The sequence below is a fragment of the Hyla sarda genome, chromosome 1 (assembly GCF_029499605.1).
Source record: "Hyla sarda isolate aHylSar1 chromosome 1, aHylSar1.hap1, whole genome shotgun sequence".
NCBI classification, from domain to species: Eukaryota; Metazoa; Chordata; class Amphibia; order Anura; family Hylidae; genus Hyla; species Hyla sarda.
The window spans coordinates 519,841,728-519,913,816 of NC_079189.1; the positions used below are offsets into that span (position 1 = coordinate 519,841,728).

At 41.4% G+C, this 72,089-nt stretch overlaps 1 protein-coding gene and 1 long non-coding RNA gene across 2 annotated transcripts; one reads left to right on the top strand and one right to left on the bottom strand.

Moving 5' to 3' along the window:
* Window positions 1-8,563: 8,563 nt before the first annotated feature.
* Window positions 8,564-11,693, bottom strand: LOC130290661 (uncharacterized). Its single transcript, XR_008847658.1, has 3 exons — window positions 11,561-11,693; window positions 10,007-10,075; window positions 8,564-8,712 (listed from the first exon to the last, which is right to left on the bottom strand). It is a non-coding gene; the product is annotated as an uncharacterized LOC130290661 (long non-coding RNA).
* A 186-nt stretch (window positions 11,694-11,879) lies between these two features.
* TMEM161B (transmembrane protein 161B) lies at window positions 11,880-59,943 on the top strand. The gene is made up of 13 exons (XM_056538579.1): window positions 11,880-12,018; window positions 23,794-23,867; window positions 34,562-34,665; window positions 38,172-38,258; window positions 41,207-41,304; window positions 43,290-43,446; window positions 48,359-48,510; window positions 51,071-51,131; window positions 52,645-52,785; window positions 55,438-55,551; window positions 58,193-58,367; window positions 58,968-59,064; window positions 59,211-59,943. Exons 2-13 carry the CDS (start codon window positions 23,865-23,867, stop codon window positions 59,477-59,479), a joined length of 1,458 nt encoding a protein of 485 aa, XP_056394554.1. The 5' UTR covers window positions 11,880-12,018; window positions 23,794-23,864; the 3' UTR covers window positions 59,480-59,943.
* Window positions 59,944-72,089: the final 12,146 nt, after the last annotated feature.

Below are 72,089 nucleotides of genomic sequence, written 5' to 3' on the forward strand. Positions count from 1 at the left end.
TGGAGAAGAAGATTGTCCATTAAAAGGAAGAGGGTTGTCTATTGCTAGGCTCTTCAGAAGGCAGAACCAAACCCTTTTTGGCCCAAAAAAGGGCTATGAATATCACTGTTAAATTGCTGTCCCGGATTTTTGCTAGTGATCTTGCAATAAGAGGGATTGGGGGAAATGCATAGGCAAGGGAAAAGTTCCAAGTTTGGGCCAACGCATCCACTGCCTCCGAATTGTTCCTTGGATCCAGGGAGAAGAACGTCCCCACTTTCGCATTCTTCAAACAGATCTATGCAAGGAGATCCCCACTTGTTTATTAGAGACTGAAAGACAAGAGGGTTGAGAGACCACTCTCCTGGGTCCAATGTCCTCTGACTTAGAAAATCCACCACCAAATTGCTGGAGCCTTTTAGATGATCTGCCGTGATGGAGGCTACATTCCTTTCTGACCAGACAAAAATTCTTGAGGAATGCTACTGCTATTTAACACTTCCAGCAAAAAAAATAAAAAATAAAAATAAAAAAAATAAAAGAGCATTGCTACTGATGCACTTAGAAAACTTTATCAATACAATACCATCAATATACAGAAATCATCAAGACTCTAAAAAACACAAAGACTCCCCCCCACTGTTTTTACAACTTATTACCATTTGACTGTTTAATGTTATACTATTGTGAGAAACCACATAGTCTTGCCAATAATTGTGTTTTTGTTTCCTGTATATTGATGGTATTGTATTGATAAAGTTTTCTAAGTGCATCAGTAGCAATGCTTTTTTTTTTTTTGCTGGAAGTGTTAAATAGTTGTATCTGAGCTATACTGAGTGGTAGATAATTTTGAGATCCTAGGCATTAATTATAATGATGGAATTTTTGGAGTAATAATGAAAGTAATATGCTGTATGGGTTTTATGTTTAATGAACTGCTACTGCTGTAGAATTGTCTGAATACACTTTTATGTCTCGATTTATTATCAGATGCTTGACAGCCTGTAGGGATTCCCATATTGCTCTCAACTTTTCCACATGGAGGCCACTGACCTTGAAAATAATGATTTACGTGGGCTCCCCAATCCCAGGCGCTGGCGTCTGTTATTATCTGATCTTGGTACCAAAAAAACCTTCAAGTTTTTATCCCTGAGACCTTGATACCCTGGGAGACAATTGAAATTTCTTTTCTAATGAGAATTGGGTTTGTCCCAAACCATTAGAGTTTGTGCTTGCAGCATTCTCAAATGAAATTGTACCCATTGGACAGCTGGAATAGTGGAAGTCATTGCTCCCAACACTGACATAGCTTCCCTTACTTGCAGTCCTTTTTTCTGGAATTTAATTTTTTTTTCCCCAAAGGGTAACTATCTTTTCATTCGAAAGGGTTGTGGACTTTTATACAGAGTCCAGAATCATTCCCAGAAACTTTCTGTGGTTGGATATCAGGGCAAATTTTTCTAGATTTATGATCCATTCTAGATTTTGTAAACAGCACATTACTTGATGTTGATGAATTTTTAAGAGATCTGGAGAACTTTCTGAAATCGGGAGATCGTCCAGATAGGGAATTATAACAATATCTTTTAGTCTTAAGAAGGCAATTACTTCTACCATCAATTTTGTGAACAGCCTGGGGGCTGATGCAATCCCGAATGGAAGAGCTACAAATTGGAAGTGAAGAATCTCCCCGTTGTGACAAACTGCAAATCTGAGATACTTCTGGAAGTTTGCATAAATAGGCACATGGAAATATGAGTCATTCAAATCCAACATTATCATAAGAGCCCCTCATTAAATCATTGGATTGCCATTTTTAAAGATTCAATCTTGAATTTTTTGTACACAATAAACTTGTTTAGAAACTTCAAGTTTATTATAGTAAAGAACAGGGAAGAATAGGGACCCTGGCTCAGTTCAGAGTCTCAGAGAACCTGAGAAATGGCTCCCAACTGCAGCAGATTGTGAACACCTTCTAACATCCTGTTCTGAAGAAGAAGAAGAAAAGCCTGGTTTGAAATCTTGGAGGAGGGAGAGCCGAAAATTCTATCCTGTATCCCAAGTTTATTAAATTCAGGATCCAGGCATTTGTAGTAATTTCCTTCCACTGGGGAAGAAAAAAAACTTTAGTCTCCCTCCTACCGGCCTCCTGTCATTGGGGGCTGGGAAGGGTTAAGGATAAATTATTTTCCTTTACCCCCCCCCCCCTTGGGATAGCTCCATCTCACGGATTTTCCCATACCTCTATAATTGGAAAACTTGTTCCCTTGGGGACAAAAAGTTTTCAGAGGCTGCTTAGGTTTTTCTTCAGGAAAGCGCCTCTTTCTATCTGTAGCTTTTTCCAGAATGTCGTCCAGTACTTGACCAAACATCCCCTTTCCTACACAGGGAAAAAGTTGGTGCGTTTTATACGGCGAATACACACCTATCGCAGCGATCCATGCGGCCGGGACCTGCGGCTAATACAGGACATCACCGATCAAGGTGATGCCCTGTATTAACCCTTCAGTCGCGGCGATCAAAGCTGACCGCCACGTCTGAAGCGAAAGTGACATTAACCCGGCTGCACCAGGAGGGACCTTACCTGCCTCCTCGGTGTCTGCTCCGTGCCGGGATCCCCTGCATGGCTGGCGCTCTCCTTTGTCGTCATCACGTCGTCACGCACACCGCCCTGTCATCCAATAGGAGCGGCGGGCGTGGCGACATGATAGCGGTGACTGAGAGCGAGGATACCGGGCAGCAGAGACGTTCTGGAGCGACGGGGACACCCCAGGGACATGGCGACAGCGATGGAGGGCGACATCCAGGGCAGCGGTGACGGGTCCACGAGAGTATTACCTCCTATACCAGTGGTCTTCAACCTGTGGACCTCCAGATGTTGCAAAACTACAACTCCTGGCATCCCCGGACAGCCAATGGCTGGAGGTCTGCTGGTTGAAGATCACTGTGACCTATACTTTACATTGTATTCTAGGTTTTCCTCATTTAAAATTGAGTGCGTCTTATATGCCGGAGCATCCTATAGGGCGAAAGATACGGTATTTTCCTGGATCTCAATCCACCAAACATTTCATTCTGTGTAGTCATAGGATGTTCCTCCTCAAGTAAACCCATAACGTCCATAACTGCTTTAAAAAGGAAAGTCTCTGTTTCAGATGAGGAAAAATACTTAGTATTTTCAGGTTTAGAGGGCCCTGGAGATATTTTGCCTTCTTCAGTGCCCTCTATGTCAGATCTTGATATGAGTTCCTCTTCACCAGAGTCAGAATCTACCACCAGTTTAGGTTTTTTAGATGGTGTATGAAAATCCCCAGACCTTAGAGAACTCCAATCCCCTCTAGGGATACTAGGCGGCACACTGGTGTTCAACAATATTCCTTGAATTAAAGTCATAGGGGTCATAGGGTCACAGGGGTGATTTGAGAAGTATTACTAGGTAAGTAACCAGTAGCAAGCGAAGCAAAATTAGCAGAAGGATCAGAACTAGCAGGATGGAAATATTAACAGCAGGAGGAACATTAACAGATGACTGCTTGAAGTATGATTGAAATTAAAGCCCGCCAAAGATGCTTGTATTTCTTAGAAAATAAGTGATCGCATATCTTCAGAAATACACTGTTTCTCCTCTTGTACCACTTTAGACATACAAAGCTTGCAAAGCCGTTCTTTATATGCAACAGATAATTTAGGAGAACACATCACACATTTTCGAACTTTCGTTTTGGATTTTTGGGAAGGTTCCTTATTTCCCTAAAGAAAAAAGGAACTGCATATAAGAGGCTAAACAAGAGGAGAAGTATTTGTGGCAAAAACTATGCAGGAAAATACTCTCAGTAGCTGGAGAAACAAGCTGCTCTAAAGGATTCCCCTTGGAGGAAGCCTGTGAGTCAATGGTAGCCACAGCACAATCATAGACAAAGAAACAGTGAATTTCTTATCTATATACAAATACGAATAAAAATTTTGGCACCCTCTGACATCACTTCCACCCCGACGGCACCTCCGCACAGCTCGGAACTTCCAGACGCCAACACATGCTCCCAGCTTCCCCCGAACCACAGAGCTGCACACAGCAGAAACCACTGGCCAGGTGAAAACCAGAGACCAGAAGCTGACAGGAGGCTGCAGCCCCTGCCAGATTAGCAGCAGGCAGCACGCATGGAGCTCCGCCAGCACCAGATGTACGAGCAGCTCGCGCAGGCACACATGCTGTGGATACATTTAACATACAAGTGTGGGGACATATAGCGCCACTGGAGTGCAGCACCCCACACTACCTTGAGGCAAAGAAGACCACTTCTCTGCGACCAAAGGGGTATAAAGGATTAGGGAGCTCAAAAAGGGGACCGCAACCCACCCCAGGGGAAAAACCAACTTGAAATAAAAAAAATTAATTCCCATAGTCCATCAACAGACCCCCGACCTCTGTCCTGGACCGAATATGAACACGAAAACACTGAGGTGGTGTGGGAGGGGAGGGCCTTTTAAACTCTCTGTTCTTGTTCCTATTAGGTCCAAGGGGACCATCTCTCTGGTGGCTGTCATGGTGGACAAGAATAAAAACAATATTCCAATTTTCTGCTCTAAGTCACATTGTTCTGAATTTGAATGTACAGATAAGAAAACAAATGAATATCTAGATGAATAATGGGTCAACCAGGAGCAGCGAGTCAGTTGCTATAGGTGATATAAGCTTGTCTAAGGTGGCACAACTAGACATGTATAAAGAGCTAGAAATTAGGTGCAGCTCACAACAGACGGACCGAGGTAATTAAAGCTATAGCCGGACCCCACCGGCAACAAAGTAAAAATATATTCAAAATAATAGCTTATACCTCTAGCACCTCACCAACCTTGGTGCATAATGATAATGGTGGAAATAAATTGAGATATGTCAGCGTTACTCATAAAATTGTTTATAATTAAATATAAAATAAGAATAAAATGTTGAATTAACACATTTGACTGGCACTACCACATGATAATCCCACTGGGCCCCGTGGGATATCAAACTAATAAAAATGGATGTGAGAAAAATGCCCAATTTACTAGTGCTCCGGTATGAATGAAAAAAAGTCTGTTATGATCCGCAAACAAAAATTAAAATCCTGTTTTGTAGCAGAGTAAGTGTGCTTGTAACATAAAGTCAATCTCCAGAAAAAAGATACAAATGATGTTAAAAGTAAATGTATAAAGAGCTGTATACTCATTTCTATCAATAACTTTTATTCTGTAAATATTACATGAATTCAAGCACAGCTGAATATAAGGATGATTTTATGCAGCATACACTTAATTTTCTTCTGAAAACTAGCATTAGCAATGATAGGAAAACATTTACATACAAAGCCTAATATGACAGATAAAATGTTTACATAAGACATAGCAAGATAGAACATAGATAGCATTTACAATACATAGAAATAGATAAATAGATTTGAGCTAGATATATATATATATATATATATATATATATATATATATATATATATATATATATATATGTATATGAGTATCTCTCTCTTTACTCTCCTCATGCATCTAGTATCCATTATTTCTTTACCTATTATTTACCAGTCTCACTGCTACCCTCCATCCGTCTCCTCGCTAGCTTCCCATCCATCTTCTTCCTAGCTTTAGGTTTCCATTTACCATGTAGTTACTAAGGTCATGAGACATTGCCATGTAAAAAGAGTGCTGAGAGTAGGAACAAAAAGGGAAGAGCGGATGAACTTCTAAATCCTGTACAGGTGATACTCGAAAAATTTGAATATTGTGCAAAAGTTCATTTATTTCAGTAATGCAACTTAAAAGGTGAAACTAATAAACGAGAGAGACTCATTACATGCAAAGTAAGGTAGTTCAAGCCGTGATTTGTCACAATTGTGATGATTATGATTTACAGCTCATGAAAACCCCAAATCCACAATCTCAAAAAATTAGAATATTACAGGCAATCAAGAAAACAAGGATTGTACATAGAACAATATCAGACCTCTACCAGAAAAGTAGAAGCATGCACATGTACTCAGTACTTGGTTTCGGCCCCTTTTGCAGCAATTACTGCCTCAATGCGGCGTGGCATGGCAGCTATCAGCCTGTGGCACTGCTGAGGTGTTATGGAAGACCAGGATGCTTCAATAGCGGCCTTCAGCTCTTCTGCATTGTTTGGTCTCATGTCTCTCATCTTTCTCTTGGCAATGCTCCATAGATTCTCTATGGGGTTCAGGTCAGGCGAGTATGCTGGCCAATCAAGCACAGTAATCCCATGGTCATTGAAGAAGGTTTTGGTGCTTTTGGCAGTGTGGGCAGGTGCCAAGTCCTGCTGGAAAATGAAGTCAGCATCCCCATGAAGCTTTTCTGTGTAAGGAAGCATGAAGTGCTCCAAAATCTCCTCGTAGATGGATGCGTTGACCCTGTACTTGATAAAGCACAGTGGACCAACACCAGCAGATGACATGGCTCCCCAAATCAACACAGACTGTGGAAACTTCACACTGGACTTCAAGCATCTTGCAGTGTGGGCCTCTCCATTCTTCATCCATACTCTGGGTCTTTGGTTTCCAAATGAGATGCAAAACTTTCTCTCATCAGAAAAGAGGACTTTGGACCACTGAGCAACAGACCAGGTGTGTTTTTCTTTATCCCAGGTAAGACGCTTCTGACGTTGTTTGTTGTTCAGGAGCGGCTTGACAAGAGAAATACGACATTTGAAGCCCATGTCCAGGATCCGTCTGTGTGTGGTGGCTCTTGATGCACTGACTCCAGCCTCAGTCCACTCCTTGTGAAAGTCCACAACACCCTTGAATGGCCTTTTCCTGACAATCCTCTCCAGGCTGCAGTCATCCCTGCTACTTGTGCACCTTTTTCTTCCACACTTTTCCCTTCCACATAACTTTCGACTAATGTGTTTGATACAGCACTTTGGGAACATCCTACTTCGTTTGCAATTACCTTTTGAGGCTTATCCTCCTTATGAAGGGCGTCAATGATGGTTTTCTGGACAACTGTAAGGTCAGCAGTCTTTCCCATGATTGATGATACCCATCATTGATGTGGTTGCACTGCGGCGGTCATTGTTACTGTAATGCTTTGTCTGTGGGGTGGTGTGGCCCAGAGCCAGGGGCTTGGTCGGGCAGCAGTGGGGCTACCTGGCCACTGGGTCGCTCCCCGTGTGGGCATGGTGTTGCGGTGGTGGAGGCTGCCGCCCGGCGCTACACCAATGTTGGGTTAGGAACCCACTCTAAATAGGTGGCCTTGACGTGGCGAGAGGGCTTTTACTTATTGATCAAAATGTATTCTAACAACCTGTTAGTGTTTGAATTTATGCTGAGAAGCAAGTAGATCAAAATACATATTGTGGATGTGCGGCTGTGTTACTTTTTCTCTATTTTTTGTTTCCCCATGATTGCGCTTGCTTCTGATCCAGACAGAGAGACCACATAAAGGCTCTGGAACCCTTTGCAGGGGTTAGGGCTTAATAGCTGATTAGAGTAGGACACTTTGAGCCTGGAATATTGCATCTTTTCAAACTACTCTAATTTTCAGAGATTGTGGATTTGGTTTTCATGAGCTGTAAACCATAATCATCACAATTATGACAAATCACGGCTTGAACTATCTTGCTTTGCATGTAATGAGTCTCTCTCGTATATTACTTTCACCTTTTAAGTTGCATTACTGAAATAAATGACCTTTTGCACAATATTCTAATTTTTCGAGTATCACCTGTATATTAATATAGACCAGCATTTCCCACCCAGTTTGCTTCCAGCTGTTGCAAAACTATAACTTCCAGCATGCTTTGACAGCAATTGGGAGTTGTAGTGTTGCAACAGCTGCAGGCACACTGGTTGGAAAACCCTGGTCTAGACAGCCTTCATATAGTTGACGCTTTCAGCCTGAACTCTTCTAACTGATGAAGGCTGAGACAAGTATGTGCCCCACCGGTCCATTCATTCCCTACAGTGCTGTACACGGGTATCATCAGCAGTCCTGGACTTTGAATGGAGTGGCAGCATGCATGCGTGTCCATTTAAATAAACAGGGAATGCCTATTTTAGCAATCGGTGGGAGATCCAGTGATTGTACCCCCATCGACCTAGCAGTTATCACCTGACTAGCCCTTTAAAGGGGTACTCCGGTGCTTAGACATCTTATCCCCTATCCAAAGGATAGGGGATAAGATGCCTGATCGCGGGAGTCCCGCCGCTGGGGACCCCCGTGATCTTGCACACGGCACCCCTTTTTTTAATCAGTCCCCGGAGCGTGTTCGCTCAGGGTCTGATTACCGGCGACCACAGGGCCGACGGCATGTGACGTCACGCTCCGCCCCTCAATGCAAGACTATGGAAGGGGGCATGATAGGCTTGCATTGAGGGGCAGAGCGTGACGTCACACAAGGGCGGAGGTGTGACGTCACACGCCGTCGGCCCTGTGGTCGAAGGTAATCAGACCCGGAGCAAACACGCTCCGGGGACTGATTATAAACGGGGTGCAACGTGCAAGATCACGGGGGTCCCCAGCGGCGGGACTCCCGCGATCAGGCATCTTATCCCCTATCCTTTGGATAGGGGATAAGATGTCTAAGCACCGGAGTACCCCTTTAAAAACAAATATTGGTGTTGGAGAAGGAGAATAATGTATATTCAGACCAAGGACACACCATCAAGAGACAGCACCAGCTTGAAGCTGCAGTATAGGGGTCTTGTCATCATGGAGTTTCACAAGAACCTACAAACAAACAAAAACAAAAAAATGATTTAAGTGATTAGAGTCAGATCTGTTCCCTTCTTTTCCCCCCACACAATCCGTGGGAGAGATTTATCAAAAGTTGCCGAGTTTCCCATAGCAAAGAATCAGATCACTTCTTTAATTTATAAATAAGCCGCTGAGAAATGAAAGAAGCGATCTGATTGGTTGCTTTGGGCAACTCGGCAACTTTTCCTCTGGACAGGTTTTGATAAATCTCCCCCGTGTACCACCCCTTGCATACACTGCCTACTACCCCCTTCTATTTTACACATAGCCTCTTTTCCCCCCATTTTTGCCACACAGCTTGCTCCCCCATACCTCCTCTTATACTACCTTCATGCTTTTTAGACTGCACCTTCGGCTCCTCACACACAACAAGATGTTTCACATACCCTTCTTTCTCAAACATGGATGCTCCTCATGTTCTCCTCTTACTCATATGGAGATGCCCCCTCCCATGTCCCCACCTTAAATAGACATCACCCCCATGTCCCTCTCTCTTGTATACATACGCCCCTCTCTTTTTTACATACATTACCCCAAAACCTTTCAAGTGTTTTATTTATTTATTTTTTTAATTGTTTGGGAATTAAAACAAAAAAACACAGCTTTTTAAAGAGTACCTGTCACTAAATAAAACATTTAATATAGTGTTCCTTGTGTAATTCGCAGACACTTTTCCATTCACTTGTTTTTAAAATTATCAACATAAATGTTTAAAATGTAATACAAAAAATGGACACTAGGTGGCTCTGTTCCCTGCCACAATTAATACAGTGAGTTTGGTCTCCTCTAAGCCTGGCAGGAGACCAAACTCAGGAAGTGTTTCTCTGCATTAAGCTTGATTGAAAGCTGCATAGAGCCTCACCAAAAGCTGCATAGGGCCTGCCCGAAAGCTGCATAGAGACTTCCCGAAAGCTGCATAGAGACTGACGTCTTCTATTCATCACAGCACTGCAACAATGTGAGGGCAGAAGTAGTACCCCAACAGGCTTCAGTGATGTCATGCCTGCTGGGAAACTCACCTTCTCCTGTTGGGAGATTGCACTATGTGAGCAAGAATAAAAAGGTATGATACACAGCTTTTTAAAGCTCTGAAATTATGGGTGGGAGGAGTGTTAGGGAACATAGCCAGAGATAGTTTAGAAAAATGTATTTGGCGACAGTTACTTTTTTAACTCAACGTTCCCAGTGCTCAATCCTCACTGCTACTACCTTCTTCCTGATGGGGTGTTGTCTTGGAAAAAAAATGGCCGCTCAGCCAATCACTGACCTCAGTGCTGTCCTGTCCCAATCAGGAAGTTGAGGTGAGGACCATGGACCGGAAGTGTCAGTGTGGCATCTGCAGGAGACAGGGGGGAGGGAAGTATAGGTTTTCTGTTTTTCTTTTTTTAAACCTACCGCCATTCAACCTACTACTGCACCGCCAACCCACTGACAACTGACAGGTTCCTCCCCATTAGACTAGGATCACTTCATTCCGCTTGGAAATTCCGCTGCAGCAGAGTCCCATTGATTTCAATGGGATTCTGTTGCACTGTGCACACAGTGGACTTTACAGATTTTGTTGTTCGCAGAAACAAACAGTTTCATTATTTCTGCAGATTTTGCTCGGAAATGCATTGCCCTCTAGTGAAGACGGGCACATTTCCGAGCAGTCCTAGCAAATGTGCAGAATGTCCACCCATGTTCTCCGCCATGTGATCATAGGTTTCTCCCTGTGCACAGCAGTGACTCTTTTCAAGCTACCAGTTAGCAGGTATATATTCTCACCACATGACGACTAGAGATGAGCGAATTTACAGTAAATTCGATTTGTCACAAACTTCTCGGCTCGGCAGTTGATGACTTTTCCTGCATAAATTAGTTCAGCTTTCAGGTGCTCCCGTGGCTGGAAAAGGTGGATACAGTCCTAGGAGACTCTTTCCTAGGAATGTATCCACCTTTTCCAGCCCACCAAAGCACCTGAAAGCTGAACTAATTTATGCAGGATAAGTCATCAACTGCCGATCCGAGAAGTTCGTGACGAATCGAAATTACTGTAAATTCGCTCATCTCTAATGACGACATAAGGGACAGACTGGGCAGCATAACAGCCAACAGGTCCCTTTAATGCTGCAAGAATGCTCAATTTTTGCAGAGCATTGCATAATGGTGCACCCAGAGTGCCAAGTATCTACACAGCATTGCTAGCAAAGAGTGCCCAGTGTCTACAGCAGTGTTTCCCAAGCAGGGTGTCTCCAGCTGTTGCAAAACTACAACTCCCAGCATGGCCGGACAGCCGAAGGCTGTCCGGGCATGCTGGGAGTTGTAGTTTTGCAACAGCTGGAGGCACCCTGCTTGGGAAACACTGGTCTACAGAGCATTGCGTTGCTAGGACAGTGTATCCAGAGTGCCCAGTTTCCATAGATCACTGTGCAAGAATGCACCTAGTGCCCAGTCTCTGCAGAGCATTACTATTACAGAGCACCCCATGTCTAGAGTACTACATTGCTAAAACTGAGTATCTAAAGTGCCCAGGACATGCAGATCATTGCATAACATTGCAAGGACACAATGCTCTGCGGGAAGTGGGGCATCTGGTGCACATTCTCTGCAGAGCATTACACAATGATGCACCCTGGGTCTACAGCAGTGCTTCCTTACCAGGATGCCCGCAGCCATTGCAAAACTATAACTACCAGCATGCCCAGACAGTCAAAGTCTGGTGTCACACTGGTTGGAAACACATGTCTAGATCAGAGTATGCAGAGCATTGCAAAACAGTGCACCCACAGACACGTGTCCTTGCAGAGCACCGCATAACAGTGCGCCCAGTGTGTCTTACCTCCTGCTGACGTTATGCCACTGCACAGAAATCCCGGAAACCAACCCTGACACTCCAAGCCCGCTCCTCTCTACTGCTACTCGAGACGCAACCGGGGAAAACAGCAGACAGGGAATAGCCCCGCCCACATGACCGTCACATGGACATGACGTCATCAAAGGTCCTTTAGCACACAACAAAATAGCATCTATCAACTAAGAATAGCTCCACCCAAAAAAAGAAGCTGGTCACATGGGGATGACATCATCAAAGGTCCTTTTGCCCACTAGGAAATGGTATCTACAGACTGGGAGCAGCTCCGCCCACACCGGAGATTGGTTACATGGGTATGACGTCACCAGAGGTCCTTCAGCTCACTAGGAAATAGTATCTACGGCGCCGCCATGTTGCTGTATGAAGGGGCCCTAGCATGACCTCCAGCACAAGAAGTGTTGTGGTGCCGGTGACTGCGGAGAACGGTGTGTACTGGGGACAGGTGGAAGCCGGGCTCCCCGTGAGGAGGATGCATGTGGGGCATGGATGGAGGCCTGCCCAACCCGCAACATGTACAGTGCACGAGAGAGGTGTATGACAGGGGGAGCAGGTGCCGGCAGAAGATGGATATCACCTGCTACCTATATATATATATATATATATATATATATATATATATATATATTTATTATACACGCGCGCGCGCACACACACACACACTCTCTGCTGTCACTGACCTACGTGTGTGTGTGTGTATATATATATATATATATATATATATATATATATATATGTACACTGCTATTACTGACCTCCTACCTGTGTGTGTGTGTGTGTGTGTGTATATATATATATATATATATATATATACACACACACACACACGTAGTAGGTTGCTGACATCAGTGTGTGTGTATGCAGATGTACACTGTTGTCACCAACCTACTACCTGTGTGTGTGTGTGTATATATATATATATATATATATATATATACACACACACACACACATCTGTCACTGACCTAGCTGTGTATATATACATACTGCTGTCCCTGACCTACCTGTGTGTGTGTGTGTATGTGTATATATATATATATATATATATATATATATATATATATATATTTACTTATTTTGCACTGCTGTGTCACTGACCTCCTAACTCTGTGCTAGGGCTGGGCAGTATACCGGTTCATACCGAATACCAAAATTTTTGTGCTGCACAATATGAATTTTAACGCATACCGCAATACCTGTTTGGCCCTTCCTCCTCGGGAATGAATGAATTGTCAGCCCAGCGCTGCGCTGTCCTACTCACATGTCACCCGCAAGCGCTGCCCTCCTCGTCCTCTTGTTTGTTGCGGCCGCCGGCGCTGACACTCTATACCAGTGGTCTTCAACCTCCAGATGTTGCAAAACTACAACTCCCAGCATGGCGTTGGCTGTCCGGGCATGCTGGGAGTTGTAGTTTTGCAACATCTTGAGGTCCGCAGTTTGAAGACCACTGCTCTATACTGTATCTCTCTGCCCGGGCTGCAAAAGGTAAACAAAATAAACTTTCTCACCTTCCCTGTCGGTCCGGCCCAGCTTCCTAGGGAATGGAACGTCTGAAAGCAGTCAGCCTATCGCCGGGCGCAGTGATGTTTGCCTCAGCCGGTGATAGGTTGAGCCCACTGTCATGTGGCCATACCGCCCAGCCCTACTCTGTGTATATAAGTACACTGCTGTCACTGACCTGCTACCTGTGTATAGATATATATATAGGCTGCATCAGTAAATCGGTGGCAGGAGGTAGGTAAGGAGACTCTCCTTGGCCATCTTAGCTTATCAAACCCCCACAACTACATATGCTTCACTCAGCTAACTGGCAATGTTTACTTTCACTTTAGACGCCGTGAACGGCATTGATCACGGCGCCTGAGGGGTTAATGACAGGCAACAGTGGGATCAGTAGCATACACTCACTGCTCTGAAGCGAACACAACTTCTTCAGTCCCAGGTCGCTTCTTTTATTTTTCAGATAATAAATTTCCCCCATTGACTGTTATTACACCTATCTTTTACAAAGCACCTCTCACCAAATAAACTTTTCTAAACTAACTCAGGCTATGTTCCCTAACTACTCCTAATACTCCTTCCACCCTTAAAAACTTTTCAGAGCTCAAAGTTCTGTATGTTACCTTTATTGTGGCTCACATAGTGCAATCTCCCAGCAGGAGAAAGGGGGCGTTTCCCAGCAGGAATGACATCACTGAAGTCTGCTGGGGGACCACTTCTGCCCTCACATTGTTGCAATGCGGTGATGAAGACCTCCGGCTCTGTGTATGTTTCAGTGAGGCTCTCTGCAGAGAAGCACTTCCTGAGTTTGGTTTCCTGCCAGGCCGGGAGGAGACCAAACTCACCGTATTAATTGCAGCAGGGAACAGAACAGAGCCACCTAGTGGCCATTTTTTCTGTTACTTTTTAAACATATTTATGTTGATAATTTTAAAGCTAGTGAATGGGAAAGTGTCTGCAAATTACATAAGGAACACTATATTAGAAGTTTTATTTGGTGACAGGTACTCTTTAACCCCTTAAGGACTCAGCCCATTTTGGCCTTAAGGACTCAGACAATTTAATTTTTACGTTTTCATTTTTTCCTCCTCGCCTTCTAAAAATCATAACTCTTTTATATTTTCATCCACAGACTAGTATGAGGGCTTATTTTTTGCGTGACCAGTTGTCCTTTGTAATGACATCACTCATTATATCATAAAATGTATGGCGCAACCAAAAAACACTATTTTTGTGGGGAAATTAAAACGAAAAACGCAATTTTGCTAATTTTGGAAGGTTTTGTTTTCACGCCGTACAATTTATGGTAAAAATGACATGTGTTCTTTATTCTGAGGGTCAATACGATTAAAATGATACCCATTATTATATTTTTATATTATTGTTGCACTTAAAAAAAATCACAAACTTTTTAACCAAATTAGTACGTTTATAATCCCTTTATTTTGATGACCTCTAACTTTTTTATTTTTCTGTATAAGTGGCGGTATGGGGGCTCATTTTTTGCGCCATGATCTGTACTTTTTTTTGATACCACATTTGCATATAAAAAACTTTTAATACACTTTTTATAATTTTTTTTTAAATAAAATGTATTAAAAAAGTAGGAATTTTGGACTTTTTAAATTTTTTTTCGTTCACACCGTTCACCGTACGGGATCAATAACATTTTATTTTAATAGTTCGGACATTTACGCACGCGGCGATACCAAATATGTCTATAAAAAATGTTTTTTACGCTTTTTGGGGGTAAAATAGGAAAAAACGGACGTTTTACTTTTTTATTGGGGGAGGGGATTTTTCACTTTTTTTTTACTTTTACATTTTTTTACATTTTTTTTTTACACTTGAATAGTCCCCATAGGGGACTATTCATAGCAATACCATGATTGCTAATACTGATCTGTTCTATGTATAGGACATAGAACAGATCAGTATTATCGGTCATCTCCTGCTCTGGTCTGCTCGATCACAGACCAGAGCAGGAGACGCCGGGAGCCGCACGGAGGAAGGAGAGGGGACCTCCGTGCGGCGTTATGAATGATCGGATCCCCGCAGCAGCGCTGCGGGCGATCCGATCGTTCATTTAAATCGCGAACTCCCGCAGATGCCGCGATCTGTATTGATCCCGGCACCTGAGGGGTTAATGGCGGACGCCCGCGAGATCGCGGGCGTCGGCCATTGCCGGCGGGTCCCTGGCTGCGATCAGCAGCCGGGATCAGCCGCGCATGACACGGGCATCGCTCCGATGCCCGCGGTTATGCTTAGGACGTAAATGTACGTCTTGGTGCGTTAAGTACCACCTCACCAGGACGTACATTTACGTCCTGCGTCCTTAAGGGGTTAAAGGGGTACTCCAGTGAAAACCTTTTTTCTTTTAAATCAACTGGTGGCAGAAAGTTAAACATATTTGTAAATTACTTCTATTAAAAAAAATCTTAATCCTTCCTGTACTTATTAGCTGCTGAATACTACAGATGAAATTCTTTTCTTTTTGGAATGCTCTCTGATGACATCACGAGCACAGTTCTCTCTGCTGACGTTATAATAATAATAATAACGCTTTATTTATTTATTGTTGTCCTTAGTGGGATTTGAACCCAAGTCCCCAGCACTTCAAGACAGCAGTGCTAACCACTGAGCCACCAAGCTACCCTTAGCATACATCTGCTATGCATGGTTGCTAAAATGGACAGAGATGTCAGCAGAGAGCACTGTGTTCGTGATGTCATCAGTGTTCCAAAAATAAAGTACTTTCCTCTGTAGCATTCAGCAGCTAATAAGTACTGGAAGGATTAAGATTTTTTAATAGAAGTAATTTACAAATATGTTTAACTTTCTGCCACCAGTTGATTTAAGAGAAAAAAGGTTTTCACCGGGGTACCCCTTTAAGCACCCTTTCTGATGAATACAGTATAACTGATATTTAATTGCTGTATTGCATGGTTCTAATTTCAGTGGTCACCATGTATAATGGTTCTAATTTCAGTGGTCACCATGTATAATGGTTCTAATTTCAGTGGTCACCATGTATAATACTTGGAGATCTATACACTAATTTATTTCGAAGCGTTAGAGAGACTGGTCCTGGGACTATTTATTAATATACTGGCTGAATTCTTGGGCATCTCTATTGTTATGACAAATCTCTAGAAGTAAATTCACACAGGCCATATTTTGCTGCGTATTTGCTACATGTTAATTTTTATTTTCTCTGGTAGCAAATTATGTTCCAGTCCTCTAGGTTATATAATTGTATTTATTAATAATAATTTAAAATCCACATAATAATACAGAGTTGTAACAGTGGTTAGGCACAGGTCCCTAGCGACTCACCTAGAGGGGCATTTATGAAAGTTTGCTTAGGTATGCACTTCCATTGCATTTCCACTTCCATTCTGTTTACGTGCGACAAATTTACTATATTGTTGCACGGCGTTAATACATTTTTCGCAGGTAAGCAAAAGCGGGAGTCTTTTCTCACCTAAGCGAAAACAATAGTCACTTTCTGTTAGTGAAGCCAAGATTCAGCTGGAGTATATTTAGTAGGTTTTTAAAGCCTTAGCGACTTTTTTGCGTATGTCGCGGTTGATAAATTTCTGACTATGGCAAGTCAAAATAGTAAAAATGCTTATGAACGCCGATTTGGAAAAAAATGCTTTTCTCGCTCTCATTGCAGATTCTCACACGAAAAGAGACGGTGGCACAATTGCGAATTTTTGCGACAATATTATGCGAAAAAACTTGGGTAAACCGGTTGATAAATGTCTGTCCTAATGATTATATAACATATAGTTCACCATATATAAAAACAGAAATTGTTGTGTATATGTAAGTATATGTGTGTAATATATATATATATATATATATATATATATATATATATATATATATATATATGTGTGTGTGTGTGTGTGTGTAGAGGGTAGGCAGCACGACCACGTATTCTGACGGAATCTTGGGGTGCAAGCAAGGATAGTGGTCCCAATCGCAGACGGCTCAAATAATCCAAGATGCAGAAAGTATAGCAGCACACCCAGTAGTAAAGTGCAAAAATTGGGATTTATTGACCCATATCAAATGCGACGTTTCGACGGCATCCCGACATCTTTTTCAAGCATCTTTTTCAATGCTTGAAAAAGATGTCGGGATGCCGTCGAAACGTCGCATTTGATTTGGGTCAATAAATCCCAATTTTTGCACTTTACTACTGGGTGTGCTGCTATACTTTCTGCATTATATATATATATATATATATATATATATATATATATATATATAGCAGCACCTGTAAGCCAGGTCTTTACAATAGTTTGGAATCAATAGTGCTGGCCAACTTATTCTTTGGTTATATATATAGCAGTAATAGCAATGTGCAAATAGTAATATCACATGTCAGAGGTTAGTTCCACCAGAAAATGTCTTATTTTATATAGAGCCTCATAAGGGCATTCTGGGACTTGCAGTCCCCGTGTATAATTATTAGCACAAGATGTACTTCTCAGCGTTTCTCAGTCCAGTATATACTTTGCAGGACGCCTTATGTTTCCTGGTAGGTATTAACAGAAGAATATATTATAAATTCCAAAGATGTTTCACATCTATATTTTATAACCATTTGTGTTTTTATATATATATGGTGAACTATATGTTATATTATCATTAGGTGAGTCACAAGGGCCCTGTGCCTCACCACTGTTACAACTCGTTTTATTATTAGAATTTTAATTATAATTAATAAATACAATTATATAACCTAGAGGACTGGAATATAATTTTTACTTTCTCATTTATTTAAACGCTCTTGGGGTATTGGAGTTTCATTTTCCAGTAACCTCCCTTATATATAGGTCAAGTGAGCTGCACCCAACCCTGTTTTAGAATTCTTAATTTGCTACTAATTGACTTCACTGGATAGGAAAATATGCAGCAAAATATGCATGAACGTACCCTGAAGGCTGTGTTTTCTAAACTGTTTGCCTCCAGCTGTTGCAAAACTACAACATAACATTTCTCTGTGGGATAGATGCAGTTTTGCATCTGGAGCCAAGTTGCAATACCAGACACAACCTGCAGACAAATGTGGTGCTGTTTTTGGATGAAATCGTCTCTCTGTTTTTTTATTGTTGGATAACCCTTCTAAATACACACTGGGGGAGATTTATCAAAACCTGTCCAGAGGAAACATTGCTGAGTTGTCCATAGCAACCAATCAGATAGCTTCTTTCAGTTTTGAAAAGACCTCTGAGAAATGAAAGAAGCAATTTGGTTGCTATGGGCAACGCAGCAACGTTCCTCTGGACAGGTTTTGATCTCCCCCCACTATATTTTGAACAAACTGCAGAGATCAAAAGTACAAGTGAATATAAGGAACGTTGTCATAGTGCTGGGCAATATACTGGTTCATACCGTATACTAGGGATCGACTGATATAGTTTTTTTTAGGGCCGATAGCCGATAACTTATACCGATATTCCGGTATAAGTTATTGGCTATTTATCCCCCCGCGACACCGCTGCAGATCATTGATTTAAAGCGGGCGCTTTAAATCAATGAACTGCAGCGGCTTTTGCGGTGCCATAGACCGCCGCTGCCACCTGCTTCTCTCCCCCTGCCTGTCCGGGGGTCCTCCTGAGTCCTACCGCTGCCCCCCCCCCCCCTCCCCACCGCCGCACCGCTCCCCCCCCCTTGGAATGAATGATCAGCCGCAGCGCTGTCCCCAACTAATCAAATGGGACCCGCGGGCGCTGCTTCCCCCCCCCCCCCATCCTCCTGTGAGCTGCCAGCGCTTTAAATGAATGAGTTGCGTGCTGCGGCGCTGGAAATTATTTAATAAAGGACACCTGTACTAATTAATTTTACATATTCTTGTGCCCGGGCTGCAAAAATAAACAAAAACTTTGACTCACCTTCTTACGTTCCCCCGTTGCTCTGGTATTGGCTTCACTGTTTTCCGCTGCGATGTTCATGCTGCTTCCTGGGGACGGTAACGTCACAGAGCCGTCAGCGCATCACCGGCCGCAGCGATGTCCCGCCTCGGCCGGTGATAACTGTATTTTCTGAGTAAAATGAAATGCCAAGGGAAATACAGCGACATAAGGTAAACTCCCCAGTACAGGTCACCTGTCTAACCCAGGAAGAAGTACAGTGCCCCCTACAAAAAATCTAAATAGACAAATCACCAGGTCCAGATGGCATTCACCCCTTGTTCTAAAGTAATTAAATAATAGACCCCTATTTTTAATATTCAGGGACTCTATAGTGACAGGGACTGTTCACCAGGACAGGTGCATGGCAAATGTGATGACAATATTTAAAAAGGGGTCAAAAGGTGACCCTGGGAATTATAGACCTGTTAGTTTAACCTCCGTTGTATGTAAATTGTTTGAGGGTTTTCTAAGAGATGCTATTTTGGAGTATCTTGATAAAAATAAATGTATGACCCCATATCAGCATGGCTTTATGAGGGATCGGTCCTGTCAAACTAACCTGATCAGCTTTTATGAGGAGGTGAGCTCCAGACTGGACCAGGGGGAATCACTGGATGCCATATATCTGGATTTTTCCAAAGCATTTGATACGGTGCCACATAAAAGATTTGTACATAAAATGAGAGGGATTGGGCTGCTGGAGAATGTGGGTAAGTAACTGGCTCAGTGATAGGAAACAGAGGGTGGTTATTAATGGTACTTATTCTGATTGGTTGACTGTTACTAGTGGGGTACCACAGGGGTCAGTCTTGGGTCCTTTTCTATTTAATATACCATATTTATCGGGGTATACCACGCACCGGCCTATAACACGCACCCTCATTTTACCAAGGATATTTGGGTAAAAAAAAGTTTTTTACCCAAATATCCTTGGTAAAATGAGGGTGCGCGTGTGTGCATGCATATACCCCGATACACCCCCAGGTAAGGCAGGGGGAGAGAGGCCGTCGCTGCCCGCTTCTCTCCCCCTGCCTTTCCTGGGGTCTAGAGCCCTGCTGCCGCCGCTTCTCTCCCGCTGGCTATCGGTGCCGCTGCCCGTTCTCTCCCCCTGGCTATCGGTGCTGGTGGGGAGAGAAGCGGCGGCGGCAGTGGGGCAGCGGCGCCAACAGACAGGGGGAGAGAAGGGGCAGCGGCACCCATCGCTGTGCAGCGCATAGCAATGACGCATGGGACGCACACCGGAGGCCTGAAGCAGCGAGGACCCGACCCTGGCAACAGGTAATTATACAACCGGGGATGGGGGAGGCAACGGGGCAGCGGCGCCCGCAATGGGTGCCGCTGCCCCTTCTCTCCCCCTGTCTGTCGGCGCCAGCGCCGCTTCTCTCCCCCTGGCTATCGGCGCCGGCACCGATAGTCAGGGGGAGAGAACGGGCAGTGGCGCCGATAGCCAGGGGGAGAGAAGGGCCGGCAGCAGGGCTCTAGACCCCAGGACAGGCAGGGGCAGAGAAGCCGGCAGCGCTGGCGGTCTCTGCACCTGCAAAGCCGCTGCAGTTCATTGATTTAAAGCGCCCGCTTTAAATCATTGAACTGCAGCGGCTTATCGGCGTATAACACGCAGGTAGACTTTAGGCTAAAAATCTTAGCCTAAAAAGTGCGTGTTATACGCTGATAAATACGGTATTTATTAATGACCTTGTAGAGGGGTTGAATAGTAAAGTAGCAATCTTTGCAGATGATACTAAACTCTTTAAAGTGGTAAACACTATAGGGGACAGTGCACTGTTACAAATGGATCTGGATAGGTTGGAGGTTTGGGCTGGGAAGTGGCAGATGAGGTTCAACACTGATAATTGTAGTGTGGAAACAGCTGGAGGCACCCTGTATAGATGAACTAAGGGCGGAAGTGTCGGCCCCAGCAGGCATCAATGACGTAGTGCCTGCTGGGGAAGTCTGCCTGGTAGTGAGCACACTACCAGGCAGGCAAAAAAGGCCTTTTTAATATAGTAAAAAAAAATTGAAAGGCAGGGAGGGGGTTAGGGATAGATGGGTAATAGGCAGGGACAGGAAAAAAATAAAAAAGGATGGTGGGAGCTACCCTTTAAGTACCAGGACGCAAGGGTGTACCTGTGTGCTCTTTGTCCTTGAGGGTTTAATGCTGTGCTATGGAACAGCATTGCTCAGCATTTGAAGTTGAAATATTACCTGTAATAGTCCCATAAATGGACTATAAAGATGGTAAATAAAATGTAAAAAAAAAAGTTAATCAATGTAAATAAGCCCCCCCCAATAAGAGTTTGAGTCACCCCCCCCATTTTCAATTTTTTATAGAAAATGAATGTAAACAAAAATATAGAAATATTTGGTATCGCTGTGTGCATATGACATTAAAGGGGTACTCCGTTGAAAACATCTTATCCCCTGCGATCTGCGCTGTGACACCCCTGTCATTCGGCACACAGAGCGAACTTCGATGACTGGTGAACAGAACCGCTCCCCTCCTCCATTCATGTTTATGGGAGGAGGCGTGAAGGCTACGTACTAGCCGCTATGCCCCCTCACATAGACATGAATGGAGGGGGGGCATGGCACAAACGCGGAATCTCCAAGCTGCTATGCCACCACTGCTGGCCCGGAGATTGCGGGGGTCCACAGCGGTTAGACATTCTATCCCCTATCCTTTTGGATAGGGGGATAAGATTTTTTCAGCAGAATACCCCTTTAATGAAATTGCACGGTGAATAGTGTAAATGTAAAAATTGCTTTAGATAGCATAAAAAGCTATCAAAAAAATCGCAAAAAATTAGTCCTCGTATATGGAAAAAATAAGAGTTATAGGGATCAAAAGAGGACAATTTTAAGCATACTAATTTTTGTACAGATAGTTTTATAGTTTTTTTTATAAGTAGTAAAATTCAACCAAACCTATAAAAGTTGGGTATCTCTTTAATCTAATTAACCTACAAAATGAAGATAACCTGTAATTCTTACCGAAAAATGCACTTTGTAAAAATGGAAGCCTGCAAAAGATGAAAAATTGTGGTTTTGTTTTTTTTTTGTTTTTTTTCACCGTATATTATGTGATACATTGAGTGATGTCATTACAAAGTACAATTAGTGGCACAAAGAACAACAAGCCTTCAGATGGGTCTGTAGGTGGAGAACTTAAAGCGTTATGACTATTAGAGAGTGATGAGGAATAAACAAAAATGAAAATTCCTGATGTTTTTTTGGGATCAAGTTTAAAAACAACACAGCCAAACAAAACCATGTTTTTAACCAGCTCAAAAGATGTGATCAGCTAATGATAGATGAGCTTGTGTACATTCAGGTTAGAGCGGTTTTCCTGTATTGCAGTGTTTCCCAACCAGGGGGCCTCCAGCTGTTGCAAAACTACAACTCCCAGCATGGCCGGACAGCCTTTGGCTGTCCGGGCATGCTGGGAGTTGTAGTTTTGCAACAGCTGGAGGCACCCTGCTTGGGAAACGCTGCTGTATTGCATCGTACTGTATTGTATTGACAAACTTAAAGGGGTACTCCGGTGGAAAACTATTTTATTTTAAATCAACTGGTGCCAGAAAGTTAAACAGATTTGTAAATTACTTCTATTAAAAAAAAAAAATCTTAATCCTTCCAGTACTTATTAGCTGCTGTTCACTACAGAGAAAGTTCTTTTTTCTTTTTGGATTTCTTTTCTGTCTGTTCACAGTGTTCTCTACTGACACCTCTGTCCATGTCAGGAACTGTTGTGAGCAGCATAGGTTTGCTGTGAGGATTTGCTCCTGCTCTGGAGAGCTCTTGACATGAACAGAGGTGTCAGCAGAGAGCACTGTGGTTAGACTGAAAAAGAAATTCAAAAATAAAAGAACTTCCTCTGTAGTATACAGCAGCTAAGTACTGGAAGGATTACATTTTTTGTTTTTATATAAGTAATTTACAAATCTGTGTAACTTTCTGGCACCAGTTGATTTAAAAAGAAATTTCCACCGGACCCTTTAACACTTAAAGGGGTACTCCGGTGCTTAGACATCTTATCCCCTATCCAAAGGATAGGGGATAAGATGCCTGATCGCGGGAGTCCCGCCGCTGGGGACCCCCGTGATCTTGAAAGCGGCACCCCGATTGTAATCAGTCTCCGGAGCGTGTTCGCTCCGGGACTGATTACCGGCGACTACAGGGCGGGCGGCGTGTGACGTCACGCCCCCGTGTGATGTCACGCTCCGCCCCTCAATGCAAGCCTACAGTAGGGGGCGTAACAGCTATCACGCCCCCTCCCGTAGGCTTGCATTGAGGGGCGGAGCGTGACGTCACACGCCGCCCGCCCTGTAGTCGCCGGTAATCAGTCCCGGAGCGAACACGCTCCGGAGACTGATTACAATCGGGGTGCCGCTTGCAAGATCACGGGGGTCCCCAGTGGCGGGACACCCACGATCAGGCATCTTATCCCCTATCTTTTGGATAGGGGATAAGATGTCTCAGCACCGGAGTACCCCTTTAATTTTAGGACATGTAAACAGTCTGCAGTACCTTCCATTGAACAGCCTATTCATCCTGCTATTGTGTCCTTGCACACACCTTGATTCTGAATCCTATTCAAGTAGGTTGTGTGTGTAGTGCAGATAGACTCCTAGCATGACAATCCTACTTTCCTGCCTAAGGTGCCCTTCAGAGACTCACCTCTGCCTGTGGAGAGTGTGTGAGTGCGTGTAGTCATTGACCGTATGCCTGGAATGTTACTACACGTGGAATTTACAGTCCTCCTTCTTTCTGTTCTAGTGTCTATATATGATATCCGAACAAAGTTCCTCGTGTCTTAGAGTGTTGGAGAACAAGCCTTCAGTACAAAGATGGTAAAGTACCCTCATGTCTGTTCATTGTCTACTTTGTATTAATGCATGTGGTGTATACAAAGCTGTAGCAACATTTTTATATTGTCTTACTATTTCTATAGATTTTCTTTACATGGAAACTGAGGTATTTGAGACCGGCAAAGGCTGTCCGGGCATGCTGGTAGTAGTAGTTTTACAACAGCTGGAGGCACCCTGGTAGGAAAATGCTGAGCTAAGTGAAAGGGCGAAGGGAGAGAAAAAAAAAACACCTTCTGCTCACCTACTCCCGGTCCCTGCAGATGCCATTCGTCTCCGTGCGGTTCAGTGTCTCCTCTTTACCCTAAAAGTAGTAGGACCTTTTCAGCCAATCACTGGCCGCAGCTGTCACACATGTCAAGCCAGTGATTGGCTGATGGGGAAAGGTCTTTTTTGGCTGCAAACACACTGGGAGCTTTGAAAACTGTCTGGGAAACCCAGTGTACTGCTGCAGTACATAAAGCTACCTACCGGGGGGATATAATGTGACCTGGGGTGGGGGGGGGGGAAGAATGTGACAAGAGGGGGAATGTGACAGGCGGAATGAGATGTGATATGGGGTGATAATTTGGCAGGGGGAGGGGGGAATATGAAATAGGGGGGGAAATGTGATGGGAGAAGATTTGACCATGAGGGGAGAATGTGACAGTGGGAAAGAGAAATTAAATAGGCGGTGGGCATAAAATGAGTGGATAGTTGTAAAATGGAGGAGATTGGACATGAAATGGCGGGATTTCACCATTTATTATATCGCTTATTGAAATCGCAATATTTAGGCTCATAATCACAATCTCATATTTTCCCCATATCGTGCAGCCCTAGTAGCTAGCATTTTTTTTTTTTTTTGTTAGTATTTGTACACTACTTTAAAGCTTTATATACTGTTATTTTGGTATGATAGTATACATGACCCCATCGAAATACACTGAAATAAAATTTAAAGAAGTACTCCACTGGAAACAATATTTTTTTAAATCAACTGAGGACTGATGAAAGTTAAAGATTTGTAAATTACTTCTATTAAAAAATCGTAATCTTTCCAGTACTTATCAGCTGCCTTATGCTCCACAGGAAGTTGTGTAGTTCTTTTCAGTCTGACCACAGTGCTCTCTGCTGACACCTCTGTCCATGTGAGGAACTGTCCAGAGCAGGAGAGGTTTGCTATGGGGCTCTGCTCCTACTCTGGACAGTTCCTGACATGGACAGAGGTGTCAGCAGAGAGCACTGTGGACAGACAGGAAATTCTAAAAGAAAAGAACTTCCTGTGGAGCATACAATAGCTATAATAGAAGTATCTTACAAATCTTTTTAACTTTCTGTCATCAGTTGATCTTAAAGGAGTACTCTGCTGGAAAACTATTTTTTTTATTTTTTTTTATCAAGTATGGGTATAGGTTAAGGACAGGAGCAGTTCTCTTTTGTCAGTATGTTTAGCAATGTGTTGGGAACACTTCCAGCATATGCACTCAGTATATCCATAGGCCCTAATTCATCTGCCATACCTCAAGTGACCTTTTATTTTCTTGTGGTATAGAATAGCACAGTAGACTTTATTTTATACACAAAAAAAAGTCTGCCGATCTGGTACATTGCAGTCTTCCATCAAATATATGTCAGGAATTTCTCCAGACATATACCTGTGGTGTGTAGAATAGAATTTTGGGGGAGGGGGGGGGGGAGACATTTATCATGGTGTCTAGCGTTTATATTTATTTATTTTATTTTTGCTTACTCTACGCACACAAAATGTTGCATTTGCGCCTAAGCACTTTTTTAATGCGACTTTTGTGGGTAAGCATAAAGTAGCAAACAGCCTTACTTACCTAAGCAACTTTCAGTTTTCACTTTGCAGTAGTCACAAATTTATGTTGTGCGAATGTCGCATGTAGGCAAAAAAAAAAAAAACTTGCATCCTTCATATAGTCTCGAGTCAACTCATCAGGATGAATGGATCAGGATGAATGACATCATGGTCACGCCCTCTCAATGCAAGTCAATGGGAGGGGGCTTCACTGCCGCCGTGCCCCCTCCCATAGACTTGCATTGAGGGTCTGTGGCTGTGATTTCACAAGGGGCATGGCCGACCCCTGCAGCATTCTGAACATTTTCTTCCGAACGCTGGCCAGTGGAGTACCCCTTTAAGCTGACCATACATTAGGTAGCAGTTGTCATTCATCCTGATCCACCCATACACAAGTTCACCTATGTTTTCAATAGTAAAAAGAAGATAATCCATTACCTGACAGTTGATTATTTTCACTGAAAACACAACCTAACATATTGAATCCAACTTCTGAATTCTCTTCTCTATCAACATCATCTGTTATGGAGGAGTTAGCAGGCCACCATACACATGAGATGGTTGACTGGTCCCACCAAAATCTAATGAGTGAAATAAATCAAAACGTGTAGTGAAGCAGTTACCTGTAGCAACCAATCCGATTCCAGCTTTAATTTTTTTAGAGGCTATATTAGAAAGTGATCTGATTGGTTGCTATGGTAACTGCTCCACTCTTCCTCACAAGTTTTGATAAATCTCCCCCAATATGTTTACCTATATTTAATAGAGTGGCCAGAAATCAGATAGATTTCCTGTTAGTTCATTACTGGCGCATAGTCTGTACTATTCAATACAGAAGCAGAAAATAGTATCCTATGAGTGGTACTCTGCAAACACAGTGTAAAGCCAGTCTGACACAGGTGTATTATAGACACTTTTTTGCATCGTGTTATGACTACAAGCACCGGTTGACCACAAGTCTGATGACACAACATGACAGATGTCAGTTTGGGTCATTCTGGAGCTTGTAGCCATAACACAAATGCGACAATCGTCCATATGCTTGTGTAAAATCGGCCTACATGCACACTTACTTTCACTTAAGCTTCATGTTGATAAAAGTACATAGGAATGAATGAGGTGACACAGCAGGTCATTTGGTATGTTAAGCTGTCATTAGCTGTCATTGTACTTTCTTGAGCTTGATAATGTTGATTTAAAAAGACCAAGTGAAGAAATCTACATAGAATGTGGCCCTGATCAGCACTGGGTTCCCGCACCCTGATGTCTGCAACATTTAGTTTCCCTTTATTTACTGTAAACAGATGTAATACAATTGTATCTTCTGGAATCAGATGCTGGCGATCATTGGGATACCTTGTAAAGATGCAGCTTTTATGTAGCTCTTCATCTCAGACCAATGGTTGGAAATTCTTACATGTGTGATATGCATCGTCTTTCCTGCCAGTGCACATGTGATCTGTGGTAGGGCAGATGGCATTGATAGGAATAGATGAGCTCCTCTGTATGTGCTTAAAGGGTACAAGGCCAGGTTCATATAATACAGTTGGATATTTCAGTGCTGCATGCCTGGTTTAATCACTTGATGTATTGCCCCCCACATTACCCAGTAGTAGTAATGGAATGTCCCCCACTTATTCGTAGTTCTTCCACAGCAGAATGTGTCCCAGAAGTACGCCACTTCCAAAAGCCGCTTCTGTTTGTGTGTTTCACTATTTTGTGCCACTGGTATGCCAACAAATCTCATCAAATACAGGGCAAGGTTTGTTCAAGCTCTCCCACTGATTTCAATGGGAGAAAACGGCACTGCTTAAAAATGCAACCAAAGAAGCAGATGGACTGTTTACACATGAATTTTATCTGTATGAAAATGGCCTGAGACCTCAGCAATGCAATCTATGGACTGGACACTGCATGTAAACTGAGGCTTTGCCTCTGTTTCCTTTCCCTTTGAGATAGTGTACAGTCACGGATGTAAATGTTGGCACCCCTGAAATTTTTCTAGAAAATGAAGTATTTCTCACAGAAAAGGATTGCAGTATATGTTTTGCTATATACACATTTATTCCCATTGTGTGTATTGGAACTAAACCAAAAAAGGGAGGAAAAAAGCAAATTGGACATAATGTCACACCAAACTCCAAAAATGGGCTGGACAAAATTATTGGCACCCTTTCTAAATTGTGGAAAAATAAGATTGTTTCAAGCATGTGATGCTTGAGTGGTCCAACATTCCGGCTGAGAGGTGTAAGAAGCTTATTGATGGTTATAGGAAGCCACTGATTTGTTATTTTTTCCAAAGGGTGTGCAACCAAATATTAAGTTAAGCATGCCAATAATTTTGTCCAGCCCATTTTTGGAGTTTGGTGTGACATTATGTCCAATTTGCTTTTTTTCCTCCCCTTTTTGGTTTAGTTCCAATACACACAAAGGGAATAAACATGTGAATAGCAAAACATGTGTTACTGCAATCCTTTTCTGTGAGAAATACTTCATTTTCTAGAAAAATGTCAGGGGTGCCAACATTTACAGCCATGACTGTATGTGCCAGAAAGCTCCCATCACATGCACTGAACATAAAATTGTCATTTTGGCATATATGCTGTGCCTGGTATTTGAATTGCTATATTATTTTTATTTTCTATGTGTACAATTGGAACATAAAGACAACCTTGTACTCCCCCATGATGGCAAATGTCCCAGCCTTTTATCAGGGGTCTGCATTGGAAAATCGTCATGACTTATTTCTCCTGGCTCAAGCGTAATGTGAACATGACAGCCGCTGTGTGCTTTCACTGGCTGACAGGAGCGGTCTGTGATCCCCTAATATACAGAAGAGATGGAACTTATTGCTGTCAGTGGCAGTGCCCAGTTCTTTGTATTCTGCTTCATCCGTAAACTAGTGCCACTCTGTGATCGGCGCTCAATTAGTCTATGTGGCCCTTTGCAGCAATGAGCTGTCAGACGATTTTTTTGATAGTTAAAACAACCTGATCAGTTAATGAACAAACATTTGCCTGTTCTGATAATTGCCCCGTGTAATAGGACCCTAAGGCTGGTGAAAACATGATGGATAGGAGGTCAGACCTGTGTTTTCTGTATGTTGTCACCCATCTTTCACACAAACCTATGTAACTGAAATGTTAAATAACAATTGGAGCATTTTACATTTTAGCAGAAGTACTTTAATGGCAGTGTTTTAAATGGAATCTGTCTGCTGTATTCACTGCTAGGAGCTGCAGGCACAATTGGATAGCTGTTAGGGTGTAAAAGGGTACTCCACCCTTAGACATCTTAACCCCTGTCCAAAGGAGGGGATAAGATGTCTGATCGCGGGGGTCCCGCCATCCGGGACCCCCGCAATCACCGCTGCTGCACCCCAGACATCCAGTGCATGGAGCCCACTTCGCTCCGTGTCGGATAACTGGTGATGCGGGGTGGAGGCTCCAGACGTCACAGTCATGTCCCACTCGTGACGTCACGAGCCTCCGTCGATGCACCCGACGCTCTAAACGAAAGCCGGGTGCAGCGTCGGAGGCTCATGACGTTCTGACCGGGGCATGACTGTGACGTCTTGAGCCCTGGTGTTGCCCCATACTTTTAATTTTCACAAGAGGAAAAAGGAAAAAAGACCTCCAAAATTTGTAACACAATTTCGCCTGAGTACAGAAATACCCCATATGTGGGTGTAAAGCGCTCTGCGGGTGCACAACAAGGCTCAGGAGTGAGAGCGCGCCATGTACATATGAGGCCTAAATTGGTGATTTGCGCAGGGGTGGCTGATTTTACAGCGGTACTGACATAAACGGGGGGAAAAAAAAACACCCACATGTGACCCGATTTAGGAATCTACACCCCTCACGGAACGTAACAAGGGGTATAGTGAGCCTTAACACCCCACAGGTTAAATTTTCGTTAAATTTGAATGGGAAAATGGAAAAAAAAAAGTGTAACCCCTTTTCTTCTGAGTAAGAACATACCCCATATGTGGATGTAAAGTGCTCTGCGGGCGCACTACAAATCTCAGAAGAGAAGGAGCGCCATTGGGCTTTTGGAGAGAAAATTGAAGGCCACATGTGTTTACAAAGCCCCCATGGTGCCAGAACAATGGACCCCTCCACATGTGACCCCATTTTGAAAACTACACCCCTCATGTAATGTAATAAGGGGTGCAGTGAGCAATTACGCCCTACAGGTGTCTGACAGATCTTTGGAACAGTGGTCCGTGAAAATGAAAAATTTTATTTTTCATTTGCTCAGCCCACTGTTCCAAAGATCTGTCAAACGCTAGTGGGGTGTAAATGCTCACTGCACCCCTTAGTGCAGTTTACAAAATGGGGTCACGTTCTGGTACCATGGGGGCTTTGTAAACGCACATGGCCCCTGAGCATTGTAGTGCGCCAACAGCGCACTTGACGTCCACACATACTCGGAAGAAATGGTGTTACAAGTTATGGGGGTCTTTTTCTCCTATTACCCCTTGTAAAAATGTAAAAGTTGGTTAAAAAAAAAACAGCATTTTAGTGAAATTTTTTATTTTTTTATTTACACATCCGACTAACGAAAAGTTGTCAAACACCTGTGGGGTGTTAAGGCTCACTGTACCCCTTGTTGTGTTCCTTGAGGGGTGTATTTTCCAAAATAGTTGGCAAGTTTTTTTTTTCTTTTTGCTGTTCTGGCACCATAGGGGCTTCCTTAATGTGAAATGTCCCCCAAAAACCATTTCAGTAAAATTCACTCTCCAAAATCCCATTGTTTCTCCTTCACTTCTGAGTCCACTGGTGCCAGAAAAGTTATACAGATTTGTATATTACTTCTATTTCAAAATTGTAACCCTTCCAGTACAACCCTGCTGTACACTACAGAGGAAGTCCTTTTCTTTTTGATTTCTTATGTCTGACCACAGTGCCCTCTGCTGACACCTCCATCTGTGTCAGGAACTGTCCAGAGCAGGAGAGGTTTGCTATGGGTATTTGCTTGTACTATGGACAGTTCCTGACACAGACAGAGGTGTCAGTAGAGAGCACTGTGGTCAAACTGAAAATAACTATACAACTTCCTCTGTAGTATATATCAGTTGATAAGTACTGGAAATATTAAATTAAAAGTAATTTACAAATCTGCTTAACTTTCTGGCACCAGTTGATTTGAGAAAAAAAAAAAAAAGTTTTCCACTGGAATATCCTTTAACCCGGTAGGGGTGGGCATAATTATTATTATTATTATTATTTTTTTTTTTTTACATAGGACTAGCTATTTCTTATGTATATCTATATATATAAAACTCAATGTATGTATGTGCGTAAAGATATTAACATGAAACTTGGCACACATGTTACTTATATGTCAACAACAAACATAGGATAGGTGATTTAACCCTTACTCACCCCCATTTGCCAGGGGCGGGGTTTATGTTTAAAGTCCCATGCAAGTCTATGGGAAATATATGTTACTGCATAACTTCCAAACGGCTGGAGATATTTCGATAATACTTTGTCACATGTTACTTATATGTCCACTTAAAATATAGGATAGTTAATTTAACCCTTAACTACCCCCATTTGTGAGGGTCAGGGTTTTTGTTTAAAGTCTCATGCAAATCAATGGCAAATGTATGTTCCCACATAACTTCCGTACGGCTAGAGATATTTCAATACCTGGTACACATATTACAGGTCGTGATAGGAGGTCGGGAGAGGAGGACGGGATAGGAGGTCGAGATAGGAGGTCGGGATATGACAACAATATATGAGGACTGGATATGAAGTCAAAAGCTTCCTCCTTTTGTTTATTTTCCTCCCCAACAAGGATTAGGAAGGAAAAACCGGGCAACGCCGGGTACTCAGCTAGTGTGTGTGTGTGTGTGTATGTGTGTGTATGTATGTATGTGTATGTGTTTGTATATATATATATATATATATATATATATATATATATATATATATCTCAATGTGTGTGTGTGTGTGCATGTTCCACAAAAACTTCCAAACGGCTAAAGATATTAACATGAAACTTGGCCCACATGTTACATATATGTCAACAACAAACATAGGATAGGTGATTTAACCCTTACTCACCCCCATTTTCCAGGGGCAGGGTTTATGTTTAAAGTCCCATACAAGTCTATGGGAAATATGTTACTGCATAACTTCCAAACGGCTTGAAATATTTTGATATTTGGTCACATGTTACTTATATGTCCACTTAAAATATAGGATAGTTAATTTAACCCTTTACTGTTTAAAGCTCCATGCAAATCAATGGTAAATGTATGTTCTCACATAACTTCTGCATGGCTGGAGATATTTCAATACCTGGTACACATATTACGGGTCGGGCTAGGAGGATCGGGCTAGGAGGTCGGGCTAGGAGGACGGGCTATGACAACAATATATGAGGACGGGATATGAAGTCAAAAGCTTCCTCCTTTGCTTATTTCCTTCCCCAACAAGAATTAGAAAGGAAAAACCGGCCAACGCCCGGTATAAAGGAGTAAAGTTGTGAGCTCTTACCTCTCCAGACTTGAACAATACTTACCATACTGTATGTCTGACTTTAAAGTGCTGCAGAACAATCCATTATTGCTATATATTCATATGCAGTATGTATTATAAATGTAAATAGGATCATAGGGCAGCATGAAAAGAATACTAGGATTTCTCTTTATCCACCATCATCAGTAGAAATAGACTAACAAGAATCAATAAGAAAAGCAGTTTCCTTGACCTTGTTCTCGCCACCACCTTCCTTTCTCCTTGCTGATAAACTTCTGCGACTCGCCAGCCCTTGTGTTGATCTAAGTAATCTCGTCCTTCACCAGCCTGTATTTGCATTTGCTCATTATTACAGGGGACGCACATCTTTAGATAAAGCTTCATTGTTGGTTAGTTAAGGGGAATGTTCTGGCAGCATGTTAGATATCTGTAAAATATGTAACTCATTGTGACACTGTAACACTCAGCCGTTTCAGGAAGCTGTACACATTTAGTACAGACAGTTTTTATTTATTTAATGGTTCTTATTGTTACATTTATAGCTGAGGCATTTTTGCTGCAGTGACCTGATGCGCCATGTATCATGCATTTTATACACCTTTTTAATAAGGAAGAAAATATTTAAGTAAAAATATCTGAGTTCAGATGAGGAATAAATAATCTGACACTACATGTAAGACTGGCCTTGCTTAGCATAGGTTGCCTGTTCAAATAATAATTCAGCTGAAATCCACCTGTAATCCAACTATTCACCTTTTCATCCATTCTAGCAAATGAAAAACATCCAAATGTCTCCATCCAATTTGACCTGGAGTAAGAGCAATAACGCCATACAGGAACTAATCTTTCGGGGCTTTAGGTTTCAGACCCCTACTGAAACATTTATAGCAAACCCAATGTATTTTGATAAAATACCATTTTTTAAGGCAACCATACATAATAGCCGTGTGCCAACTGGACCCACAGTTTCATTGGCCTGACTGACATGTATGGAGGTCTACCATCTTACACAAAGTAAAGGGGTCAGGCATGTTAAATTTATACTGTTTCGGGGAGGTGAGCCACTGCCAGAGCTGCCTGGCAGGGGCTTTACCCCTCCACTCCCCATTTAAAACCAGTGAACACTTAGCCGAGCATTCATTTGCTTAGATTGCTTGTTGACATAGATGTTCAGCCATCAGTTATCACATGTGTATGAACAATTTTAGTGTTGCTTTTGTTTTTTGTTTTTTTTCTCTAAAAGAACAGGAAACATTGAAAATAAACATAACATTCTAAACATAACCCAGCATTTCCTTCTTTAATCTCCTTTACCTTGATCCTATTTGGCCTAATTGCAATTAAAATGTATAAATACATTGTTCTCTGTGTGCGCTCTGCCATATCCCCCTGTCCATCTCAACTCTGTGTTTGGGTGTATGACATCTGACGGCAGCAGGAAATTCAGATTTATGGGCCATGGAGGCACATGCGGGAGAGGATTTCCTGGGCAATCTTTGCAGCCCTAGAGTAACACGATCAGGAGATAAACATGAAGCCACTTAGACTGGCTTGGGGTACTCCGGTGGAATAATTATTTATATCAACTGGTGCCAGAAAGTTAAACAGATTTGTAAATTACTTCTATTACAAAATCTTAATCCTTTCAGTACTTATGAGCTTCTGAAGTTAAAGTTGTTCTTTTCTGTCTAAATCCTCTCTGATGACACCTGTCTCGGGAAACGCCCAGTTTAGAAGCAAATCCCCATAGCAAACCTCTTCTAAACTGGGCGTTTCCCGAGACAGGTGTCATCAGAGAGGACTTAGACAGAAAAGAACAACCTTAACTTCAGAAGCTCATAAGTACTGAAGGGATTAAGATTTTTTAATAGAAGTAATTTACAAATCTGTTTAACTTTCTGGAGACAGTTGATAGATATAAAACATTTTTTTTTCCCTGGAATACCCCTTTAATGTTTCCAGTACTTATCAGCTGCTGTATGCTCCACAGTTCTTATCTTTTTGAATTTCCTTTCTGCCTGACTACAGTGCTGCCACCTCTGTCCATTTCAGGAACTGTCCAAAGCAGGAGAGGTTTGCTATGGGGATTTGTCCTGCTCTAGACAGTTCCTGACATGGACAGAGATGTCAGCAGAGAGCACTGTGGTCACTAAAGATATACACAACTTCCTCTGTAGTATACAGCAGCTAAGTAGTACTGGAAGGATTAACAATTTTAAATAGAAGTAATTTAGAAAGCTGTTTAACTTTCTGGCAGCTGTTGATCTGAATTTTTTTTTTTACCTCTGGAGTTCCCCTTTATTGTTTTACCAGAATAATTATGTGGCTTAGCTCTGTATTATATCTGTACTGTAATCTTATACTGTGTCCACTTCAATCTACAGGGTGTGATAGGAGTGCAGCTGGTTGTCACGATGGTGATGGCCAGTGTCCTACAAAAGATCATACCACACTACTCTTTGGCCCGCTGGCTCCTTTGCAATGGAAGGTAATATAAAAATGTATTTTAGCTTATGTTCATTCCTTATAAACCTGTTTACATTATAATGAAAATGTTGCTTATTGACTAAAGAAATAGTGCACCAAGAAAGAGTTGTTGGAATCGAATAAAACTTTGTGTGTGAATTTAAGAATGATATGTGAGTAATTGTGACATAAAAGTGAAAGGATATGTTTATTGGGGAAACTGTACAATTCATAGGAGGCTTTAGTACCTTGTACAACTGCCTCTAGCCTGGATACAAGATGAGGTATGGATAGGCATGGAGCCGTACAGGTACCAAGAAAAACTTGAGCAATTACTACTGATCAAACAATAATTTTTTATTGACAAATCATTTAAAAAGACATACATATATTATGTAAACCAAGTGTATAAATTGATGCGAATATCCAAAAAAGAAGATGGGACAGGCCGATATTATAACATATAGCCATAGAGTGTACAAAAATACTGCATTAGCAGCAATAAAACATATGGGTCTTGGTTGATATTACATGCCTATAGGGGTATAAGTGCGTAGCCTCCATGAATCAGTAAAGTTCTGGTTCAAATTCCACTACTCCCTATGTAAAGTGCATTTAAGTATGCCATGTGCTGCATTCACCCATCTTTAAGGGGTTCTCCGGTGAAAACCTTTTTTCTTTTAAATCAACTGGCTCCGGAAAGTTAAACAGATTTTTACATTACTTCTATTAAAAAATCTTAATCCTTCCTGTACTTATTAGCTGCTGGATACTACAGAGGAAATTATTTTCTTTTTGGAATGCTCTCTGATGACATCACGAGCACAGTGCTCTCTGCTGACGTTATTATAATAAGTCTTTATTTATTTATTATTGTCCTTAGTGGAAATTGAACCCAAGGCCCCAGCACTGCAAGGCAGCAGTGCTAACCACTGAGCCACCATGCTGCCCTTAGCAGACATCTGCTATGCACGGTTGCTAAAATGGACAGAGAAGTCAGCAGAGAGCACTGTGCTCATGATTGTTCCAAACAGAAAGGAATTTCCTCTGTAGCATTCAGCAGCTAATAAGTACTGGAAGGATTAAGATTTTTTAATAGAAGTAATTTACAAATCTGTTTAACTTTCTGGCACCAGTTGATTTAAAAGAAAAAAGGTTTTCACCGGAGTACCCCTTTAAGGTCCTGCCACCTTCGCCCCAACATACATTTTGTCTGCTTGATAGGACTTTCTCATGCCATCCTACAGCATAATTTACCCACAGACGTTGTAGCTGGGCCTGTAGATCCTCCACACTTGTAGGTTGCTCAAGCTGGCTCACCATAAATACTAGATTGGTGATAAATCTGGTGACTGGCAGGCCAAGAAAGTTTTGCAACTTGCTGTGTGTAAGTGAACATTTATTCTGTTGAAAAATGCTAACTGGAAGCCATGAGGGGAAACACATGTGGCCGCAGCATGTCCTGCACATATCGGAAGCTGTACGTGGCCCTTGTATGCGATGGCTCCCAGGTCATCACACCAGCAGCTGGGGGAGTGTGCCAATCCACAGTAAAAGCAGGATTGAAGCGCTCACCATAAGGCCTCCATACGTGAACCTGACCATCATTGCATCCTAAATAGAATCTGAATTCATCGCTTAAGATGAAACGGTTAGGCTATGTTCACACCAGGGCTGTGGAGACGGTAGATAAATGTTCCGACTCTGGAGTTTTCTGTACTTCCGACTCCTCTGTATTAATATGCAAATGTATTTTATACATTCCTTGAAGGAAAGAAATGCAACATACATGTCATTACCACAGGACTACTGGCTGGGAAGCCAACAGTCTACTGTATTGAACAGTTTGTGTGCTGATCTGCTGCTGAAGATAGGGCAGTGGGAGGATCCAGGAAGGGGCATTTATTATAAAACATGATTTCCCTAGTAGAATCCCATAGTCATGTTTTAAGGAGTACTCCGCCCCTAGACATCTTATCCCCTATCCAAAGGATAGGGGATAAGATGTCAGATCGCTGGGGTCCCGCTGCTGGGGACCCCGGGATCGCCGCTGTGGCACTGCGCTTTCATTATTACACAGAGCGAGTTCGCTCTGTGCGTAATGACGGGCGATACAGGGGATGGAGCAGCGTGATGTCATGGCTCCACCCCTCGTGACATCACCGCCCGCCCCCTTAATGCAAGTCTATGGCAGGGGGCGTGATGACCGCCACGCCCCCTCCCATAGACTTGTATTGAGGGGGCTGGCCGTGACATCATGAGGGGCGGAACCGTGATGTAACGATGCTTCGGTCCCTGTACCGCCCGTCATTACGCACAGAGCCTTTGGATAGGGGATAAGATGTCTAGGGGCAGAGTACACCTTTAAGCTAACAATCGAGTTAACAAGTTTTTATAGCCTTAGCTGAATGGCAGCAGTTTTTCCAGTGGTTTATAGCTTCAGTCTTGAACTATTGACCCTCCATTCCCTTCACTTATACATGTGTCTCTAGTCCTGCAAAAAACATATTTTCTTAATCCCTTATCAGTGAGAGGCTAGGTTACCCATGGGTTCCCTGTAATGGCAGAACACAACACTATGGAAAGTATAAGTATTGTCTCTCCTAATTGTGTGTTGTGTGCCATATAGTGAAGCACATAAAAAGCATGCTTCTTCACGGTCACTTAATGTGTTCGTTTTGCGGTTACGTGAGGCACTGCATGCATTGGTCTTTATTCTTAAAGTAGAGAAGCCATTAATTATAACTTTTTGTGAATTGGGACATTTAAACTCTCTTTTTTTTTCTTTTTTTTTTTTTATTCCAATCTAAATTTAGTTTCAGTTACCCAAAATTTAGTCAGACTCCGACGCCACAGCCCTGGTTCACATGCCAAAATTTCTGCATTAATTTATAGCCAATACATTCCAATGGGATTCCACTGTCCCATTCACACAGCAGAATTTCCAGTGCAGGGATGAGTCACAGATGCATCTTCCGATTCCAGAATCTTCTGAAATCGGAGCAGGAGTCTGTTACTCAATACGTCCCTTTAGTTCCTGTGAAATGCCCCTGTTCTTTGGCTCGTAGCCATTTCCCTCCTTGCACCGGGTGATCGGTTTTGCTGTAATATGGACATGACACAATAAAGTCTGTTTGCTTACTCTGCATTACTGGTGAGTGCAGACATATATTTTCTTTTCTTTAGGGATTTAGATTTGGAATTGCTATATTCTACTAGTATCTAGCACCCCAGTTAGTTAATCTGGAACCTCAGAACCTTACCAGCTGGAATATATTGCTATGCCGTGCCCATCCCCATTGTGTGATTGTCAATAGAAATGCTCTTACTGAATAGCAGCAAGCAAAGTGTTTTTAATAAACTCTTCATTGTACAAAGATTAACATTTATTTGCTGAAAATAGAATCTTTTAAACTTTTAAGCTTGTCTCTATTTATGATAGATGGTCTGGCCAATTTTACCACCACAGCTGTATAACTCTAGTAGGACCAACTTTCCTAATAATATGGCTATGATTGTATTATGCAGCTTATACTGGTACCAGCATCCTACAGAAGATGAGTTACGAACACTTGCTGGAAAGCAGCAACTGAAAGGAAAGAGCAAAAAAGATAGGTAATACTTTATTGTGTGTTTATCTGTGTGTCCTGTCTGTCAACTACTGTATATTCTCAATTTATAAGAATCATGATTAAAATTGGGGCCTCACTACTAATAATGAAAAGTTTTAGGGATCATAAATCTTGTAAGAAGTTATCTGGAATTATTCTGCTTAGAAGAACTCAATTCTCAGTCTTAGTAATCTGAGCCAGATATTGGAACATGTTCATGTTGGTTATTTCCTACCTTGTTTTTATATTTTTTGAATGAAATTTTATTTTTTTGTCTGTTCTGAGGGCAACCATATTGCTTGAGCTTTCTGCACATCATTTAGAGGTATGTTTTAAAGCAAGCCCCATGTCCATAGGAAACAATACACTAAATTGACCTCTACAAAGAGGTTTCATTGCCAAATATTAGAGTACCTGTCACCAAACTAAACTTTTAATATATTGTTCCTTGTGAAATTATAAGACACTTTGCTATTTACTTGCTGTTTAAATTCTCAACCTTTTATGTTTTTAATGTGATAAAAAAAAAACGGCCATTAGGTGGCTCTGTTCTGTTCCTTGCGCAAGTCAAACAGTTTGGTCTCCTCCCGGCCTGGCAGGAGACCAAACTCAGGAAGTGTGTGCAGGGCATGGCGATGCACAACTCTAACAGGCTTCAGTGACTTCAAGCCTGCTAGAGAACGCCCACTTTCTCCTGCCAGGAGCTCACACAATGTCAGCAAGGGGGAAAGGTATGATACAGAGCTTTTTAGAGGTCTGAAATTTTTTTTTAAGGGCAGGAGGGGTGTTCGGAGTAGCTAGGGAATATAATCTGAATTAGTTTAGAAAATATGGTTTGATGACAGGTAATCTTTAATCTCTTAAGGACGTAGGGCGTACCTGTACGCCCTACTCCTGGTCCCGGTAAATAAAATGGTCACGCCGTGACCCCACGTCATGCCGGCTCGGTCCTGGCGGCTAATGATAGCTGGGACCCTGGGCTAATAGCGTGCGGCACCGATCGTTGGGCCGTGCGCTATTAACCCTTTAGACACGGCGGTCAAAGTTGATCGCTGCGTCTAAAATGAAATTGAAAGCTTCCTGGCAGCTCAGTCGGGCTGATCGGGACCATCGCAATGAAATTGCTATGTCCCGATCAGCTAGCACGCAAGAGAAGGTCTCCTTACCTTGCTCCATCACGTCCGATCGGCAATTGATTGCTCCAAGCTTGAGATACAGGCTTGAGCAATCGACCGCCTATAACACTGATCAATGCAAAGCTATGGCTTTACAGTGAACAATGCAAAAGATTAGTGTGTGCAGTGTTATAGCCCCCTATGGGGCATTTAACCGCTTCCCTAATAAAATTTTGTATCGCCCTCCCCCTTTCCCATAAAAAAAACCTGTATAAATAAAAATAAACATGTGGTATGTGCCGCGTGCGGAAATGTCCGAATTATAAAAATATATCCTTAATTAAACCGCACGGTCAATGGCGTACGCGCAAAAAAAATTCCAAAGTCCAAAATAGCGTATTTTTGGTCACTTTTTATATAATGATACCGGCCCGTACGCAGAAAAATAAGTTATAGGGGGTCAGAAGATGAGAATTTTAAACGTATACATTTTCCTGCATGTAGTTATGATTTTTTACAGAAGTACGACAAAATCAAACCTATATAAGTAGGGTGTCATTTTAACCGTATGGACCTACAGAATAAAGATAAGGTGTCATTTTACCGAAAAATGCACTGAGTAGAAACGGAAGCCCCCAGCCCCCAAAAGTTACAAATTGGCCTTTTTCTTCAATTTTATCGCACAATTAATTTTTTTTCCCTTTCACCGTGGATTTTTGGTAAAATTACTAATGTCACTGCAAAGTAGAATTGGTGGCGCAAAAAATAAGCCATCATATGGAATTTTAGGTGCAAAATTGAAAGCTTTATGATTTTTAGAAGGTGATGAGGAAAAAATAAAAATGAAAAAAATGGAAAAACCCTGCGTCCTTAAAGGGGTATTCCAGGCAAAATTTTTTATCCCCTATCCAAAGCACCCTGCAGCACCCGCTTTCTATGCGGGTGCTGAATCTCCAGTTTCAGAAACCTCCGGGGACGTGACGTGACGCCACGCCACCTCCATTCATGTCTATGGGAGGGGGCGTGACTCTAGGAAAACATACAGCAGAGTCACCCATACTATTCTAAATATACAGGTCAATAGATGGTAATGCTGATAATACCGCCCATTCATTAAGTTCCTTCCTCCTTCAGCACATCTGCATGACGTGTGAGATATTACCCACATGACAGCCAGGTTTACATGCAGAGCCCGCACACCACATCTATATACCCAGAAGGGTAGGAATGTTTATGAAGGAGACATATTATTATTAGGATAATCCTTGCTTAGAGAGGCTGGAGAGACCTGCCCCCCCCCCCCATTGCTCAAAAATGCTAATTAGAATATTTGAATTATTACACATTATAAAGGAATAGAACGGCAAATTTCTATCTGGTAAACTGTGTTTTTAATCAGAATCACCCTCACTATTTACATGTATATTCAAGTTAGTGCGGGTGATGCTGCTGTCAGATTCCCTTTCAAATGGCCAAATCACAACTGTAATGAGACAAATTGCACAGATTTTGGTTGTATGACTTAAATTCGATTTGTTGTCATGCAGCCTATATCAGTTCTCATGTGATGTTACAATAAACAGTTGCCATACACACATCTTCATGGGGAGCAGAGGGGTGTATAGTCTAGACCAGTGGTCTCAAACTGTGGCCCTCCAGAGGTTGCAAAACTTCAACTCCCAGCATGCCCGGACAGCCATTTGCTGTCCGGGCATGCTCGGGTTGAAGTTTTGCAACCTCTGGAGGGCCTCAGTTTGAGACCACTGGTCTAGGGGATCTTTTCTTTCTCTTTGTAACTTTTACACTGATGCAAATTATTATTTTTTTTCTGTTGCAGAAAGTTTAATGGCCATATCGAGAATAAACCTCTCACTATTCCCAAAGATATTGACCTTCATTTGGAAACGAAGACTGTTACAGAAGTTGACACCTTAGGTGAACTTTCTTTTTTTTAATTTCCTTCCATTTCTATAGCTATCTACAAACTTGTTTTTTTATTATTTCTCTTATCCTACAAGGTACACATGTACTACAGTGCAAATCTAACCATTCTGTCAGTAACCACTTAGTACAGTAAAACTGTTGAGCTACATTGTATCCTGCAGTCTTACTTTTTATCTGCACCCTATGGGGGAGATTTAAGTTGATCAGTCGTCCGTAACAACCAATCAGTTCACTTCAATTTATTTTTAAAAAGGTCTCTGACAAATAAAAGAAGCAGTCTGATTAGTTGCTATGGGAAACTGGACAATTCTTCCTTTCCCCGGGTATTGAAAAGTCTCCCCCTATGTCTTTCTTAAATAAATGTAGTTAAATCTGAAGAAATGACTGATGGAATCTACGGACATGTTCCAGTCAGATTGCTCACAGGTTTTACTTGTAATGTGTAAACAAGGAGATGCACATATCCCTAAAAGCTGTACATGGAAAATAGTGGGCCATTATTTTTTATCAAGACTATTTTCAATGGTTCATGTTTTATTACATAATCATTGGAGCAATAACACCTAATATTAGGTTCCAAAGGTTTGTATTGAAAAATAAAAATGAGGCAAAACTTTTGTTACTGCACAAAACCCATTTTCAGATTACATTTTAGGGAATTTAAGGGGTGTTCTGAGCTAAAATTACTTATCCACTATCCACAGAATAGTGGATAAATGTCAGACCCCCTCCAATCGGCAGAACAAGGCCTAAATCTTTGTTATGACTGGAGTGGCGAGTCGAAAATGCATGCTGTGGCTCCATTCATTGTCTGTGGAGTGGCTGAAAATAGCAGATTGCAATGCTCAACTATCGTTGGCAGCTCCCACAGAGAAGGATGTAGAGGAGCAGCACGCATGTGCGATTCACTGCTCCAGTCATAACAAAGACCCAGGGGCCCCGTTGTGCAGATTGTGGGGCATCCTAGTGGTTGGACCTGCCATGTTCTGACACTTGAGTTCAGAATGCTCCATTGAAAGTATTATCCAGGCTCATAAAAAAAATAATAAATAAATAAAAATTAAGAAATGTGCATTTGTATGTTTATGAATATTCACTGTATGATGCAGCCCGCCATAATAAAAAACTGCTTTTAAATTAAAGAGATACTCCGCCCCTAGACATCTTATCCCCTATCCAAAGGATAGGAGATAAGATGTCTGATTGTGGGGGTCCCGCCGCTGGAACCCCCGTGATCTCTGCTGCGGCACCGCAATTATCAGGTGCACAGAGTGAACTTCGCTCCGTGCCTGATGACTAGTGATGTGGCGCTGACACCACAGATACGCGCACCCCCCCCCGGGACGTCACACCCTCACTCTCAATTCAAGTCTATGAGAGGGGGTGTGGTCCTGATGTCACGAGGGGTGTGGCCGTGACGTCACAAGCCTCCGGTGCAGCAGCCGGTGTTCTAAACAAATGCCGGGTGCTGCAGGAATATTGCAGGGGTCACAGCGGTGCCCCCCATGACCCGAAATCCTATCCCTCCTTTGGATAGGGAATATGATGTCTATGGGCAGAGTACCCCTTTAACATCTTTTTTTTTGTGGGTGGGATTACCAATAGGATGGGCTACAGCTCCCATAAGTCTTCTCAAACACTTCCTCTATTTCAATTGCGTGCATGTCCCTATATTACAAGGTGTAAGGTAGTGTTGTAAGTACTCTTTACTGTCTTAGCGCACCACAGATCTACCAATGACAAATTTCCCTGTTGTTTCCCTACTTACTGGTCACTATACTGCCTAGTATAACAACTGGAAAACAAACTCTGTCCACATGTCCTATTAAAGCTTATGGACATCATAGCAAGGATCCTCTTTAATAGTTGTATGGATGATTCCAGGTTATTGGAAGCTTTTGTAATAAAATGTAACCGTATGTATTGTAAATGAAACATAGGAGTTCAAGGATTCTGAATGGCTTCTTTTCTTTCAGCACTCCACTATTTCCCTGAATATCAGTGGCTTGTAGACTTCACCGTTGCTGCTACTGTTGTGTATCTGATCACTGAGGCTTATTACAGCTTAATGGCTCCTTCACAGGAGATGAATATCAGCATAGTGTGGTGCATGCTTGTCCTGGCATTTGCCATGTATCCTTTTAATTAAAAATAATCCTAGGTAAGATTTGTTAAAATGGTTAAAGGGGTACTCCTGGACAGCGTTCGGAAGTAAATGTTACGAATGCTGTTTTTGCGCTGAGTGGGGTTGGCCATGCCCCCTCGTGACATCAAGTCCACGCCCCCTCAATGCAAGTCTATGGGAGGGGGGGCTGTCTTTTATTGAGGGGACGTGACCGTGATGTCACGAGGGGCGTGGATTACCCCCGCAGAGTGAAATCCGTGTTCGGAACATTTTCTTCCGAACACTGGCCAGTGGAGTACCCCTTTAAATCAATGTTTTTGTTTGTTTAAAGAGAGCATTATTTTTTCCCAAGCATCTAATGTTTGAGATTTTGACATCTGTTGAGAGTAATGTTGTAGGCTCTGTTCACATTACTGTCATAGGCTTTATTGATAAGGAAGCCATGACTGCGATTCTGTATCTGTTTTTTAAGGATTCTGGTTAATTCTTAACTTTTTTTTATAAGCAAGTCTCTCAGGTTTTTTTGAGGTTCCTACTGTTTTAGAACAGATGAACATCACTGCTGACTGACAATGTATAATGCAGAAGTGAACAGGTCTGTTATCGTTGCACACTAAAAAAAAAAGTTTAAGGTGAAACTGACAGCAGAGTCTCCTGTGCTAACGTGAATATACAAGTAGATAATGCAGGTGACCATTTCTAACCAGGTGAAAATTGGTGCAGCCATTCAGGAGAAATCCATCTTATGAATATGGTATTTTCTTGTTATCTGCACTGAAGACACCTGCTTCTGTATATACAATTTTCCCTTCTTCCCACTCCTGCGAGAACCCCACACTATTTGAACGATAATTCCGCCCTCTTCACGGACATGCTGAAGATGACTATTTATGGAAGGGCGGAGTCACTGGCAGAAGGCGGTGGGGTTATCATCGCAGGGGATGGGAGAAACATACAGCAGCTGCAGCAATTTTCACTTGGTAAGAAGTGATAGAAACAGAGCCACCTGTACTATCTTCCTGTGTATTTAGCTTAGTGCGGAGGACCCTGCAGTTAGATTCCCTTTTAAATGTTGAAAAATCTATGTATATAAAACTCAACGTGTGTGTGTATGTATATATGTATGTATTTATGTTCCGCAAAAACTTCCAAATGGCTAATAATATTAACATGAAACTTGGCACACTTATATGTCAACAACAAACATAGGATAGGTGATTTAACCCTTACTCACCCCCATTTGCCAGGGGCGGGACTTATGTTTAACCCCTTAAGGACTCAGCCCATTTGGACCTTAAGGACTCAGACAACTTTATTTTTACTCTTTCGTTTTTTCCTCCTCCCCTTAAAAAAAAAATCAAAACTCTTTTATATTTTCATCCACAGACTAGTATGAGGGCTTGTTTTTTGCGCGACCAGTTGTCACTCACTTTACCATAAAATGTATGGCGCAACCAAAAAAATACTTTTTGTGTGGGGAAATTAAAAAGAAAACCACAATTTTGGAAGGTTTTGTTTTCACGCCGTACAATTTATGATAAAAATGATGTGTTTTCTATTGTCTGGGTCAATACGATTAAAATAATACCCATGATTATACACTTTTCTATTACTGTTGCGCTTAAAAAAAAATCGCAAACTTTTTTAACCAAATTAGTACGTTTAAAATCCCCCTATTTTGAAGACCTATAACTTTTTTCATTTTTCCGTATAAGCGGTGGTAGGAGGGCTCATTTTCTGTGCCGTGATCTGTACTTTTTATTAATACCATATTTGCTTATACAAATTATAAAAACTTTTATTACATTTTTTGGGGGAATAAAATGTTATAAAAAAAAGCAGCTATTTTGGACTTTTTTATTTACGTTCACGCTGTTCACCGTACAGGATCATTTACATTTTATTTTAATAGTACGGATATTTACGCACGCGGCGATACCAAATATGTATATACATTTTTTTTTTTTACACTTTTTGGGGGTAAAATAGGGAAAAAGGGACAATTTACGTTTTTATTGGGGGGAGGGTCTTTTTCACATTTTTTTTACTTTTACTTTTTTTACTTTTATTTTAACACTCTTATAGTCCCCATAGGGGACTATATATAGCAACCATTCGATTGCTAATCCTGTTCAGTGCTATCGGTCATCTTCTGCTCTGGTCTGCGGGAAGGCAGATCAGAGTAGAAGACTCCCGGAAGACAGCGGAGGCAGGTGAGGGGACCTCCGTCTGCCGTGCAGGATGATCAGATCGCTGCAGCAGCGCTGCGGGCGATCTGATCATCCTGTTAAGTGAACGCGATGCCGTGATCTATATTCATCACAGCATCTGAGGGGTTAATGGCGGACATCCGCGGGATCGCGGGTGGCCGCCATTACCGGCGGGTCCCTGGCTGCGATCCACAGCCGGGACCTGCCACGCATGATGCTAGCATCGCTCCGATGCCCGCGGTTATGCTCAGGACGTAAATGTACGTCCTGGTGCATTAAGTACCACATCAGTACATTTAAGTCCTGCGTCGTTAAGGGGTTAAAGTCCCATTCAAGTCTATGGGAAATATGTTACTACATAACTTCCAAACGGCTGGAGATATTTCGATAATACGTTGTCACATGTTACTTATATGTCCACTTAAAATATAGGATAGTTAATTTAACCCTTAACTTACCCCCATTTGTGAGGGTCGGGGTTTTTTGTTTAAAGTCCCATGCAAATCAATGGCAAATATATGTTCTCACATTACTTCTGTACGGCTGGAGATATTTCAATACCTGGTACACATATTACAGGCCGGGATAGGAGGTCAAAAGCTTTCTCCTTTTTTTATTTTCCTCCCCAACAAGGATTAGAAAGGAAAAACTGGGCAACGCCGGGTACTCAGCTAGTATATATTAAAAATAGAAATAAAAAATGTTAAAAAGAAAAAAATAGTTCACTAAAATTATTCTTTGGGTTGATAAAAGCGATAGCGCCAACGTTACAATGTTAAACCTCTGAAAATAACATGTCATCCCAGAATAGTATTAACATGTCATTGGTACTGAATGATGAACACCATAAAAAAGAAACCTAGACAATAGCTGCCCAACCCTCCCCATAGATATATAAAATATATATAATGTGTAGAAAAGATTGAGGGTCCAGCGCAGGATAACGTGCAAATAAGACTAGATATTTATTCTTGATTCAAGCCATAAGACAGCAGGATGCAATGTAACGCGTTTCAGCCGGAAAAAACAACTCATACCGGCTGAAACGCATTACATTGTATCCTGCTGTCCTATGGCTTGAATCAAGAATAAATATCTACTTTTATTTGCACGTTATCCTGCGCTGGACCCTCAATCTTTACTATTGCTACTTTCGTGTTGGTTCACACGGCACCGTGCTACAGGCATCTGGCAAAGAAGGTGAGCTGGGTAACAATCTATTCTCCAATATTTATGTGTGCAATTATAATTGGAGGGAGGGGGTATTAACCCCTTAAGGACTTAGCCTATGTGGGCCTTAAGGACTCAATTTTATTTTTACGTTTTCGTTTTTTTCCTTCTTGCCTTCAAAAAATCTTAACTCTTTTATATTTTCATCCACAGACTAGTATGAGGGCTAGTTGTCCGTTGTAATGCCATCACTCACTTTACCATAAAATGTATGGCGCAACCAAAAAAATACTATTTGTGTGGGGAAATAAGAAAACCGCAATTTTGCTAATTTTGGAAGGTTTTGTTTTCACGCCACACAATTTACGGTAAAAATGACACGTGTTCTTTATTCATTGGGTCAATACGAGTAAAATGATACCCATGATAACATACTTTTCTATTACTGTTGCGCTTAAAAAAAATCGCAAACTTTTTAACCAAATTAGTACGTTTAAAATCCCCCTATTTTGAAGACCTATAACTTTTTCATTTTTCCGTATAAGCGGCGATATGAGGGCTCATTTTTTGCGCCGTGATCTGTACTTTTTATTGATACCATATTTGCTAATATAAAACTTTTGATCCATTTTTTTATTAAATTTTTTTGGAAATAAAATGTTATAAAAAAGCATCTATTTTGGAGTTTTTCTTTTACGTTCACGCCGTTCACTGTACGGTATCATTAACATTTTATTTTAATAGTTCAGATATTAACGCACGTGGCGATACCATATATGTATATAAAATATTTTTTAAAATTTTTGAGGGGTGAAATAGGGAAAATGGGACAATTTACGTTTTTATTAGGGGTTTTTCACATTTTTTTAACTTTATTTTTACTTTTTTTACTTTTATTTTTACACTTTAATAGTCCCCATTGGGGACTATTTATAGCAATCATTCGATTGCTAATACTGTTCAGTGCTATGCATAGGACATAGCACTGATCAGTGTTATCTGTGATCTTCTGCTCTGGTCTGCGGGAAGGCAGATCAGAGCAGAATACGCCAGGAAGGCAGCGGAGGCAGGTGAGGGGACCTCCGGCTGCCGTGCTGGGTGATCAGATCGCCGCGGCAGCGCTGCGGTCGATACGATCATCCATTTTAGTGACCGCGATGCTGCAGATGCCGTGATCTGTATTGATCACGGCATCTGAGGGGTTAATAGCAGCCATTGCGGGTCCGCGGATGTCCACCATTACCGGCAGGTCCCTGGCTGCGATCAGCAGCCAGGACCTGCCGTGCATGATCCAGGCATCGCTCCGATGCCCGCCGTTATGCTTAGGACGTAAATGTACGTCCTGGTGCATTAAGTACCAGCTTGCCAGGACGTACATTTACGTCCTGCATCGTTAAGGGGTTAAAAAAAAAAATCACACAAAAGACAGAGCTTCATACTGCTTCCTTGATGGAATGGATAAAAAATGTATGGCTTTCTGAGCTTTTAGACCTAAAGCTGTAATGTAAACCTGTGGCTTTCCTTGATGGTTCACATCCAGTAAAGTGCTGTTCTCTCTGACAACCCATTACTTTAAAGTTGAAGATGGCGGAGAGAGGTCTGTGTGTGTTACGTTTGGATTCTTTTTCTTTGTCAAAGCCATGGCAATTCTTATTGTGACAGAAAACTACTTGGAGTTTGGACTAGAGACTGGTAAGAAATTCACTTAAGCTATTTATTATTTTTAAGAAAGTAAAAATTATATGTATAATGGTATATTGAACTGTGTGCATATACCTCTACAAGCTCAGTCGCTGATCTATTTAGGTAGCAATGAAGCTGCATTGATTTATTCTTAAATATTTATAAAAATATTCAAGCATTCAAGTCACCCCCATGAACTCCCCATTTCTTATTTGGCTGGAAAGTTCAGATCTATGTATGTGTGTGTGTGTTTGTGTGTGTGTAATAAATAAATAAATATATATAATATAGTGTGTGTGTGTGTGTGTGTGTGTGTATGTATATATATATATATATATATATATATATATATATATATATATATATATATATATATATATATATAATATATAGTGTGTGTGTGTGTGTGTGTATACATACACACACACACACATAAAGGATCTGCTTGCAGGTATCCTTACACTACACATCGTTTAGCTACACCAATATAGGCTTTCACTGATGTTCATTTTTGAGCTTCCCTTTCTCCAAAAGGTTATCAGCTGGATAAAATATATAGTGGTAAAATATGTAATATGGGACCTTTTAATATTGTCAAGAGTTTGTCAGACAACTCGTGTATGATCAGTTTTCACTGGATTTAATATAGACAGTAGGAAAACTACTAATAAAAAGCGGGTGCTTTAAATCAATGAACTGCAGCGGCTTTTGCGGTGCCAGAGACCGCCGCCGCCACCCGCTTCTCTGCCACTGCCTGTACGCGGGTCCTCCTGAGTCCTATCACCATCACCACCACCGCTGCACCGCGCCCCACCGCCCCGGCCCCATTGCCTCCCCCTTCCCCGGTTTTATGATTACCTGTTCCCGGGGTCCACGCTACATCTGGGTCCGGTGGCGTCCTCCTGAGCTGTCACTGTGCATGGTGACGTCGCGTTGAGGACATCACTCGTCATTGTGCAGCGCACAGCGTAACACAGGACGCAGCAGGAGCCAGAAGTAGCGCGGCCCCCGGGAACAGGTAATTATAAAACCGGGGATGGGGGAGGCAATGGGGCCGGCGCGGTGGGGGGGGGGGTGCATGATCGGATTATCGGCAAGGTAATTGCCGATACAGATAACTCCAAAAATTGTGAATATCGGCCGATCCCTACTTTAAAGGGGTACTTTTTTTTTTTTATAAACTGGTGCCAGAAAGTTAAACAGATTTGTAAATTACTTCTATTAAAAAATCTTTATCCTTCCAGTACTTATTAGCTGCTGAATACTACAGAGGAAATGGTTTTCTTTTTGAAACACAGAGCTCTCTGCTCACATCATGACCACAGTGCTCTCTTCTGACATCTCTGTTCATTTTAGGAACTGTCCAGCGCAGAATATGTTTGCTATGGGGATTTTCTCCTACTCTGGACAGTTCTTAAAATGGACAGAGATGTCAGCAGAGAGCACTGTGCTTGTGATGTCAGCAGAGAGCTCTGTGTTCCAAAAAGAAAACCATTTCCTCTGTAGTATTCAGTAGCTAATAAGTACTGGAAGTATTAAGATTTTTTAATAGAAGTAATTTACAAATATGTAAATTACTCTGGCACCAGTTGATTTAAAAAAATAAATAAAATTTTTACACGGGAGTACCCCTTTAATTAAAAAAAAATTACCACACCGGATGTCGCAATTTCTACAAAGTGTATTAGTGGTCTTTCACCCTTTGTTGTACTAATAGAGGTATGAGCCGTAACTAGGAAAAGGGAGAGTTTGGTGCGTCTCAGACACTAGTGGTCAGTTCTGCAGACTAAATTTGTAGAAGGGTTTAGCCAAAAGTAGCCTGTCTGGACTAAGACTTGGGGAGATCACATGTTTTTCTTTTGTTGAAAACATGCATCTGGACTATTTGCTGACATGTGCCACTTTATGGACATACAGGGGCAGGCGTCAGCCATTGACTGGTACTGTAAAAAGCAGCATCCTCAGTTACTGTCAAACCCTGAGTTGGAGTCACTCAGGTTTTGGAGTTGTTCTCCTCATTAATTAGCACCAGGTTTAGAAGTGAACTCTTTATAAAGGAATTTAGAGGGGTACTCTGGCTCTAATACAGCTTATCTCCTATCCAAAGGGTAGGGGATAAGATGTCTTGTTGCGGGGGTCCCCCGCAATCTGTCATTGTGCACCCACCTTTGTGAGCTCTCAAGAGTGCTGGAGGCTTCGAGTGTGTAGCATGACGACCACGGGGCCAGAGTATCAGAATGCCACGACTCCGCCCCCGTGTGTTGTCATGCCCTGCCCCCTCAAAACGGCCGTCATACCCACTCCCATAGACTTACATTGAGGGAGCGGGTGTGACGTTGCGCTACTCCGGCCCCGTGGTCGTCATGCTACACACTCAGAGCCTCCAGCGCTTCGGAGAAGCTCACAAAGGTGGTTGCGCAATGACAGATTGCAGGGGTCCCCAGCGGATTGACCCCATTGACCATACATCTTATCACCTATCCTTTGGATAGGGGATAAGATGTATTAGGGCCGGAGTACACTCTTAATGCTTTCTGATCTGGTTTTCTAAACTGTGTTTTCCTCTTAGGCTTCACAAATTTTTCTGAAAGTGCTGTAATATTTCTTCAAAAACAAGGCTTGGAGTCTCAGTAAGTATCTCCAACATTTAAAGGGACTTTAAACATTTAAAGGGACATCATTTTCCAGCTTTCCAGAAGCCATGATTTATTTACAATAATTGTTTAGTACAGTATGTTGTGGAAGAAAGAGTTGCAGTGCCTAAATATGAATCTCCTGCACTGGCTTACCATTGGTGGGAATGATTCTTGGTTGTTTTGACCACAATTTACCCTTTTTGCAGTTGCTATATGAAATCTTATAATATACATTCTCCTATTTTAATCTATTATTCCAGTATTGGAGGAGCAGCATATAAATCAATGGGGATTACTCACACTGCTCAAAACCTTTCTATATGTTATATTTACAATATCCTTTCCCAGTTAAAAGGGGATACCCAAAACCTATCCTTGGCATAGATAAGTATCTAATCGATGCAATTCCAGCCCCCTCCCCAACAGATCTCAAAGATGGGTATACTTGTCCCCAGATAAATGGAGAGGCAGTAAATGTAATTTATTTGTCAATTAATTTTTGTGATAATCCCTTTAATGAACGTAACACTGGTTGGTGTCACAGTTATAATGAAGATTGTAGCCACCCTTATTTATAATTGCTTAAGAGGAATATTGAGGGAAGGTTAATCACAGTTCTCCCCTGGCAATCCCACCAGATGACCATCAAGTCCTGGAGTACCCCTTTAAAGGATTTTGTGGCCACATGTTGTTTTATTTACAAACAGCTGATAGCAATATAAAACGAATAATACTCATCAAAGCAATTCCCTGCTGCCCCTGTGCCAACGCTTCCCTGATCTTCTGCCAGTTTTTGTTTACCAGTCTTTACCAATGACCTAGGTTGATGTGATTGCCACAGCCAAATGCTGTCTGTATTGTTGACATGTTTGCATTACTGAGGGCCCTTTTAGAGTTGGGTATATGAAAATCTGTGAGGAACAAAGGAGGCAACAGGGGGAAAGTAAAGTTTGTATTTTTCCACAATTTTATACCGATTCAAACTTCCCAAAATGTTATGGGGTTTAAAGGGGTATTCCAGGAAAAAAGGTTTTTTATATATATCAACTGGCTCCAGAAAGTTAAACAGATTTCTAAATTACTTCTATTAAAAAATCTTAATCCTTTCAGTACTTATGAGCTTCTGAAGTTAAGGTTGTTCTTTTCTAAGTCCTTTCTGATGACACCTGTCTCGGAAAATGCCCAGTTTAGAAGCAAATCCCCATAGCAAACCTCTTCTAAACTGGATGTTTCCCAAGACAGGTGTCATCAGAGAGCACTTAGACAGAAAAGAACAACCTTAACTTCAGAAGCTCATAAGTACTGAAAGGATTAAGATTTTTTTAATAGAAGTAATTTACAAATCTGTTTAACTTTCTGGAGCCAGTTGATATATATAAAAAAAAAATTTTACCTGCATAAACCGTTTAACAAATACTTTAAGAAACAGATCTGTCTGTTTAGTAATAGTTTGTATATAAACTAATATTAACTAAGTGACTATTTTTTTTTCTTCTTCTTCATGCAGAGGTCCAGTATCCAAACTTACTTTTAAGTTTTTCTTGGCGGTGCTGTGCTCTCTCATTGGAGCCTTTCTAACATTCCCAGGACTGCGTTTGGCTCAGATGCATCTTGATGCCCTAAATCAAACAAAAGAAACACTGACACAGTAAGGCACATAGCTGGACTTGTATATCAAACATTAAAGAGGTTTAGGTTAATAAAATGTATCCCCTATCTGTAGAACAGCGGATAATTGTCTGAATACGGGGGGTTGGGGCGGAGGGATGTGTGACCGCTGGGACCCCCAGAGATCTCCCATTCGGGTTCCCGGCTTGGCTCTGCTTATGCGCATTTCGTACCCAGCACGTCAGCTGGTCGAAAATGTCCCCTCCATTCATTTATATGAGAGAGACAGTGTGCACGTGTCTCCGACCTTTCCCATAGAGATGAATGGAGGGGCGTGTTTCGACCAGCTGATGTGCTGGGTGCAGTGTCCTTCACAGGAGCAGATTTGGGGCCGACCCGGGGCGTCACAGCAGACATCTTCTTTATGTTTTCCAGTGTTGGAATAAATATGTTATGCATGATGGTCTTGTATGATCAGCACGTTGACTTCAAGACTTAATGATAGAATGTACTCTTTGCTTTGTCATCACAATATTTTGAGCTGCCATAGAACCCCAGAGCAGAAAGCAGACACGTTACTCAAATAGCCTTAATGGGAGCTAGTGACTTCAATCTGCACACATACTTTGTGTGCTGGTGTGCTGTGCAGGCCATGCTTTCAAGTCTACCTGAATGCATATATGTGTGAAATGGCTTTAAAGAGTACCATCTACACTCTCCCTAATCCCCCTCCCCATCTGTCCCTCACTCTGTCTATCCCTGCATTTATTTTTCTTTAAAACCCCCTAAAAATACCTTTTTTCTCTCCTCTTCGGTAGCTCAGTTCAGAGCACTGTGTGAGGGGAGGAAGTGAGCGGGGCATGACAGGCGCTGTATAGGAATTGCTGCTGTTCGGCCGCATCCAGGAGCACACTTACAGCCCCGGCATACGGCAGGGACGGCAGCTCCTGGGCCTCCTCCTCTCGGTTCACATGATAGAGCTTCCATGCCCTGCAGGAAAAAGGACAATGGTAGGTCAGGAGTGCTCCCTGCTTGTCTACGAGCTCAGCGCTTCCTCCTGCCTGTCTGATTGACAGGGAGCTGTGCTGAGACCTGGCTGAAGAGTGATTATGGACTCATGCTCTGAGTCTGAAATGCTTGCAGCCAGGACTGCTAGGGAGACGGATTTTTCAAAGTAAGAATAGACATGAAAAAAAGAAATTTTTGAAATTTTAAAAACAATTAGAAAAGTTTATTAGGTTTTCATCTGTAATATATAAAGTTTTTCATGGGAGATGGTACACTTTAAACCATGGTTGACTATATACAGGCTGGTAAACAGACTGTGCCCACTGCCAGTACACCTCAACCTACCCTTTTAGCAGGATGCTCATGTATGTCTTTGATGTTCTGGGTGAACAAAGTGTTAACCCAGTCTACATTTGGCATTGTATGTGTGTGTATGTGTGTGTATATATATATATATATATATATATATATATATATATATATATATATATATATATATATATATAATCTCTAGCTAGCTAGCAAGCTAGATGAAGTGCTCCCTGCTGCCACTTCTGTCCATGGTGGGAACTGTCAAGAGCTGGAGGAAATAACTCTCCCCCAATTGGACATTTACTGACAAGGACAGAAATGGCAGCATGGAGAACTGTGCCTTATTAGAAAGAACTATGTGACTTTCTCCAGGGCATACAGCAGCTTATGTGCACTGGAAGGCTTGTGTTTTTTTCTTTTGTGTTTTTTTTTTATTTATTTTTTTATAATATAAATAATTTTCAAGTATATGTAACTTTCAGTCACCAGTTAATTTTAATACAATTTTTGTTCTTTAAAGTAAAATAGCCCTTCCATTTTCTTAATTTTCAGATGTTAAGTCAGTTGCCTAGCGGTGCCCATAACTATTTTGTGTAAGCACACAATAGGAACTTTATAGATAATCCGATCAATTTTTGCACATGACCAATTTCCTGTATAATTTCCCACTATGAAATATTAAGCATATAAAAGCTAATGCTACATACAGAAATATATTTACTATAGGTGTGTTCCCTACAGAAGTTTTGTTCTCTTTACACTCAACAGAAAATATAATTAAAGGGATGATGAAATGTGAATAGGACATTGGTGTTTTACAATGCTGATAGCTATAAACGGTGATCTTCTTAGGATTGTACCATAAAAAGACTCCTCTACACCTAATGCCAATGTATAGATGGCAGTCACACTGTAGTCACATCTACCCTGAGCTGCTCTTCTCTGAAATAGCTAGGGACCACACCACTTTAACCAATATAAAATAACTCGCTTAGTCTCTCTTCAGTATAGTACATTACAGTAGAATACCTTTACATTCAGTACTGACATTGGAGTCATGTTCTTTACATTCTCTTATGAGGTTTGTGTTTGTCATTGAAAAAAATATTTCTACTTGTCAAACATTTTGACTGGTCAGCTTCTCAGTATCTAAACCCCCTCCCCCACAGATACGTAGAATGATCGGGATGAAGAGTGGGCCTAAGTTCTTTAATCTCTGGCTTGCAGCAATGTCCATCTAGCTTCTCTGCATGGCCCAATATTTATAATACCCCCCCTCTGAACTTTGACAAGTCTCTTTAAATATTTATTTAATTAAATGACTTCGACACTTTGCATTTTGAGGTAAATTCTTTGCTTTTCTAACTTACAGGTTTATGCTTCATATTAATTTTTTATCACCTTTGTTGATGGTGCTGCTTTGGGTGAAACCTATTACCAAGGATTACATTCTAAATCCACCCCTGGGCAAGGAAACTGTACCTCTGTAAGTTTATGCTCTTATTCTTCCAAATACAGTCTAGTAATATTAAGGCCGATCAAGTTGGGGGGTCACTTTTTCTAATATAGGAAGTCACACACTAGAAATTAGACGACTTAGTCTTCTGAAATATCTCCAGATGAATGGAACAGAGTTTCAGTTGCAGTAAATTCTGTAACAAATCTGTCACCTGTGTACTCATAGATTGGCCCCCAAATGGCCACTGGTTCCAATTTGGAACATTGATTGATATAGAAGGAGATGTAAAAAATTTAGAACTATGGAATAAAAAGTCAGCTTCATTATATTATCATTGGCAGTGTTAGTAACTTTCTTAATACTGTAATGGGATGTTCATCCAAATCTTATTTGCCAATAGGCGAACCAATGACCTTCGTTTTCAATAAAACTTTTACTGTGATGAACTTAAATTTTGATAGACAAAAATAAGAGTTATAAAATGTGTTTCTTCATATCTATTTAAATCACCAATTTGGTCATCATGGATGGCACTTCTACTGCAAGATATAAAGAAGAACCAGATATGAACCATTTATTGCAACACGTTTCTCTCCCTAACTGAGATCTTTGCAATAAAAGAACAAGAGGCACTTCCTTGTGTGATAACCTCCAAAAGCTAATAGCAAATTAAAACGGTGAGCCAAGAACTGACTCCCCTGGGGTGGTTGTACTAATGCCGACACAACACGTACAAGGGCATGAATACAAGGCTGCAGGCTGCCTGTTCCGTAAAATCCAAATCCACAATAGTACCACCAAGGAGGATAATGGAGCGCTGCCCACAACTTCTTAAGTAATTCTAGTTATTTAAAAGGATTATAAAAACGTACGACGTGTTTCGAAGCCTGTCAGGATTTGAAACGCGTTGTACGTTTTTTTATAATCCTTTTAAATATTATTATTCAAGAAGATGTGGGCAGCGCTCCATTATCCTCCTTGGTAGTACGATTGTGGACTTGAACTGGGATCTTTGTCAGTTGTATGGATACAGCAAACAAGCAAAGAATCAAATGAATGAAGAAAATAAGTGACACAACCATTTGCCTGTACCCCTTGAGAAAGGCAGATGTACTGGCAAAATGTTGAGGTGGTTTTTAACAATCTCATCCATGTCTGTTCGCCATTGTAAATCAGTAAATATCTAACAATGACTGAGATGGCAGAGGGGATAATATAAACCATGTAGAGAGGAAGAGTGATTAACAGTTTGAGACTGCAGGATGGACTGCGGCTGCCCCAGTGGTGACATCACATGATCACATGGAAACCGTATATACACCCATAGCATCTAGAGAATGTCATAAGAATCTACACCAGAAGATCTTGTTTGAAATATATGGATTCATAGATACACACTGTGTGCTGGAAAATAGGGGCACTCTAGTTTCCAGCTGTGGCGTTCTGATATACTGGGGGATTGATCATATGTGAAATTGTAACAGTAAACCAGTATGCATCATATTTTAGGTTAATAAGCCACAAAGCCTAATCATACAGAAATAGAATTCCACAGGCTGGCATTAGATATTAACTAATGCTCAACCAGCATGCACTGCTTCAGTGCTTTAATCCAACATATGACAGCTCATCTTAAGTCTGTGGGGTTAAATCTGGAAGTTGTCTAAAGAATTATAGCTATCAGGTATTCAGTTGACAGGAATGATTGCCCGTTGCAGTGGCCAGAAATGGCAAAGCTGTAAAGCAGTTTTCCCAACTGTAGGAGAAAGCACTCTAGCCCCCCTTTGACTACCAAGTTCAGTGCCCCCCACTAGGAGAGTATAATAATGGTTGAAAAATCCTTCTTACCTTTTTTCTTTGGACCTCTTAGTGGTCTAATTTCCAGGATAAGTGATCAAGATTAGATAGAATCAGATAAACATACTGGTAATTTATGTAGACATGGAGAGACAGCTTTTAAAAACACTCTATTTTTCTAATTCTATTACATTTTGAGTTGATCACAGTAAAAGTTATGTTTTAAGGGGTTTGTTGAGAAATAAAGTCATTGTTTTCTCTATTGGCAAATAAGATTTGGATAAATATTTCGGAACGGCCAACAATATCCAACAATATGTCCTCACATAGGTAAGACACCTATTCCCACCATGATATGCACAATGCTATATGGGGTGTGTAGTGCACCATGCTGACTTACAACCCATTAGTGACATTCATAGTATTCGATTGATACATGGTTGTAAGCCAGCCTGGTACACTACATGCTTTTATGTAACTGCTTTGTCTGTGTGCAATTATAATACTAAGCAGCTACCCTCCTTATGAATAGTAGGCATGTGAGTGGTTGTTCATCAGTATGTTACACCTGTGCAACCTCCCCCATATACCATTGTGGCTTATCTACATCATGGTGGGAATAGTTGTTCAACCTGCCTGTGTATCAGTAATCAGTAAGTATGGCCTCTTTTCTACAACAGAAATCACCCCACTTTTCTTGCCCTTTACCCCGAAGTTCAAAGGTACAAAAGACTTCCTCGGATACCTGCTTTCACAAAAGTCAAGATCCTACCAAAAAGATATGTATGGCATATCCAGTGCTGAGAATGAATTGAAAGTTTTTTTTTTTTTTTTCTTTCTCTTCCGTTCCTGTATTTGGGCTTGATGGCAGAATGACGGAGGATGCCTTTGATACGGTTCGACTTTGGGTCATTATTTTCCTGTGTGGCTTAAGGTTAATAATGATGAGGTACCATCTACAGGCTTACTTAAACTTGGCTCAGAAATGTGTGGATCAAATGAAAAAAGAAGCTGGAAGAATAAGTACTATGGAACTGCAGAAAATGGTAAATATACTTGGTCTAATCTTATTATGTATCATTTTCTGTTGAACCAGTATACTGACTGTTATAGGTTAATACACCTAAATATTAGCAGGAACCACAAGAGCTGGGGTCCTGTGTCCCTCCAGTGAATGGAGCAACAGCACACTTGCTCAGTGCTCAATTCCCTCTATGAAAAGTCTAAAGACACTTACAATGCTCCTAGTTAGTGAATGTAGCGACGGCTATGCGTGGTCACTGCAGATTCATTCACTCGGGGCAAGACCCCCCCCCTGTTCTTATGAATGGTTGGGCTCACTGCAATCAGACCCCTTCTGATCAGATACTTGTTCCCTATCCTATGGATAGGTAATGAGTTTATATTTTGAGTTAACACTTTTATTAGTCCAAAAGGGTGAAATATTTGGAGTCTTTATTGGCTCTTGTATGACTTGTGTTGCCTGCTAAATAATGATACAGTTTGTAGAATGTCATAGCTGGCTTTTAATACAGAATGTATTTTAATATCCTTTCAGAAGTAAGAGCTTTAGTGGTCTGAGAAGTATTTTGTATTGCTTGTTCCCCAGTATGCTGAAACATTAATGGATTCTGCCGTGTTTTTAGGTGGCTCGAGTGTTTTATTACCTTTGTGTTATTGCACTTCAGTATGTGGCACCTATGGTGATGCTCCTGCACACAACCCTGCTTCTGAAGACATTAGGTAGGCTTAAATATGACACTTCAATGCTACTTAAAAAGTAAATGCACCATGCACATACTGATGTATAGACTGCTTTTTAAGTGTGCAAAAATGTTTATTTTATTTTTTTTTCTCCCCCCTTCTATGTTTTTTTTTGTAACTTTTAGGTAATCATTCTTGGGGCATCTATGACTCAAATTCTCCACTAGAAGCCATGCAAGGATCTAGCCCAGCTCTCTCGGAAGTGCCGTGTCCTGAAGAAAAAATGAAAGCCACAGTTACACAAATTACCATGGCACTCGGGGGGTTAAAGAACATTTTTACCCCGCTTCTCTTCCGGGGACTCTTATCCTTTCTTACCTGGTGGATAGCAGCTTGCCTTTTCTCTACAAGCCTCTTTGGTTTGTTTTATCATCAGTATTTAATAGTGGCATGAGATCAACGTGATAGCATTTATACGAAAAGGACCAAGTATAAGACAAGAAGCTGCAGTGGCCAGAGCACATAGATATCAGCAGCATCATGTCTTGTATCAATGTTTCCTCTGTATTCTCAGGGTAAATATTGTATCAAATCACTGTTGTGAGCTCAATCTTCATTACCTCAATGGGCGAAGAAGACTTAACTGCTGATTCATATAGCTAGAATTAGGCCACATGTACATCAGCCCTATCGTTGCGCTCTAAATCTGCAACCTGTCAAAACAGGAAGCTAATGTAGTGGAGCCCAGTGTGCTCATTGGTGTTAATGGGCCTAACAGTATCTAATTTTGACTGTGTTGGGGCCATTTTCTAAACGTATATGCCTTATTTTGACAGCTTGTTCAAGTAGATCTGGACGAAAGGGCTAAAACGTAAATGTAGCCTTAGTTTTCATTCATAATTTTTTTTTTTTTTTTTTTATAAAAATATTTGGACTGAAGTATGATTACCCAGTCATATTTTGATTAGCGGGTATTGCACTCATGTTATTCTTAGTGTTTTTTTTTTTTTTTTTTTGTTTTTTTTGTCCCAAACACGAATGGCATCTCGACAGAGTAGATGAGTTTCCCTTGTGTCTATCTGTAGAGATCTGAGCCATACAAAGGCTTGAAGATAACTAATTTATTTCTGCTGGCACTGTCCTTTTTCCAGTGACTCAAGTTCCAGCAGGACAGAATGTATTGCTACTGTATATTACAGTAAATGTATGTGAACAACTGTCTAGTATCTGTTGACTTTTCTATGCCTGGCAGGCAGGTGTGCTTGGGGAAAGGTAATATCCTGGTTCTTGAGTTTCTGACCACATGAACACTAAAGTGTTGGTGCTAGTACTTAAAGACATAGGACTGTGTGATTGTATATGGATGAAGAGGGTGGGAGTTATGCTTGCAAAATGTATGTTTTTAATAAAGCTTAATCTAAACACTTTACCATCACATCACAATGTTCTAGTGCCAGATTTATAGTCTGATTTTTTTTTTTTTTTTTTTTTTTTTTTTCGAGGGGGAGGGGGGGGGGGTTACATAATGAGAAGGGTGAATAATTTTTTTTCGTATCCACCTTTTTATTTATTTTTTGATAATTTTTTTTTAAGGGGTTTAATGCCAAATGGGGTGTACACATAGCTGTGAACATCTATAAATGTATATTTCAAATCTAACATATTTATATGCAATCATATAAAAGAAACTCTTTATATAATTTATAAGTTCAAGATTTAATAGTGATTCCCTGACTGTCCAATCTACAATTGTTAATATAGAGTTAATATATAGATTTGTAAGAAAATGTCCAGTACAACTTGTCATCTATTTATTTTCAGTATCTGCTTATTCTGGGCTTGGGAGCTCAGTGGGAGGTCCTACTCAGTGAGCATCTGTCTCAGTTTACACATTTAGTGTAAATAGAAAATACTGTAAGTAAGACCACCCACTGGACATCTAAGCTTAGAATGAGCATGCATGTAAATGACAAGTTAAACTGGATCTTTTCTCATTAAACTAGATCAGTCCACTCAGTTCCTCCTGATTTGATAACATGATGCCTGCGAATTTGACTGAAATCAATGTAACATGGATCAATTTAAAGGGGTACTCCACTGTCCAGCGTTCAAAACTAAATATTCCGAATGCTGTGTTTGCGCTGCGGGGTCGGCCAGGCCCCTAATGACATCACGTCCATGCCCCCTCAATGCAAGTCTATGGGAGGGGGCATGACTTGCTTGACTGATGTAACCCAAGCCCTGTTTCTAAATTTCTCATCTGTGCACAATTTGTATGCACGTCACTGGATTGAGATTTGTAAACAGGCCTTTGCTTCCATCTGACTGTCAGGTATAAGAGTTAGAGCAAAGGGGAGTTCCAGCCCCCAGGACATTAGGGGATTGGCAAGACTTTTTTTTTTAGACCAGAAGTACAGACAGATATATAAAAAATGGTACTGTGTTTCTCCTTGTCATAACAACTATCTAATAGTGTCAGCAGTTTGGAACATGAATTGCTGCTGACATATTCCCTTAATTGTATTTTTAATGATAGGTTTCTAAACGGTCATTGTAAATGCCTTAAACATGTATAGAAGGCATAAAGGGAATGCAAGAATTTCTGACTGAGATACAAAAAGAAAATGTGTTGTCTGTTAGCATGCATGTTGCTGAGAAATGTTACAATACTATGCATTAAATGGTTAATTTGATTGGAGCATTTTAACAATATTTCAATTGGTTGACGTTGGCTCATACAATAAACAATATTTTTATGTATGGGGACCATTTAAGTATGCCTCTGGTTTTATATGAAGAAAAAAATGTATGTGTTTATAAAGACAATGGACCCCCAAATCTACTTGTATTAATTGCCTTCAACACACATTTAGAATGACTGTAAGGCTGTTCCACTGCTATCAGCAATCTGTACAAGCTGAGTCTTCTGTAAATACTCATGGGTATTGGAATACTATTCCACTATCAATCATTTATCTGCCATTAGGCTGTGTTCACACTGCGGAATTTCAAAGCAGAATTCCATTCTAAAATTCCGATACAGCAGTCAATCCTTTTTCTCTGCATAGTGTACCTGGTGGAATTTCAGAAGTGGCGCGCTCGCTCTGAAATGAATTGGCCAAATGAATAAACTCTGCCATCCTTTTGCTGGAAAATCACACAGAAAACATCTGTCTATGGGGGTGGCAGATTCAGTGGCCACTGACTGCATTCAAATCCCTAATCTGAACCCAGCCACTGTCTAACTGATTCAACACATTTTTAAACATATGTTTTAAACACATTGTATGTTTTGTTAGTGGTTGTCTGGGTTTAGCAAAAGGCTTTATTTTTGTATTTTTTTGTACAAAAAACAGCACCATTCCTGCCCACAGGTTGTATGCAATACTGCAGCTCAGTCCCATTCACTTTAATAGAGCTGAGCTGCAATACCAGACACAATCTGTGCACAGGAGTGATGCGGTTTTTGTAAGAAAGAAACTATTTTGGACAACCCCTTTAAATTAACCATTTATTTCCATAGCCATCTCCTATTCTTTCCATTTCAAGGGGGTGGTACCACATCTGCCAGTGGTACATACAGGGCTTTCTGTCCCTCCTTTTGCCTCTAACAGCACACCACATATGTCATTCCATTTCACAGTGCTAGTGAAAGGGCACTGGACGTAATAGGCTATAATATGTTGGGGAATTATTTACATATTACTGTACTAAAGATGACGTGGGGGAGAAGGGGTTACTGATGTACTTGCTTTGTAAAGTGCTATGCAAGCAGAAATGAAAGAAATTGCTGCAACACTTAGTCCCAAAAACCCAGGGCCAGCACAAAATCCCTAGTAGGGAACCCCCTTTATAAAATGTAACTTTTATTAGATTAACGTACTTCTTAAAATCAATGTGACCAGTAACGTTAAAAAAACTATGCAGTACAGCCCCAGTTATTCATTTTCAATTGGGGATAAACCCGCTCATATAAATGTACAGGGTCTGCAGTCCCCCTTCTCAAACTGGGTAGCTGTAGTCCAAATTTAAAATCAATGCTTTGCCCCCCTCTACAAATTTCGGTGCAACAGCACCATCCTCAGGAGGATTGAAAGGCAAACGCCTTTCGTCAGGTTTGGCCTTTTTATGCCCTAGGTAAGTGATGTCATAAGTTAATGACAGGTGAGCTACCACTCACCTGTATCGTAATATCGGACCAATAGCAGAATGTATTGATCCCTTACCTCTCATGCTATGGCCCAATGAGCTTGTTCGCATGTGCGGTGTATGTCATCCCCGATCATCATCATGCTGTGCCGTTCTTCCGATCATGTGATATGTTCATATGATTCGGTGTGGGTCTGTCCTCCGCGCGAGCTTAGTTGACAGCCGCAATCAGTTAGAACGTGCCTGCGCGCAGACTTAATCAACAGCCATGTTCAGGGATAGTAATGCGCCTGCACATAGACTTCTGTGAGGATATAGGTTATTATCAACGGTATTACTTTAAGAAGCCGAATGAGCCTACATTATAATATAAATATACAGTGACCTATATTATAAATCTCGTAGGGGGTAATTTAAAGACAGCAGCTGTCTAAATTTACTATACAAAGTGTCAGACCTACAAATTATTCAAGCCATCACCATCCTCAGTGGCATTTTTACTGATAAAATACATAATGTAGCAAAAGTTATGCACTTTATCCCAGACGAATCTCCAGGTAAGTATGGTACAGTAAGGGATATATAAAGATGTGTGTTCACAACTAATAAGGTAAGTATACATTCCCCACTGACGATATCCATTTCTTTCCATACCCCCCTAGAGGTACGGTAGTGTTACTCCATCTCATATACACTATTTTTCTTCATAGGGATCAATTAGGTATGGTAGAATTCACATCATAGTCACCTTGATATTGCCATTATAGTTCGTAAATGCCACTTTATGAATATAGATATTCTATCAATACCATTCCAACATTACAATTACTGCATGGTTAAAGGGGCAAAGGCAATGAACATTGGCAAAGCATGATAATATTGGTCGTCCTTACAATAAACATTCAATTCTATTAAAGCTGGTCTAAAAAAAAGTGGCGTAAGAAAACCCTTCATTTAGGCCTACAGGTGCCATGCTTTTTATTCTATGAATCCACCTGGCCTCCTCTCTTAGTAGTTGGTGATCAATATTTCCACCTCTAGGGCCCAGGCGCAACCGACGACATAGACCTAGAAAACATTTTTCTTTGATGTGTGCCAGTTGCATATGATGAGAGATTGGGGTATCCTTATTAGTCCTAATGCAACTCAGATGTTATGAGATACATCTCTTGAACATTTGAATTGTCATACCTACATAGACTCTCAGACAAGAGCAGATTTTATATATATATATATATATATATATATATATATAGACATATATCTTGCTGTTGCAATTGATAAACTGTCTTATGTCATAGGTCTGAGAGTCTATGGGATTGGTGAAATACTTGCTCTTTTTAACATGAGGACAAAAGGAACAATAGCCACATGGGAAAGAACCAATAGTTTTATTTTTGAGCCAGGTGTCTAAAGGCTTAGGAGTCTTCAAAAGGGCGGTGAACCAATTGGTCCCGTAGGTTCGGTCCCCTCCTAAGGCTAGGTTCAGACTAAGGAATTTCCGCCTGAAATTCATCTTTGAAATTGCAGGCGTAAATTCCGCTTGCTAAAATGTATAGTGTAGTGAATGGGTTTCCGTTCACAAATCCACACTTCGGAATTTGTGAATGGAAAATCCGCTTGCTCTTCAGGCGGAAATCCGCGCGGATCACATTGCAGTCTATTGGAGACTGCAGTGTCCGCACGGTCCTAGCACCGACTGATTCAGTTGGCGCTGGCCGCACTTGGAGTCTCCGGGCGGAAATTTTCTGCCCGGAGATTCCATAGTCTGAACCTAGCCTAAATGTTATGCTTGGTGTATCACAGATGCCAAATCATGATCAGTTGATAAGTGCCAATGTTTACGTAAAATTCCCTTAATTTTATGGGTATATCCATCATATGGGCCTATACATTGTATACACTCTGATTGTACTGTGATTGACAGAGGTTAAGTAAAGACCTTCTATCTGTGGACCAAGCTCGTTTCTATGCTCTCTTAAGATGTTTTCTGGGGTATCCATGTTGTCTGAATCTTTCAAATAGTTTCTTGCTTTCCTCCTCAAATTTTCTATCTTCTGAACAGTTCCAGCATGCCCGTGAATATTGCCCTACCGGTATGCTGGATTTTAGGCAGTCTCAAGGAGTTGGCAGACGTCTTCAATTCATCATCTAGATATTTATGAAGATCAATGAAGTTGATAGAGGAACCACCAACTTCACTGGTAAATACCATCCCTATACTGTTAGAGTTGAGTAGACGAACAAAATCAGTGAAAAGTGAGATGTCTCTGTCCCAAAGAATTAGGACATCATTGATATAGCGGCCCCAGAAAGTCATGTGATCAGTGTATAAACTTAAAGCCTCAACAAAAACAATAGTGTCTTCCCCCCACCCTAAAAATTTTGCATAATTAGGTGCACAAGACGACGCACTTTTTCTCCCCCAAAAGTGGGCAGAAAATGTCTGTGTGTCTTATGGAGCGAATGTGTGTGCTGGAGGGTCGGAGAGCAGATCCTGGCTTGCGGCATGGAGGAGAACATACCAAGGCCGATACCTGCTGCAGTGCGGCCGTCAAATGCCCTGTTCTGCCGTCCGCATCATGGCGTCCTATGGAGGAACATGTTAGTCACTCCACCTCCTCCCCTGCGTGACGCTACAGAGGAAGGAGGAGTGCTGTGTATGATGTGGATGGCAGAGCGGGGCAGCGGAGCGGCAACCGCAGGTGAGCAACTACCGTTGGGGCACTGTTTACAAGGGGGGGGGCTGCTGTTTACAAGGGGGCACGGTCTACAAGGGGGGGCTGCTATTTAAAATGGGCAATGTCTACAAGGGGGGCCTGCTGTTTACAAGGGGGCCCTTTCTACAAGGGGGGGCTGCTGTTTACAAGGGGCACTGTCTACAGGGGGGGCTGCTGTTTTACAAGGGGACTGTCTACAAGGGGGGCCTGCTGTTTACAAGGGGGCACTGTCTATTGTGGGGGGCTTCTGTTTACAGGGGGGGGGGGGGGCTGCTGGTTTTTTTTCTTGTTCTCCTCTAAAACCTAGGTGCGTCTTATGGTCAGGTGCGTCTTTATAGTGCAAAAAATACGGTAAGCTCTGGACATTCAGGCTGGCAAGTATTGTGTTTGCACCTTTAGAACTGTATCTTTGGTATCTTAGATACGATGGTAATGTAGCAACAAAAAGAGCCAGTACCTTGTCAATATATATGCTCGCCCCTTGGGTAAGACTGTTATTACCTGAGACTATGGGTCGTCCGCATATAGGTGTTGTATTTATGTGCGTTTTGGGCAACACGTAAAACGTTGCAATCGTGGGATGTTCGTCAATAGAAATAATGTTCCTTGGCATTAGCCAATAAGATCTTAAATTGGCCTAGAAATGTTCCAGTCGGATCTGATGGTAAAGTCTCATATTTCTCCTGATCAGAGATAACTGTTGCATCATAACAAGAAAGAGGTTACACTAAGCAGGAGCTGCTGCTAAAAAAGAAGGGAGCGGAGAAGTTACTCGGCAGACTGTGGACATACTTGAGAGGGAAGACTTGAATTAACTTTTAGGGACAATGAAGATCATCTTCAGCAGACAGACTGGCTTAGCATGCAGCTGCACAGCTCAAGCTTTCTCAGACTCTCCCTCATTCTTTTCTGCACATACTAAGCATAATAAGCATTTTTGTGCTGTTTACCTGCAATGTTAACTGCAATAAGGAAATAGAAAACTCACAAAGTATTCCATCACATCATCTTTATTTTTTCCCACTTTCCCTTTCACCCTATTCTGGATAATACTGTAGTTAAAATGGATATATATGTAATATAAATAAATCTTTCTTATGTGTTTTATAAGCTTATGAGTGTTCCATTCTCTTCCTTTTTATTGTCATGTGTCACTGGCTGCAGGTGGAGCCTCTTCCATCTGTGCTTGTTGCAGTAGGACACAAATATAGTTAAAGAAGGGGTCTGAGATAGACATAAGTAAAATTTAAAAAAATGCCTGCCAGAGGGTTAAATGGCAAAATACACTTTACATCTGTTTTCTGCTTTCAAAGTCCAGCAACTCTGCTCCCATCCTCCCTACTGTCTGTTTACTTACCTGAATGATGTACTGTCCCTGCTTTCTGAGTAAGTTTATATAGAATGTTCTAGAAGCTCCTGTTGGTGGTGTTTGTAGCTGTCACCATCCTTTTGTCCATTAATGTGTGGTGTTATTCACTTTTCTATAAGAAAAAAAAAAAAAAAAAAGGCATGAGTTCTGCATGTGAATTCAGACACGATCCCACTAACATTTTGGCAGCAATGAATGTCAAACAGGCTGGAGGTGTCAGAAAATTTGAAGGGAATTGTTTTAAGACACCTTAAAAATAAATATAATTTCCAAAAGTAATACATTGGCCTGACCAATTTATTGATCTGCTCAGTATCTCCAATGGATATTGAAGGGTTTGGTGCCTTCTCAAATTCTCTTTGTCCCTGATTTAGTTAAGAATTCCTTCTCTTAGACATCCAGTAGAAAATAAGAATTCTTCAGTGACGCCAGGTTTGTTTGTGGAAGGCAGGGATTCTGAGACCATTCCCTAATATGATGCAACATACTGCATGACAATATAAGTTGAAAAGAACTGTGGCGTATATTTTGAGATGTAAAATTTGATTCCATTTTATACCTCAAAATGTGTTTCCTGTCTTGTTTTTCCCTCATTACATTGGATGTGAAAACATTAGTTTGTGTGCAGTTTTTTCAATGGCTCATTTTTACTGCTTTTCACACATAAATGCTTTAAAACAGTTAAATTGCAAGCAATTACCTAATTTGCTTTTAACTCATTTAAAATGGCACAAAAAGCACCATGAAATACCATAAAAAGAACACAAATGGTCCAAAAAATCGACCTGAAAGTTTTTGCTTTTTAAAAAGTGATCTATTTGAGCTTTAAAATATTCTGTGAGAACATAGCCTTGGGTGACTGTTGTTTTGACAAACTTTGCATGAATTAAAAGTAAAATTGAAAGAAACTTTGTAATATATCCTAAGAGAAAAGTGCTTATTTTTCCTCATACAAGAAACATACCCCCCCCCCCCAAAAAAAAAGAGCTCTATTCCGTCCTGTGTTTGTAAGATAGACTAGTTGCAAAGTAAGAGATATCAAGATATACGATTAATCAGATTGCAGGCTACCTATACAAGTCTATAAAGAGGTGAGGGGTGAGATGGTAAAGGGGGTGATTTTCAAGTCAGACACTTAGGCTGCATTCACATCATGTTTGCAGCCTACGGCTGCCGCATCCGTCTGGAGGATGGGAAAACCGGGTGCTCCCGTACCCCAGCCGGAACGGTGCCGAAACCCATTCACTTTAATGAGCCGACCGGAGTCAAACAGTGACTTCGGTGGGCTCATTTTTGCCGAATATCTGGTCTTGTGACCGGACCAAAAACCATAGTATATGTGATGTGAATGCAGCTTTACATATGTACCTCATCCAAGCTCCAGTGCTGGCTACAATTCTTCCTTGGGCCAACCGCAGCATCGCTTGTCCTAATGACGGCCCTGATTGTCATGGCTGGCCCTGCCAATGAAGATTTGTGGACGCCAGGCCAATAAGATTCTGTGTCAGTGTTCACACAGCCCAAATCTGGGATATTTACACTCCCTTTTGCTTCTAATCTGGGCCAGCGATTGTGTTTTGACCAATCACCAGTGTTCCGCACTCCCTGCATTCCTAATATTCTGACCTCCTGTGACATGACTTTTTTCCTGTGCCATGACTATTCAGCTGTCTGATGAAATTGTACAGTGCCACTATATAGGTTTGACCCATTGTCTATCTGGTCTTTATTTTGCTTTTGTACTTTACTTGAACTGTTTGACACCTTGATGCCCCTACACTCATACTAGCATAGGTACCGCCGCCAAGTTGGGGGCCACTGTTTAGGGTGGATTGTCCAAGTAGGTAGGAACAGTGGTTGGAGCTAGATCCAGGTTGCTCAATGCTCCCTACCTGAACATGACAGACATGCAGAGAGACTGCTTAGAGACCACTATAAGTACTAGATCTCACGGCTTTGACTGTTCACTACTGCTCTATAATGTCCTCCATGCTGCAACTGCTTCATAGGGTTTACTATAGATGAATAGGAGAGCAGGATTTCCTTTAATGGCATGTGTGCAGCATAGGTTCCACCCACTAGCTCAGGGACATCCAGGCATTACAGATGGGGCCTAAGGTGTAGTAATCTGATGAAAAATGGCAATTAATTCTGAATGACAAACGACTTTAGGTAAACTAAAAAAAATGGTCAGTACTCTGGGAACTTACATGGCTTAGTGCAAGATAACGTAACTTGGGTGTTAGGTACTAAGAGTGGAGTGTAGTTTTCTTTGTGGGTTTTGATTCCTGACAGGTATTTTTCCACAGTATTTACGAATGTTTCCCTATGTTTTATACTTTTCCCCATGTTTTGCTTTTTTTTTTTTTACAACTGCTCTGAGCTGTGGAGCTTTCCAGAGCTCAAATCGACCACATTTTATTTGGGAACATTAGTAAATATGTTAGGATTTTTCAAAAATGTCAGGGGCATGCCCCCTTGTTGATGGCCACACCCCATTTTGACCGGTTTAAGTATAGTTGATCAGATTTTTTATTTTTTTGCTGCAAATTCAGGCGCACAGCCCGACAAAACAGGTCAGAATTACAATAGTAAATCAGGTACCATGTAATAGTCACAGGAAATGCTAGCAGAATGCTTGGGTATTAGCAGTAGAGAGGGAAGTGCTAATGCCATTGTACAGAGCACTTGTGAGACCTCACTTGGAGTATTGTGCGCATTACTAGAGATCATATCTCCAGAAGGATATAGATACTCTAGAGAGAGTTCAGAGAAGAGCTACTAAACTAATACATGGATTGCATGATAAAACTTACCAAGAAAGGTTAAATGACCTTAACATGTATAGCTTGGAAGAAAGAAGAGACAGAGGGCATATGATAGAAACTTTCAATACATAAAGAAAACACTGTAAAGGAGGAGAGAATATTTAAAGAAAATAAATTAAATAATATGAGTAAGTACTACTTTACTGAGAGAGTAGTGGATGCATGGAATAGACTTCAATCAGAAGTGGTTGCTGCAAATACAGTTCAGGAGTTTGAGCATTAATGGGATACGCATAAGGCTATCCTTCATATAAGAGACTATTGATAGTATTCCGGATATTGGGCAGAATGGTTCTTATCTGCCAACATATTCTATGTTTCTAAAAATCTCATACATGTTTTATAGTGGACAGAAATAGTGCAACTCCTCTTGTACATAGAAATCAGCTTATACTGAAAGGTAACCCAAAACGACAGGTACTCCTTAAAGGAAGCAAACATAAACAATGGCCCTAATTTACTATTGTGTTGCCTACAGTTTTTCTTCGGGTTGTGCAGCCAAAATGTGTTGCATGCTGCATACGACACAATTTGCGACAGTCTACACCCCCCAAAAAAAATAGGCTTCTCAGAACCCTCCCAATTTTCTGTAAAAAAAAAACAAAACTGAAAAGAGGGTGTGTCCCCTAGAAAATGGGCATGTCCTGGCAGTTTTGAAAAATTTGAACATATTTACTAATGTTCCCACTTAAAATGTGGCGGATTTGAGCTTTGAAAAATCCCCACAGCTCAGAGCAGTTGCTAACAGATGCAAAAGGGGAAAAAGGAGTATATATTATGGGAAAATACCTGTCAGAGGAAAAAAAAAAACACACAAAATCTACAGTCCACTCTTAGTAAATCAGGCCCAATATTTTGTTGTAGGAGGTAACTATTTTCATGTGACAACACAAATAGAGAAACACAGCCGCACATCCACAATTTGTATTTTGATCTGCTTGCTTCCCAGCATAACTTCAAAAACTAACAGGTTGTTAGTATATATTTCAAAAAGTACAAGCCCACTCGCCACATTAAGGCCACCTAGTCAGTGGGTCCCTAACCTGACACTGGTGTAGGGCCGGGTGGCGTCCAGTGCCTCCGAGACACCATGCCCAGAGGGGGAGCGACCCAGTGGCCAGGCAGCCCCACTGCCACCCCACAGACAAAGCAACAGAGAAACAATGGCCGCCACAGAGAACCACACCAGTGTGAAACCTACCATGTGCTTAATAGCCTCTGTGGGGCATCCTCAAATGGAAGGTGGTGGGAGCGCAAGGTCTTTATCATCTACTAGCTCTATAATGATGTATGGAGGAGTAGAAGAAGACTCCAGTGGCAACCTGTGAAGCTCTGGTGAACTCCATGTGCAAGAGTCTTAAAGAGTACCTGTTATCCCACAAAAAACAGTTATGTTATAAATAATTTTCATTTATCACCTATATTTCACAAATACCTTCTATCTGTTGCTCACTTAGTTTGTCATTCTGGGCTTTGGAGGGATGTGTCCTTATTCTGCTCCCTGAGTCTGCTGTTCTTTGTCTCTTGATCCAATCACTGTAAGCCGCTCCGTAACCTTCTCCTCTCTGTTTTCATGCTGAGTACAGGAGTGAGCACAGAGGAGTGGTAGTACTAACCTCACTTACTGGACTTTCTCCTTGCCTATGCTTCTACTGGGACAAAGATGATGCTGCAGCCAGACATAATTATGTTCTAAATGGTATAGTGGTGTTTTTTTTATAAGCCGTGATTTCTATGAAAATAAAATTATTCTCATGAAATATATAAGAAAGGTTTTTAAATCTGACAGTGCCCATTTAAGCAGTGCTGGAAAATAATAGTAGCCATGCAAAATATTGACACTTTGGGCCCAATTTGGACATTTTCACTTAAAGGAGTAGTCCAGTGGTGATTCAGTGGTGAGCAACTTATCCCCTATCCTAAGGCCCCAGCGGTCGGACCCCCCGCGATCTCCTGTACGGAGCCCCGACAGCCCGCGGGAAGGGGGCGTGTCGACCT

What these genes read in the sequence shown, in the direction of transcription:
- TMEM161B (XM_056538579.1), top strand. An exon ending in ACAAAAGAAACACTGACACA is followed by an intron (nt 52,786 to 55,437) that starts GTAAGGCACATA and finishes TCTAACTTACAG; the next exon opens with GTTTATGCTTCATATTAATT. An exon ending in CTATGGAACTGCAGAAAATG is followed by an intron (nt 58,368 to 58,967) that starts GTAAATATACTT and finishes CCGTGTTTTTAG; the next exon opens with GTGGCTCGAGTGTTTTATTA.